Source organism: Gopherus flavomarginatus, chromosome 7 (assembly GCF_025201925.1).
Source record: "Gopherus flavomarginatus isolate rGopFla2 chromosome 7, rGopFla2.mat.asm, whole genome shotgun sequence".
NCBI classification, from domain to species: Eukaryota; Metazoa; Chordata; order Testudines; family Testudinidae; genus Gopherus; species Gopherus flavomarginatus.
In genome coordinates this window covers 34,167,617-34,239,412 of record NC_066623.1, presented here as the reverse complement: position 1 = coordinate 34,239,412, position 71,796 = coordinate 34,167,617, and the positions used below count along the sequence as shown (strand labels likewise).

Here is a 71,796-nt window from a genome sequence, read left to right as displayed (position 1 = left end):
TTCCTTGCTCTCATGGAAGGTTAATGCTTTCTGTGATTGTTTAGACAAATTCTTGTAAGGATGCCAATAACTCCTTTCTTATCTCTTATAATTACTGTCCTATCATTATCCTTGAGAAAGACCATCTGTTCCTGTTCCATCACCAGTCATCTTCCCATCTTCTTGTCGTGTCAGTTTCCCTGGAGAACAACTCTAATCGTGCTGATGGAAGTTCTCTCATTCTTGCATAGTTCGTTATGTTCAATCAGATCACAGTGGGCGGATGGTCAGGTGGCTAAAGAACTAGACTGGGACTCAGGAAATCAGTGTTCAGTTCTTGGATTTGCCCTAGGCTTTCTGTGTGACCTTGGGCAAGAAGCTTTGGCTGGTGTTTTCACAGAAATCTAAAGGAGTTAGGTGTGTGCTGCTGAAAGTCAATGGGTGTTGGGTGTCAAACACCCTTAGGCAGCTTTGAAAATCTCATCCTTCATCTCTTTGTGCCTCAATTTCCATCTCTAGAATGGGAATAATAATATTTCTTTGTCTTTGGGGCAGGGACTGCTTCTTACCATGTATTTATACAGGCTTTGCACAATGATGCCTCTAGGCACCACTGCAATACAATAACAAGAGTCTCACTGGCGTTGCCTTCTTCATTCTTATCATGTTGTTTCCTTCGGTTTCTCCAAACACAGGTGATTTAGCGAGAAACAAAATTAAGTATGGAAAGAGCTCAGAGGCAAAATGGGGTACAGTGTTTCTCTTTAATTTCTGAAGGCCACATTTCAGTCATGCCAGATCACTAGTAGAACTGAGCGGGAAAGTTTCATCTGCACATCTGCTGACTGCACGGTCACATTATTGCAAAATCACCACATAACTTGGCAGAGTCTGCTCAGGAAAGGCACTGGTTGAGAATAGCAGACCTGGTTGCTGTAGCCATGGACTGAGGTGCACTGGCATTAAAGAGGTGTTTCCAGGCATGGGGTGTTGTGGGTCATGATTGTGCTGTGTTCGTGGATGGTTTGGAAGAACAGAAAATGCTGCCAAGTGGCATTCTGAGGTGCATTGGCAGAGTTCTGTGAAGGGGCATAGCTAGAATAGGTGCATTGTGTATCCGGATCAAGGAGGCTGAATTGTGTGGTGAGGGTGAGAACTGAACCAGGAGGCTTTGTGGGTCAGGAGCGAGGTCCATTAACAGAGCCATGGGAGGGCCCTTGGGACTGCAATAGCTGCACTTTTGCAAGTCAATGCATTGACAAAGCTGCATGTGGGAAGCTTCCACAACACTTGTCCACACAACATGTATGCCAAGTGCTATTAGTCTCTTGCTTTTAATCAACAGCAAATTAACCCCTGGGGCCCCGTTCTCTCACCGCAGGATACAAGTAACTTTCACTGAAGTCAATAGGAGTTACTTGTACCCTGCAGCAGAAGAATTAGATCCCAGAAACTTGAGACAGAAAGAGAGAGAGATTTATCCTCCACGTTGCAGATTCAGCTGCAGCTAGAGCCTGTTGCTCAATATAATTCAAAAATAAATGTACGTTTATATAAAAAAATCACCTTTTATTAGAGGGGAAAATGCAATATATTTTCTCTCAAAGCTTCCAGCAGCCAAAGATGAAAAGGATCATCATGAAAATCACTGGTATGGAGATAGACTTTCATCTTGCACTAGCAGGCAGCTCATTCATATTTTTAAGGAATCACATAACATTTAAATGATCTGTAAAGGGTAAACATCAAAACTCATTTTTCAGTGTCAATAGTGCCAACATAAAGGGCCAATCTTCAATGCGCTACTGAGCAGAGGAGGTGCACGCCACACAATGCTGAGAACAAACAATGGTGGTTCAGGCTCATTCTGCTTCTTAGAGCTCATTTCCATACCAACTTTACATCCATGCAAAGAGCTCTCATTGTTTATTCATATCAGAGATCGTTCTGCTTAGAACTCCTGTAAAACTCTTTTTCTGTCCATTTATCAAAATTGTCTATAAAATATCCTTATACCTTTTTCATAATTTATCATGAGCCTTTATATGTATATTTATATCTGCCCCTTTTCAGATGAATCAAGGACACAAATCAACTGAGAATTGACCATGTGACCTCCCTTGTCTTAGACTCAGGTCTGTTTTTAATTGGCCCATTCTAGCTTTGCTTATTGGGGATTGTGTATTGATTCACAACAGAACTCTGTGATCTAGAAAAGAGACGTGCTGTGGTGGCAGCTTTTGTGTTTGGATGTGGTCTGGATTAGTTTTTGCTCAGGGTTCAAGCTTTAAGGCTATCTTGTGGTTTGAGTTTGGATTCAAAATGGCAGACATCTCTCAAGCTCAGCCAATGGGAAATCTCATGAGATTTTATGGAGATAGCACTGGGTGTGAGGATAGATGATCTCATGGCCAAGACAGCACAAAGACAGCCCCACTAATCATACTGGACCTATCTTCTGCCTCCAACACTGTCTGCTGCAAGGAACTGGCAGCCCATTTGTGGAACTGAGCAGGAGTTGAGAGGACTACTCTCATTTCTCCCAGGCAGATCTCAGAAGCCATGAGAGGAAGCTGCATCTCTGCCCTGAGAACACCTGCCTCATGGGAACCCACATCCTTCCTACTGGTTCCATTTCCCAAGGGAACTAGAGCTGAGGTTTCCACAGATTTTTGGTAGATTCCAGTCAGTAAACTAACAATAATATCTGATAAATGTCAGATGAAAAATAATACTTGTCCCTTCTATAGCAACTTGTGAGGATGCCAAAGCACTTTGCAGACATTGATACAGCCTCTCAACATCCTGGGAGCAATACTATCCCTATTGTACCGATAAAGAAACTGAGGCAACAAACAGGAACATGCCTGGCTCAAGCCCATGCAGCAAGTCAATGCCAGAGCTTGGAATAGAATCCATGGGCCCAGTGACCAGTTCTGTTAGACATGTACAGGAATTTGGGGTGGAGGGTAAAGGTGGCTTTATGCTACTTTGCCATCTACTATAGTTTCTTTCTGGTCTCAGATAAGTTTATAATAGCAATCAGGCAACTACACCTTTCATCATGGCCTCCATCAGCCCCATGGCCATTCCAGAAGCTTCCAACAGCTGGAATGCAGCAATGCTCGAGCCACAGCCTCTTCATGAGAGACTCCCAGGGGGCGGGACAGAGCTGGCTCTGCTGGCTCCATGCCACCTGGGGAAGCCCTGGACATGGGGGGGGGAGTTATTTCCCAGTGGTGAGTTCTGTCTGAGTTTACTATCTCTTTACACAGGAGGGACAGTAAAGGGGGTGAAGCAGGACTGACAATCAGACTCCTTATCTCCTGACTTTCACTCTCCTGTGCTTGAACATCAAGACCTCCTTTCCTCCTTTTGTTAATTTCATTTCATCCAAGAACTCATTTCATTCTGCCCTTTGTACAAGTGTCTGTTTGCCAATCTGTAAAACTTTGATAAGACCTTCCTGGACTTTTAACAATCCTTCTGTTCCGCTTCCTACATTTTCCCATCTCTCTCCTCCCACTCAAGAACTCCTAGTTTTACTTTATAAAAAGATTGGCTTCTACAAATGAACACTTTTTAACGACATCCAAGCATATATCAGAAACTTTCCAGCTACTCCAAGGCTGGAAATAAAAATTACTTCTGTGACTTCAGATGTAGATTTAAGTAGCATTTAACGTTTAAAGCCACGTCCAAGTCAGTGAGGAATGTTTAAGTGTTCAGAAGTTAAGAGGCTCACTGAGTCTGAAGAAGGAAAATAAAATGTTCCCAGCAGTTACAGATGAATGACTCTCTAGATGTTTGTCCTCTTTTGGAAGCATTTCAAGGTTGTGCTGGTGCTACATGGATATCAGAACATCCACTAACTGATTTTGTGAATATTGAAGGCAAGAGATCCCTGCAGGGCAGTCTGCAGAAGCTTTCCTGGAATGAGCTGACACAGCAAAAGAAACTCATACATCAGGCTGTGTGGAAAACTGATAGCAGTGACTAGGACATGGGCGGTCCAACCTGGTAGTCCGTGTGATGTTCAGGAAGCCAAGGCCAATGAGCAGGTCAAGAGCCAGCATCAGACAGGAAAAAGGAGCCTAAGCTGAGGAAACGGTTGAAGTCAGGAACTGGGGGCAAGGAGTCAGGTAGCTCAGTAGCCCTTAACCTTTCCAGACGACTGTACCCCTTTCAGGAGTCTTATTTGTCTCGTTGTACAAGGGTTCACTGGGGCTCGACCCTTACCGGGGTGGTGGGGAGCCACACGGGCTCACTACAGACAGTTGATGTTGGGGAATTAGTCTGGCCATGGGGTCTCCCTCGGTAGCCCTTGTTGTAACCAGAACGAATACTGTAAGCCCAGGCCCTAGGTCGAGGCGGGGCAAAACTGGGTCAGGTGCTCAGGCCCTTGGGCCAGGGCTGAGCACTAGCACTATAAACAGTAGCAATAAGCCCAAGCCCTAGGTCAGGGCGGTACAACAAACGCTGAGTCAGGAGCTCAGACCCTCAGGCAGGGCTGAGCAATAACAATAAGCCCCAGTTTCTTCAGGCCAGGGAGAAGGGGAGACTGCCACCCATGAGTTGAGTGGCAGGGGGGACGCAGGCCCGCCCACTCCAATGCGTCCCAGCCCAGGGCCCTAGCAGCAGCAGAAGACCCACTGCTGTGTCAGTGGGGATCCTGGCCACAACACACCAACATGGGCTCTGGCAGTGCTGCAGCCAGACTAGGGTCGGCTGCCCCCAGGCTACTTCCACACTCCCCCTCAGGGCATACCTGGGTCCTGCTGTTGGCCTCTGGGGGATCCAGGACCATGGGTTCTTCGGGGCAGGGGTTGATCGACAGGTCCGGCAACGCTTCTGGGTAACGAGCGCAGGGCAGATCTGGCAACTCCTCCGGATAGCGGGCGCAGGGCAGGCCCGACCAGTCTGGGCGGCCACCTTGGGCTGCGGGATTTTCCCAGTCGCGGGCTAGGCTAGAGACATCTGGTGTCTCCGGTGGCTGAGCTCCTACTGAGCTCTGAGGGCGAGCCTTTATACTTCTGGGTCGCTGCCTGACCCTCTGAGGGGCGGGCTCAGAGCTCCCTAGCTCTGCCCAGTCTGGCCTCCGGACGGGCTCTTCCCCCTCCAGGGCGGCAGGGAGCCACACCTGCTCACTACACTCAAAAACTACTTGCTTACAAAATCAGACATAAAAATATAGAAGTGTCACAGCACACTATTGCTGAAAAATTGCTGGCTTTCTCATTCTTACCATATAATTATAAAATAAATCAATTGGAATATAAATATTGTACTTCCATTTTAGTGTATAGCACATAGAGCAGTATAAAAAAGTCATTGTCTGTACGAGATTGTAGTTTGTACTGACTTTACTGGTGCTTTTTATGTAGCCTGTTGTAAAACTAGGCAAGTATCTAGAGGAGTTGGTGTATTCCCTGGAAGACCTCTGCATACCCCCAGGGGGACATGTAACCCTGGTTGAGAAACACTGAGGTAGCTGATGGCAGGGTCTGTAGCAGCAGCAGCAAGCCAGCATCCACCTTGTGGTATGAACTACTTCCTGCATCTCTTTCTGGCTTAAATAGTGTACCCAGCCCAATCAGGGATGCCGAGGCTCCTCTAATCAGGTCTCTAGAGCCTGTACTTTAGTGGAGCATAAAGCCTTAGGATTTCCACCTCTCTAGTCACTAATAAAGCCTGAAATGTGACACAAGAGCAGCCTAAAGGCTCAGAAACTAGAAGGCAAGTGAAAGGAACCTCAGATGTATTTTGTTTTTGGCTTTTAAACCATGAGGGTTTTTTTTTAATTTCATATTTTTGGGCTTCCTAACTTGTGATTTTTGAATAATTTGGGTTGGCAGTAGTAGGAATATATATAGAGATGTGAGATCTGGTGAGACAAGCACAGGTCTGGGGTTTCTCAAGTCCTAATCACAGGCCTGACACTGACACACTGTGTGATCTTGATCAAGTCATTTTACTTGTGTCCCAGCTTCCCCATTGATGAAATTGAGAGATGTGATGGGTGGACCAACCCCACACTGAACAGGGCAAGAAGGGGTTAATGGTCTGCCCTGAACACAAGGACAGAAACCAGCCCCACTTTGCAACACCTCCCAGTGCTATCAAATCTAGAGGAAAGGATGTGCAGCCGGAAGGAAGGTCCCAGGCTTCAGATCCTTGGAGGTGGGATCTTGGCTGTGAGACAGAGGATTATTGTGTTAAAAAGTGGGGGTGTCTCAGGCCCAACAAGGGGTAGGATATTAATCATAGAAATGCAGGGCTGGAAGGGACCTGGAGAGGCTGTCTAGTCCAGTCCCCTGCACTGAGACAGGATCAGGTGAAGCTAGACCATCCTCGATCAGTGTTTGTCCAACCTGTTCTTTAAAAGTTCCAGTGATGGGATTCCACAACCTCTTCTGGAAGCCTGTTCCAGAGATTAACTACCCTTAGCATTAAAAAGGTTTTTCGAATATTGAACCTAGATCTCTCTTATTGTAGACTAAGCCCATTACTTCTGTAAGCAGAGTCAGGATAAGCTCTACACTGACATCTAGTGGAAAGAATTTCAGAGAGTGTATTTGCATAGGCATGCCTACCCTATCCCAGACTGCCGAGCTGTGGGACTGCTTGGTGACAAATGACTCACCCTCAGTTGGGTGGTACTTGCTAGACAAGGGACATGGGTTCCAAAACCCAGTGAATTGAGAGAGACTGAGGACAGGTATCTATGCCTGGTGGTGCAGTCTCCTTGTGGAGCCAGGAGCACCAGTTGCACCCCCTCCTCTCTCCACTGTGGAATGTCAGAGTTGATTTTTTTATTCCCTTAAGAATTTAAATACAGGTTACTGAGCTGAAATCACTTTGGGCTGATGGTGCACTAGCACTGGGGCTCCCCTACCATGAGCTGGAATCACTAAGAGCTGAAAAATCACTAAAAAGCTAAAATCACTGAGCTGAGAGCACTGAGTACTGTGCTAACTAGTGGGGAGCCCAAAGCTATACTGTGGAACAGAGCGGCTGGCGGAGTGGAGCAGTTTGTGGGGACGGCTGGAGCAGATCACGGGACAGCTAGTGGCAGCGGAGCGGCTGGCAGAGCGGAGTAGCTGTGAGATGGGTGGAGCAGCCCACAGAGCGAGCAGAGCCGAGCAGTTTGCAGGGACAACTGGAGCAGCTCACAGGACAGCTGGTGGAGCAGAGCAGCTGGCGGAGCGGAGCAGTTTCTGAGGACGGCTGGAGGAGCAGAGTGGAGCGGCTGGTAAAGTGGAGCAGTTCGTGGAGAAGGCGGGAGCAGAACCCACGGAGAGGCAGGGCAGTTGGCCCCCGACCACGTAAGGTGCCCCTTTCTACCAGGCTGGGGGGGGGAGACCTCTGCAGATAGACTCTCGAACTTTGGGGCTGCACTGACCCAGGACAGAGACTTTTGGGACTGTGGGTGATTTGGGGGTTGCTGGACTCAAGAGCCCAGGAAAGAGGACATAGCCCAATTTCCTGGGGTGGGTCTTTGCTCACGGTTTGGTCTATGAACTCTAGTTGAGGTGTTTTTCCCAATTTAGTGTTTGTTGTTTATCTCATGTATTAAATCTTTTCTGCTACACCTAGACTCTGTGCTTGCGAGAGGGGAAGCATTGCCTCTTTGAGGTGCCTAGGGGTGTGTGTAAGATTTTCCCAGGTCACTGGGTGGGGGCTCGAGCTGGTTTGGCATTGGGTTATTGAAGCGGAACCCCTGGATACTGAACCCGGCCCTTGTTGCTGCCAACTCAGAGGGGCAGAAGGGTTACACTTCTTATCCTACCTCCAGTGGACATGGAGAACAATTGATCACCATCCTCTTTATAAAAACCCTTAGCATATTTTAAGACTATTATCCGGTCCTCGCTCAGTCTTGTTTTCTCAGGACTAAACATGCTCTGGTTTTTTTTTAATATTTCCTCATAGGTCAGGTTTTCTAAACTCTTGTTTATTTTTTTTGCTCTCCTGTAGACTCTCTCCAATTTGTCCACATCTTCCCTGAAGTATGGGGCACATAACTGGACACAGTATGCCAACTGAAACATCACCAGTGCTGAGTAGAGTGGGACAATTGCCTCCTGTGTCTTACATATGACACTCCTGTTAATAAATTCCAGAATATTAGCCTTTTCTACAACTGCATCACAATGTTGAGTCTCATTCTATGTGTGATCCACTATAACCCCCAGGTTCTCTTCAGCAGTACTACTGCCTAGCCACTTATTTCCCATTTTGTAGTTGTGTATTTCTGATATTTTCCTTTGTAAGTTAAGATTAAATTCTACAGAGACAAGTACAAAGTACTTGTTGATTTCAGACCAGTTCTCCAAGTTGTCAAGTTTTCCTCTCCCAAGTGCTTGCAACCCTCGCAGCTTGTGTCCTGAAAGTTTTAGAAGTATATGCTCCACTCCATTATCCAAATCACAGATGAAAATATTCAATAGTACCAGACCTAGAATTGACTGCCTGCTGGACCTCACTAGATATACCCTCCCAATTTGACAGTGAACCATGGATAACCACTCCTTGAGAATGGTCTTTCAACCAGTTATGCACCCATTTGTTCTAGAAATACCTCATCCACCTCCTCTTCCTGGTTCAACATTAAACAGTTAAGGGTGATCTGAGACTGTGTGTAAAGTTATTGCTGGCTCACTCCCATTGCAACAACCACTATTACAATCTTTTTAACCTTTTATTAAAGATCAGGAGATGAAAAAGCATTTGAAATGTAAAGGATTAAGTAAAGGCTTTTATTTTAGCAAACTTGCACCCACCCACCTTCCAGGATTCCAATAAGGCCTCACTACAAAGTCCAATCCTGTTTTCTTTAAAACAAAACAAGATAAACACAAATGAGTTGATAAATGCAAAGTAATGCACATTAAAAAACATAATCCCAACTACACATACAAAATGATGGGATCTAAATTAGCTATTACCACTCAAGAACGAGATCTTGGAGTCACTGTGGATAGTTCTCTGAAAACATCAGCTCAAAGTGCAGTGGCAGTCAAAAAGGCAAACAGAATGTTAGGAACCATTAGGAAAAGAATAGATAAGACAGAAAATATCATAATGCCACTATATGAATCCATGTTATGCCCACACTTTGAATACTGCATGCAGTTCTGGTAGCCCCATCTCAAGAAAGATGTATTAGCATTGGACAAGGCACAGAGAAGGGCAACAAAAATGATTAGAGGTATGGAACAACTTCCATACAAGGACAGATTAAAAAGACTGGGACTGTTCATCTTGGAAAAGAAATAAGTAAGGGGGTATCCGATAAAGGTCTGTAAAATCATGACTGTTGTGGAGAAAGCAAATAAGGAAGTGTTATTTACTCCTTCACAGAACTGAAGAACCAGGTGTCACCTAATGAATTTAATGGGCAGCAGGCTTAAAATAAACATAAGGAAGGACTTCACCACACATCACACTGTCAAACTGTGGAACTTGTTGCTAGGGGATGTTATGAAGGCCAAAAATATAACTGTTTTTTTAAAAGAATTGTATAAGTTCAGGGAGGATAGGTCCACCAATGCTTATTAGCCAGGATGGGCAGGGACGCAATCCCATGCTCTGGGTGTCCCTTGTCTCTGACAGCCAGAAGCTGGGAGTGGACAAGAGGGATGGATCACTCAATAACTGCCCTGTTCTGCTCATTCCCTCTGAAGCACCTGGCATTGGCTACTGTCAGAAGACAGAATACTGGGCTAGACGGACCATTGGTCTGATCCAATATGACCATTTGTATGTTCTTGCGAGGAGAGAAAAGAACAGCAAAGAGAGAAAATGCCATATCCCTCTGTGATGCTGACATTTGCTTGAGAAAAATGGGCCCAGCTCATAGTCTGATCAGTCACTTTGAGAGCTGGCTGTGTAGCTGCCTTTCTTGTCATGGGCTCACAGCAGGGTTGCAAAAGGTGGATTAGTCTTGCAGGCTCAGCCAGATACTTATTACAAAGAAGGCAAAAGGGGAGAGAAAGGAAAATATGGTGGGGGAGGAAAGTAACACATGAGAAAGAGTGTGACAGCAGGACCCCAAGGCTCACATCCCAGGTGATGCTCAGGATTTAGCAGAAGCTGGTGGTGGTGTCATTGTCTCCTTCTCTTTGGGCCAGTCTAGTCAAGTATCCTTCCGAGATCAGCACAATGAAGGCCAAGCATGTCATGGTGGATCCCCAGGTCCTAGGAGACAGTGAGGGTGGCAGCCATGACAGTAAAGCTCACTCCTGCCTGTCCATGTGTCCCCACTTCTCCTTTAGTGACCCGCAAATACACAATGTGCGGGAACGGGCATCAGCATCATCCTATTAACATGGGTGATTTCAGCTATAAACATTTTCTCCTATTTCTAGACTCACTCAGGGTCTTGCCACCTTAATCCTTGACTCTACCTGCAGTCTTGCAGACCACTTATGCTACTTCTTGTAACCTGACCAGTCCAGTCTGTTCCAGTCTATTTGCCCCGAGCTGTTGCTGACTTTTACAAATGATTTTATGTAACAGGCTGTGACATTATTGACATGAACTGTAACAGCATAGATCATTGTTGCAATCACTGTTATATATTAACAGCAAATATTGTACAAAGGTTGTCAAGTGAGGTGTCTACAAAAAGGTTATGATTTGCAGGTTATGACTATGCTATCTGTATGCATATATCATTTTTGTATATGAAGTTATTAATAGTGGCTATGTACTTGTATCTCAATGTGTTTAAGTCTAAGTAGCACCAGTAAAGCATTTGGCTAGCTTATTGAGAAGGGACTCTTCAGATTAAGTGCCCAATCAAAATACATTTAACTGACAATGGACCTTGAGAGATTCCAAGTCACATAAGAAGTCTTCCTGGGAACGTTCAAATTAGCATGTGAGCAATGGCTGCTCTCCCTGTAAAGAACAGAGTCATGCATGGATATGTGACTTGCCCATATGGCTACAAACTCCATCTTGTTGCTATAATTTTGCACAGGAGAACAAAGGGATTTCCACCCATAAGAGAGAGAATATAAAAGGAAACCCCTGGAAACCCCTCCATTTTGTCTTCAATCCTGCTTCTTACCTCTGAAGGAACAGTGCTACAAACTGAAGCTCTAAGCAAAGGACTGAATGTCCCATCCAAGCTGTGGATGTAGTCCAGAGACTTGATTTGAGCCTGCAGTTTATTCCATCACTGCTACAAGCCTGAACCAAGAACTTTGCCATTACTATATGTAATTGATTCCATTTAACCAATTTTAGCTCTCATCCGGGGCTGGCACAACACATTAGGCGACCTAGGTGGTTGCCTAGGGTGCTAACATTTGGGGGTCGGTGACCACAGCAGTTGGACCTTCCGTCGCCTCTGTCGGGGGCAGCATTTCTGGGGCAGGACCTTCCGCCATCTCTGTCGGGGGCAGCATTTTGGGAGCAGGACCTTCCACCCCCTAGGGTGGCAAAAAAGCTGGCGGCGCTCCTGCTCTCATCTATATTTTTCTTTTTATGAATAAACCTTTAGATTTTAGATTCTAAAGGATTGGCAACAGCGTGATTTGTGGGTAAGATCTGACTGGTATATTGACCTGGCTCTGGGGCTTGGACCTTTAGGATTGGGCGAACCTTTTTTCTTTTACTAGGGTATTGGTTTTTGTAACCATTCATCCCCCTAAGGAGTGGCTCCTGGTGGTGATACTGGGAAGCTGGAGTGTCAGAGGGAATTGCTTGTATGACTTCCGATTAGCCAAAACTGAAGTCCTCTCTGTTTGGCTGGTTTGGTGTGCCTTAGTAATAAAGGACACAGCTTTGGGCTGTGACTGCCCTGCTCTAAGCAATTTGTCCTGAATTGATACTCTCAGTTGTGTCTCACCAGAGGGGGGAGGGATAGCTCCGTGGTTTGAGCATTGGCCTGCTAAACCCATTGTTGTGAGTTCAATCCTTGAGCGGGCCATTTGGGGATTGGTCCTGCTTTGAGCAGGGGGTTGGACTAGATGATCTCTTGAGGTCCCTTCCAACTATGATTCTATGAGAGGCTGCATCATCACACAGGCTAGTTTGGACTTTTGTTACCTGGAACAACCAAGGGTCCATCTGCATTGCAGTTGGGAGGTGTAATTCCCAGATTGGGTAGATGTACACGCACTAGTACCTAAAAATAACCGGGTGGCTGTGGTGGATCTGGCTGGCTGCCAGAGTATGCACTTTGGGGGTTGGACAGGGTTGAATTTGGGTGGCTAGCATTTGCCGGTGCCCATGCCATCACAGCTGCACTGCTATTTTTAGGCACTAGCCAAATCAAAGCTAGTGCTGTACATCTACTCGAGGGGGGAATTACACCTCCATGATGCTGCACAGATGTACCCTTAGAGTACAAACATCTGCACAACAGGACCTACTGGATGAGCTGAGCAACCCTTAACTAGGAAACCTAGGAGCAACCAAGTGTGGGGAGAAGACTTGCACTGGGTCTGTCTTCTTATTTGCATAATCAGTTGAACCCCAGGAAGAGGCTGCGTTTTGGCTCTGAATAGCACGTGTTGAGTTACTGTTGACTAGTGAACAGATGGTTGGTCCCACCCTGCTCCAAAACACTTTTCTACATTAAACAGTGATCTGAGGATTAAATCATGTTTGTAAATTTCTTTGAAGAAGGAAAGTGCTGAATAATAAAAAATACTTTTTATTTCATGAAGACATCCATATAAATGAAGATCTAAACAAATGTTACTGCAAAGGCCCCAGAAATCCTGTAACTCTATGTTCAAGTTTCTAATGTGGGGATGGAATTCTGTGGAGTAAGTATTTGAGCGAGTGGGATGGTTTAAAGCTATGATTTGTTAGGTGCTGGAGTAGCTTCCTCGCTCATAAGGGGCGAAGCCATCAGTGAGTCATGCAGGTTGCCCTTAAGGCGTGCCAGCGTGTGCTTTATACTGTCACACACATGCTCATATGTTCTGCTGATGCCACATATTGTAGAAAACATTTTTTTTCAGTTTGGAAAGTTTCCCTAGCATGTGGTCTAGGTGACTGTGTACAGGTCCCAATGTGGCAGAGGAGTTTATACTAACACATTTTCAAAATAATCTAAACATTTTATGGAAAACTTACTTAAAAAATCATGTCACAGTTTTACGGTCCAATATCTCGCAAGTTGCCACGGCTAGAAATAGATGCCAGATATCGCTGGAGAGCCTTGGAAACCAATGTGCACAGAAGAGAGATTTTTGAGCTCTAAGGGTTGCAACTTGTAAGGAGCTCAGTGGCCCAAATTAATCTGCATATATTTACATAAACATATTAGTTAGCATTTCCCCTGCAATGCTCATATGTTGGTATAATTGCAAGACATTTTACTAAACTAAAGTCATCTCTTCTTGTTTTCTTTTCCCTTTCTTAATTTCTACCTGTAATGTCCCTCCTCTCATATCTGCTCTTTCCCTTCCTTTGTTTTCATCTTCTTTTTCTGTTCCCCTCCTCTCCACTCCTGATCCCTTATTACTGGGCTAGTATAGACAAGACATGTAAGATATGGTGGCTGTGGGGTAGCTACTCAGGGACTTAGGCTGTTAGAAATTAGCTCTGGGAGAGATGGATGTAAAATAGTTTGACTTAGATAAATAAATAAAGGTGTTTATTCCATGTTTAGCATGGCTACATCTGTGCTGTAATTATGGATCTATTAAGTAAATAAGAAGGAATCATTTATTCTGTAATTTCTTATTTGTCCATTCACAAAGTGTGATTTTTCTTAAGTTTGTTCACACTCATTAGGCATCATTTGCCAGCAGTTCATTGCAGGTAGTGTAGCTGATTTGATTGGACACAAATCAAACGAGATATTTCTGTTCCCAGGAAGAGGTTTTCTGTGCCAATACCTGTGACTACAAATTCCAAATTCACTTTTTGTGGATATTCTTCCAGTATAGACTAGAACATTTTTCTTCTTTGGACCTTGATCCAAAGCCCACTGAAGGCAATGAAAAGATTCCGACTAACTTCAATGGCTTTGGATGAGGCCCCTGATATATCGTCCTGCCTCTATACTTACTTGCTACAAACTCATTCATACAAATCAAGCACAAAAGCAGCATGAACTCCAGTAACAACATGTGGGAAAATGTGTTTTTTAAAGGAGCAATGTGTCTTTAAAAATCAGTTTAATCAAATCAGGGACCATAAATATTCATCTATAATTATATGGTTATTGCCCAATGTAGCTATAGAACAGCGTTACAGTTGGTCGGGTGCCTTACCTGTGCATGTCCATATCTTAAAATGTTTAGGATTAATTTACATTTAACCTTAACTTTGAGTTACTATTAAGTGCACATTATTTTTATTAGCAAGGTGTCTCTCTGAAGGATGCCTCAAAGTAGGAGGGGAATCATGATTTCAACGGGGGTCCATGCAAAACCCCATTGAAATTGTGCCCCCAGAGATGGATTGAGAACCAAGCGAATATCAGAATATTTATGGAAAGTCAGATTTGAACTCAAAGGTCTTCACAGTGGGTACCAGGTTCTAAGCATGATGCACATCCAAACAGGGGAAGAGAATTGGTATCATCAGACCTCTGTGTCCAATCCAAAGTAACCAGCACAGCTCAAATTTCCAATTCGGGTCACTAACTATTCACAGTGAACATCTACAGCTCAAGAATTATTAACAGAAATTATTCAGTGAATAATTCTGGAAAAGAAAGAAATTTGAGAAACTTCAGTACATGTGGGCAATTCACAGAGAAAAAGAATTCACTGAATAAGTTGCTCCCTATGAGTTAGTTATTTCAGCAAAGGATGAGCCAACTATGTGGCAAGTTACGAACACTTAAAATCAGCAGTTGGAACTTCCATCTTGTCCCTCCTGAGACACCTAATTCGGTTTTGGTTTAGATCATTTCAAAATGAGTGGGATTGGGAATATTGGATTCCCTCAGACACTGGGTGAATCTCAAACTCAGGGTCATTCAAATTTAAAATTTAAGTACTGATAACAATGTTTCAAGCAGTTTCCTTCAAACTTACCTTGTTCTGGAGATCTCACTGAGACTTAAAAATCAAGACCAGACTGAAAAAGGTATGTATGTTGGCTTAAAGCAAAGGAAGTGTCTTCACTTCTCTGCTCAGGTGGATGGGGCTGTCAGGCCACTTCCTGGATAACTCAAAATACTTTGGGGCAGGACAGACTGTTGCCTTTCCTGGGGAGCGCCCCAGAAATAGACCAGCTGTACAGAGCCGACTGCAGATTGAGCATGGGGGCCCTGAGTCAGTGAGAAAGGTAAAAAATGGCTATCAGGCCTTCTTGAAGACAGCAACAGTAACTAAAGAAACCCAAGTATATTGAGGTTGGGAGGAGTGAGGCTGCGGATGAGAAATGTGATGCTCCCTTGGATGCTGAACCAAAACCTCCTAGTACAGTGGTTCTCAAAGCTGGCCCACACATCCCTTGGCCCGCACCACTCCCCACAGCCCGCATTGGCCTGGAGCAGTGAACCACGGCCAGTGGGAGCCACGATTGGCCGAACCTGTGGATGCGGCAGGTAAACAAACTGGCCCGGCCCACCAGGGGCTTCCCCTGAACAAGTGACGGACCGGCTTTTAGAACCACTGTCCTAGTGAGATGGAAGGGGGGGGTTTCATTCCAGCCCCTCACGCACCGAACTGTGGATTCCTAGCTGGATTCAAACAGCTCTAACATCCAGACCAACCACAAACCACATATCTACTCTATCTGGACTTTAGTGACATATTTGATACTGTACCACATGGGAAATGGTTCATGAAACTGGAGAAGATGAGGGTCTGGTCTACACACCTATATCAGTATTACTACGTTGCTTAGACATGTAAAAGCCACACACCAGAGCGACATAGTTATACCGACCTAACCCCCCATGTAGACAGCACTATGCCAGCAGGAGAGCTTCTCCCACTGACAGAGCTACCACCTCTTAGAAAGGTGGATTAATTAAGACAATGGGAGAGCTCTCTCCTGTCGCCTTAGAGCATCTTCATTAAAGCTCTACAGAAGCACAGCTCAGCTACATCGGTGCAGCTGGGCCAATGCAGCGTTTTCAGTGTACTGTTGCCCAGAAACTAATACAGGAATTGTAAGTATTGAACTGCCTAAAGGGGAGACAGCAATTGGCTGTGCCAGAAGGAGAAGGATCATGCTGGAGGGAGGTTACTAGTGGCATTCCTCAAGGATCTATCTTGGGACCCATCTTATTTAATATTTTCATTAATGCCCTTGGCACAAAATGTAGGTGTGCACTAATTTGTTCATGACACAAAGTTGGGAGGCATCATCAATGCAGAGGAAGATCAGAATGTGATACTGGAAGCCTTGAGGACTGGAGTGATAGGATTGGGATGAAATGTAATAGTATGATTTGGAAGGTCATGCACTTAGGGACTAATAAGAATTTCTACTGTAAGTTGGGGGCTCATAGGTTGGAAAGAACAGAGAAGGAGAAAGACCTGGGTGTATTAGTTGGTCACAGGATGACTATGAGTCACAATGTGATGCAGCCGTGAAAAAAGCAAACAAGATCTTAGGATATATCGGGAGAGGTATTTCCAGTAGAGCAAGGGAAGTATTAATGCCATTGGACAAGGCACTGGTAAAATCCCATCTGGAATACTGTATACAATTCTGGTTATCATATTCAGGAAAGATTAATTCAAACTGGCACAGGCTCAGAGAAGAGCTACTAGGATGATCAAGGGAATAAGAAGAGCTCACCTGTTTAGCCTAGTAAAATGCAGGCAAAGGGGATCTAATTGTCTGTAAATATATCTGCAGTGAACACCAGGGAGCCAGAAGAGCTACTGAAGCTAAAGGAAAATGTTGGCACAAGAACAAATAGGGAGAAACTAGCAATGAATAAATGTAGGGTGGAAATTATAAGAGGATTATGACAATCAGAGGAGTGTGGCTCTGGGACAGCCTCTCAAAGGAAAGGAAGAAGTGGAAACAAACAGCCTAACTGGTTCTGAGATGGAGCCTGATATGTTTATGACTGAGCTGATACGATGGGGTTGCCTGTGCTAGACAAGATGACCCACGAGGGCTCTTCCAGTCCTATGTCCTATAATCACCATAAAGCTGGTTCCCCATGACATTTCCCCCTGCATTTTGCAAATCCAAGAGATCCTGATAACCCCAAACAAGCATATGGATGCTTATGCAAACCAAACATTCAGTGCTATGCCCATTGTGCCCTACAGCTGCTTTACCTGTTTCTCTGCACACAGTGGTTGCAGTTCAAGCAGAGATCAAAATCCTGTGGGGATCAGTCCCCCTTTAATTAATGTCAATTTCATGGAAAATACAGCGTATCAAAAAACATCCTGCAAGAGTTGAGGATCTCTTCTTCTTTTAATTGCATGCATCAAAATTTATTGAGACATCCGAGTTGAATTACTGGAGCACTGAGAGATTATCACAAATCTATAGATTTTTATGTGTTGGATAATGTATTTCTGATGGAATTTTGAGACTAAAAAGAACAATGTCATTAGCCATGGATTCTTCAGGACACAGCAGCTTTCACCTAAGGAGGAAAAAATGGAAGTATATTTAAAAAATAATGAAAATAGATATCTGTATCAACAATCAACGAGGATAACGTTTGTGTGTTAAACAACCACCTTGAAATTGGCCTGCCTCAAAGGACTAAGCAATTGCCAGCTACCTTAGCATGAATGATTTATGACATTCATAAACTTGGCAACTACATCAGATTTCCTAAACCTGGCAGCAAACACTGCCTGCATATTAAGTGAAGATTTATGATTTATAAAACCTCATTATGCAGAGGTACATGAATTGTCTTATGTGCACAGTCTATAACTCCTCAGACAGACAAAAAGGCAGCTATGTCACACAATTTATGCATTCTTGCTGCTGAAGTTTGAGAGGAAAAAACTAGACAAAAATCACTAGTTCTCAGAAGAATATCTTTAATCATTTTAGGTTGAAATATATAGTTTTAATGGCTAAAATTGTACAGTATGTCAGAGGATGGGAGAAACCGCAGAGGTTAATGGCTAAGGTCACTTGAATCACTGTACTAAACTATGGCCACATTTTGAAAGGCACAGTAATAGACAGCATCCTAAATGACTCCCTGGAAATAACAAGAGCGTTATCAGTCTAATTCTCTTTATTTTCTGCCTTGTGCTATTTTTCATCAGCAAACTTCGCCGGATTCCAGACTTGGTGAGATGATCTTCTGAGAAGACGACTGCGTGCAGGGAACCTTTCATGGCACTAATTCAAAGTGGCTATAAAAGAAAACATTGTACTTAAAGCAGCATGTAATTAATCCATGGAACTCATTTCCACAGGTGGTTGTTGAAGCAAATAACTCTGGCTTGCTTTAAAAATGGACTTTGCTCATCTTGAGCAAGACTAGAGTAGTGATGTTAACGACGTTGAAAATTCAAAGAGTGGAGGCAGTAAGGGCCAGTGGGGAAAGCCCTGGAGTAGAAGTCAGGACACTGATTTGCTGGGAGACCCTTGATGAGTCTGAGTCTTTTGCCTTGGTTTCCTCATCTGTAAAGATGGAGATAATGCTACTAACCCATTAGCTATGAATTGCTATTTAAGCATTCTCTGGGTGTAAGTCGATTGCTGGCTGGACTCAAGAATAAATCTATCAACGTTCTTCCTAGTTGCACAAGTGTCCAAGTGTAGATGGATTTTCACCTCCCTCTGAAGCACCTGCTGTAAGCCACTGGCCAAAGCAGAACAGCTGAATAGATGAACACATGAGGTGTTCAAGACTGGCAACTCTCATGTTTGCCTCTAGGCTAGTGTTCATTGGTCTAAAGCAGGCTGGGGGGGTGGGGTGTTAGATGGACTGCAGCACCGCATGAGGTGAAGGAAAACTATTGGAAGGAGAGAGGTTCTTCTGCTTTGCCCCAGGTTAGATGGCCACACAACAAGAGGCAGATGCACTTGAGCAGCTGCCACCTCTGTCCACACTGTGCCTACATTTTCTGTACCTCAGGTGCAGTTGGTCTTGCCTACATTGGAGGTGATGATTCTAGATGCTTGAGGCGTCTGACTCAGAAACAGCAGCAAAGTGTTAATGACAGAAGGAGCTGAGGAGAATAATGCAAAGTCCTTCCCCTCCCTTTTGTGCTTGCTGGAGCCATTCTCCTCTTGATTTAAGCGATTTGATCTGAGACACACTACAGTGCACAATCTTGTCGCAGGACTTCAATGCCTCTGAAGCCAGTAGTGAATTTGTTAACTACACCCAAGGATTTCAGTTACTCTGAGCCTACCAAAAAGAGGGAAACTTGCATGGACACACCTACACCCGTGCAAATCTCATATGCAGATAGTCTGCACTGGTACAAAATGGGCCTGATGCCCAAAGACTTACTGGGATAAGCTGCAAGCCTCATCTGCTGCAGCGGCACAGGAGCCAGCAAACAGAGCTGTAAACAGGGGAGTTTCAGTGGGAGTTTGCAAGGAGAGTTTGCGGGGGAGACTAAGAGAGCTAGGCAGAGGAATAGACAGGCTAGTGAAGGGAGTGGGTGGTGTTCTGCCAGTCTTCTGGTGCCTGTTGGGGGGTTTGTTTTGCTGTGGGTGGTGGTGTTGTGGTTTGTGTTTCCTGGACTAACAGGTTTTCGGTGGGAAGGCTATGACCGATACACAGGCAGCAGTGGAAGACACAATGAAGATGACTGGGTGTGGAAGCTGCAGCATGTACATGATCCTGGAGGGGGGACCTGATAAGAGTTTCATCTGCCTGAAGTGCCGCCTGATAGAGCTGATGGAAGAAAAGATCCGAGGATTGGAAATGCAGGTAAAACTCTGGTTGAGTTTAGAAGGGGGTTCAAGCAGATGATGGAGCAAAGACATGAGGAGGCTGAAGGGAAAAAGCTCAGACGTGCAGATGGAAGCAGAACCAAAGAACTCTGAGGGGAGACTGCTGGGTGAGGAAAGTGAACGGTGGAAGCATGTGACTAAGAGAACCAGGCAGAGGAAAAGACGGGCTAGCGAAGGAGAAATAGAGCTCAGGAACAGGTTTGCGGAGTTGGAAAATGAAGAAGGGGCACAGCAGGTGGTCGCTGAAGGTGGGAGGGCAAGGAAAAAGAGAAGAACTGCTAGTCCTATAGGAAGAGGGGAAGAGTCAATGCAGATAACACCAAATATGAGTCCCAGGAGGATATGGGATGGATTGCAGAGGATTGCAAGGGGCAATAGAAATTGAGAGGACTTGCTGCCAGAGGGAACAGGGGATAGACCAGAGAATCACACCATCACCAGGAAAAGGCAGGTCTACATGACTGGGGACTCCTTACTGAGAAGAATAGACAGGCCTGTAACCAGAGCTGCTCCAGAGAACAGAAGGGTGTACTGTCTGCCGGGTGCTAAGATACGGGATGTGGACTTCAGGCTGAAAAGGATCCTTATGGGAGCAGGAAAGAATCCACTGATTGACCTTCATGTGGGAACAAAATGATATGGCTAGATCCTCACTGGAATGTATCAAGGGAGACTATGCCTGGCTGGGGAAGACACTTAAGGAAATCGAGGCTTAAGTGATCTTCAGTGGGATTCTTCCTGTTCCTAGAGAAGGGCAACAAAGTTGTGACAAGATTATGGTGATCAACAGATGGCTCAGGCAGTGGTGTTATAAGGAGGGCTTTGGGACGTATGGCCACTGGGAAGCATTCATGGACAGAGGACTGTTCTTTTGGGATGGACTTCACCTGAGTAAGGAGGGAAATAGACTTCTAGGATGGAGGCTGGCACAAGTGATTGAGAGCTTTAAACTAGGAATTTGGGGGACATGGTTGGGAGATGTCCAGGTAATCTCCACGCCGGAATTTAACATTGAGAGGGAAGAAAATGAAGTAAGAAAGGATACAGTCGTGGGTATGAGAATGGACATAAGGAGGAAGAGTAGTGTAGGTACCAGTCTAATAGGTGATACTGGTGTTAGAATGTCTGTGCCTAATCGGGTAAAGAATGTCAGTGAAGCCAAATGGCAAAAATTAAGATGCTTGTGCACTAATGTGAGGAGCCTAGGTAACAAAATGGAGGAACTAGAGCTACTGGTGCAGGAAATGAAACTAGATATTACAGGGATAACAGAAACATGGTGGAATAGTAGTCATGACTGGAGTACAGGTATTGAAGGCTATGTGCTGTTTAGGAAAGACAGAAATAAAGGCAAAGGTGGTGGAGTAGCATTGTATATCAATGATGAGATAGACTGCAAAGAAATAAAAAGTGATGGAATGGATAAGACAGAGTCTGTCTAGGCAAAAATCACACTGGGAAAGAAAGCTAATAGAGCCTCCCCTGAGATAGTGCTTGGGGTGTGCTACAGACCGCCGGGATCCAATTTCGATATGGATAGAGACCTCTTTAATGTTTTTAATGAAGTAAACACTAATGGGAATTGTGTGATCATGGGAGACTTTAACTTCCCAGATATAGACTGGAGGACAAGTGCTAGTAATAATAATAGGACTCAGATTTTCCTGGATGCGATAGCTGACGGATTCCTTCACCAAATAGTTGAAGAACCAACAAGAGGGCTTGCCATTTTAGATTTAGTTTTGGTCAGTAGTGAGGACCTCATAGAAGAAATGGTTGTAGGGGACAACTTTGGTTCGAGTGATCATGAGCTAATTCAGTTCAAACTAGATGGAAAGATAAACAAAAATAGATCTGGGACTAGGGTTTTTTATTTCAAAAGGGCTGACTTTAAAGAATTAAGGAAATTAGTTAGGGCAGTGGATTGGACTGAAGAACTTGTGGATCTCAAGGCGGAGGAAGCCTGGAATTACTTCAAGTCAAAGTTGCAGAAACCATCAGAAGCCTGCATCCCAAGAAAGGGAAAAAATTCATAGGCAGGAGTTGTAGACCAAGCTGGATGAGCAAGCATCTCAGAGAGGTGATTAAGAAAAAGCAGATAGCCTACAAGGAGTGGAAGATGGGAGGGATTAGCAAGGAAAGCTACCTTATTGAGGTCAGAACATGTAGGGATAAACTGAGAAAGCCCAAAAGCCATGTAGAGTTGGACCTTGCAAAGGAAATTAAAACCAATAGTAAAAGGTTCTATAGCCATCTAAATAAGAAGAAAACAAAGAAAGAAGTGGGACAGCTAAACACTGAGGATGGAATGGAAGTTAAGGATAATCTAGGCATGGCCCAATATCTAAACAAATACTTTGCCTCAGTCTTTAATGAGGCTAATGAGGAGCTTAGGGATAATGGTAGGATGACAAATGGGAATGAGGATATGGAGGTAGATATTACCACATTCGAGGTAGAAGCCAAACTCAAATAGTTTAATGGGACTAAATCAGGGGGCCCAGATAATCTTCATCCAAGAATATTAAAGGAACTGGCACATGAAATTGCAAGCCCATTAGCAAGAATTTTTAATGAATTAGTAAACTCAGGGGTTGTACCGTACGACTGGAGAATTGCTAACATAGTTCCTATTTTTAGGAAAGGGAAAAAAAGTGATCCGAGTAAATATAGGCCTGTTAGTTTGACATCTGTAAAATGCAAGGCCTTGGAAAAAATTTTGAAGGAGAAAGTAGTTAACGACATTGAGGTCAATGGTAATTGGGACAAAATACAACATGGTTTTATAAAAGGTAGATCATGCCAAACCAACCTGATCTCTTCTTTGAGGAGGTAACAGATTTTTTAGACAAAGGAAACGCAGTGGATCTAATTTACCTCAATTTCAGTAAGGCATTTGATACAGTTCCACATGGGGAATTATTAGGTAAATTGGAAAAGTATGAAAATCGAAAGATGGATAAGGAACTGGTTAAAGGAGAGACTACAATGGGTCATACTGAAAGGTGACTTGTCAGGCTGGCGGGAGTTTACTAGTGGAGTTCCTCAGGGATCAGTTTTGGGACCAATCTTATTTAATCTTTTTATTACTGACCTTGGCACAAAAAATGGGAATGTGCTAATAAAGTTTGCGGATGACACAAAGCTGGGAGGTATTGCTAATACGGAGAAGGACCGAGATATGATACTGAAAGATCTGGATGACCTTGTCAATGGGAGTAATAGTAATAGGATGAAATTTAATAGTGAAAAGTGCAAGGTCATGCATTTAGGGATTAATAACAAGAATTTTGGTTATAAATTGGGGACACATCAGTTGGAAGTAACAGAGGAGGAGAAGGACCTTAGAGTATTGGTTGATTACAGGATGACTATGAGCCGCCAATGTGATATGGCTGTTAAAAACGCTAATGCGGTCTTGGGATGCATCAGGCGAGGTATTTCCAGAAAAGATAAGGAGGTGTTAGTACCGTTATACAAGGCACTGGTAAGACCTCATCTGGAATATTGTGTGCAGTTCTGGTCTCCCATGTTTAAGAAGGATGAATTCAAACTGGAACAGGTACAGAGAAGGGCTACTATGATGATCTGAGGAATGGAAAACCTGTCTTATGAAAGGAGACTCAAAGAGCTTGGCTTGTTTAGCCTAACCAAAAGAAGGCTGAGGGGAGATATGATTGCTCTTCATAAATATATCAGAGGGATAAATATCAGGGAGCGAGAGGAATTATTTAACCTTAGTACCAATGTGGACACAAGAACAAATGGATATAAACTGGACATTAGAAAGTTTAGACTTGAAATTAGACAAAGGTTTCTAACCATTAGAGGAGTGAAGTTCTGGAACAGCCTTCCAAGGGGAGTAGTGGGGGCAAAAGACATATCTGGCTTCAAGACTAAGCTTGATAAGTTTATGGAGGGGATGGTATGATGGGATAGCCTAATTTTGGCAATTAATTGATCTTTATTAGCAGGTAAATATGCCCAGTGGTCTGTGATGGGATGGGATCTGAGTTACTACAGAGAATTCTTTCCTGGATGCTGGCTGGTGAGTCTTGCCCACATGCATATGGTTTAACTGATCACCATATTTGGGATTGGGAAGGAATTTTCCTCCAGGGCAGATTGGCAGAGGCACTGGAGGTTTTTCACCTTCCTCTGCAGTGTGGGGCACAGGTCACTTGCTGGAGGATTCTCTCCACCTTGAGGTCTTTAAACCACGATTTGAGAACTTCAATAACTCAGACATAGGTTAGGGGTTCGTTACAGGAGTGGATGGGTGAGATTCTGTGACCTGCATTGTGCAGGAGGTCAGACTAGATGATCATAATGGTCCCTTCTTACCTTAAAGTCTATGAGTCTATGAGTGTGTCTGCATTAAGGGTTTACACTGGTGTAGCTATGCTCGTACAAATTTCCCTCCCAGAGACAGGTCCTTTAATAAAAAGTAGAATGTATAGGATGCTGCAGAATGCAGGAAAAACTGGGGTGAGACCCTAAAATCATGTTACTTTTTTTTTTTTTTTTTTTTTTTTGCATAATGCCGCAGGGGGAGGGAGGTTGTTCTCCCTCCTCTCTACATGATATCACAGATGGGATATCCACAAGCTGCTTGACTGTGCCTTAGGCCCTGCCCTCCCACACTCAGAGATCCAGGAGCTCTAGTGTCACTTCAGGGAGATCCAGAGACTTGCTGTGCTCCCCTGAGTTGTTGCAACTACTTCCATCCCATCTCAGGGGATGCAGCACTCACTCCCCTCAGAGGGGCAGCTAGCTTTCCTGGCACACACTGGGGAGGCAGGGCCAGCACCACTCACCTCCCTCAGCCATGGCACTTCGGCGAGACTGTGCTTGTGGTCAGCTCTGCGAAGGGATGCAAGATGTGGAAATCTCTTTGTTTGCTCCCTCCCCCCCGGTAGCCACATAGGCACAAGGGCACCCTATAGCCCATAGCGGGTGCCCATGGAGCATGATCAGATGCAATTTTTCAAACCCTTTTAATTTCTTTAATAGCCTCCCTCCCATACACACACACACAAAATGTAGGGCCCAATCCTGTGAGTTGCTGAGCTGAAGTGTTCAGCATGTCAGAGGATCAGGCTGTGAGTGTCCTCAGCTCCCCCTGAAATCAATGGGAGTTGAGGATTCTCACTGACTTGAAAGAAGCATTCAGCTCTGGCAGGAATGGCTCATATCTGTGATCTAGAATCATGCCACAAATTCCCACCAGCCTCAGTGGGAGTTTTGTGTGAGTGAGGAGTGGAGAACACCACTCTTAGCTGGGCACGATTGCTCTGCAAGTAGGAGGTGCCATGTAGCACGTCTGAGTATTGTAGTGGTCTGGTGTTTATGAAAAAACACTTCACTATTGATTTTTCTGCGAAACAGAATTGCAGAGAAGAGGATCTGAAATTCTGATGTCTTTTTCTCCCCCACCCTCTCAGCACCAGGGTGGCTGAAAATGAGTGTTTGTTCTTTTTATGCCTAAACCAGTTTTTTTTCACCATTCTAAATTTAAACCTTCCCTTTCAATGTACATGCATCTGTCACAGGGCTGAGCTCACTATAAACTGCCATAATCATTTGCATCAATTGCAAAAACAAGCAGTTCAATATCAGGACTCTGTGTGTCATTCACAGGCTGACTCAGAATGTCACTCAGTGTATCCAGGCAGCAGCCATCCTGGCTTGACACACAGACTCAAGTGGATCATTCTAGCCAGTTTGAAGTATAAATTCAAATTGGCTGGGATAAGTGTTCAGATACCATGGTGATGGGCACAGCATCAGAACCTGAACAGAATAATAATAGCAATATAGTATTTTTCAGCAGCAGATCTCAAAGCACTTTACAAAAGAGCTCGGAATTATTATCCCTCTTTTACTTATGGGGAAACTGAGGCACAGAGGCAAAGGGACTGGTGCAGTAGTGATGTCATATGGACATAAAACTGGCCAAAGGTGTAAACAAAGAGTATTGATCGAGTGCATGGTATTGAGAGGGTGGGGGTAGTGCCTCATGGATTACTGCAGGGATTGGCGTTAGGTCAGGACTCATTTGGAAGAAGGAGTAAACAGCCCACTGTGTTCATGATGGGACATTGGGACATGTTTCAAACACTGCTGAGAACAGCAAGGCCAGGCAGGCTCGAAGTATGGGCAGAAAATAAGAGAATGAGATACAGCACAGAGAAATGCAGGCTAGTTCATCTGCAAGAGAACCATTCAAACCACATTTAATCCCAGGGCAAAATGTGGAGAGCAGCAAGGCTGAGCGAGAGCCAGGGGTGATCCAGGACAGCAGTTCGATCTGAGATTGGACAGGCGTATGGCAACAGTTCTCAAACTTTTTTTTTCGCAGCCCGCTTGAAAATTGCTGAGGATCTCGGCCGATCATTTAATGATCTTTCCAAATGTTGTTTGTACCGTTAGCTAACTATTGTAAAGCGCTTTGGATAAAAGCACTATATAAAAATAACGTAATTATTAATTTTTTTTGTTCTGCAAATAAAAGCACACAACTCATTTTAATATCAGTAATCTTACCTTTCTAATGTGATGGATGTGCCCTCTCTCCCCTGCCAGGGCTGGGAAGGAGGGAGGTCTCTCCCCCACCACAGCAGCCACAGAGTTGAGGCTGGGAAGGAGCGACATCTCTCCCAGGCAGATGGGGAAAGTCTCCTCTTTCTCTGGCTGTCGCAGCTCTGCATGTCCCAAATTCCCCCCACTCCATCTCCTCACCCCACTGCCCCCTCCCACCTACCCCCTATTCTCCCCAAGGCCACCACCTCACCTTACATGTGAGTCTTCTCTTCTCCAGCATCCAGGCACCTCATTAGTGGATCCACACCTGCACAGTTCCACTAATTAGGTGGGTGGCCCTTCATTTTCTTGTGTGCGGCCGCCGAGGTGCATCCCTTAGAGGGAACTATCTGTGGACCACCTGAACGGAGCTTGCGGGCCACTGGTGGTGCACAGACCACAGTTTGAGAACCTCTGGCATATGGCAATTGAAAAAGCTAATGCGATTTTGTCATACACAGAGGCCTCAAGTTACAGAGCAGGGAGCAGATATTGCTGCTCCGTGAGGGCTCTGTCTGACAAGGTGCTGAGCGCTGTGCAGCCTTTGGTTTCCTGGCAGTAGATGAATTTCACAGGGTTTTTATAGGGCCTTAATAGTGATTTATCAGCATCATCTTCCTTGGCTACTGTCAGCTTTTTACACAGCGGAACATGCCATGTACAGTAGCACAAATCTTCTGACAAAGGTATATTCATCCTGAGCAGCACAAACTGGAGGTGTCAGCGAGATGGCCATGTGGGCCTGTATTGTAACAATGCCACCAGCAATACTTGCGCCAGTGGGGCAACATGAGCCCAATCCTACCCCCACTGAAGTCAGTGGCAGAACTCCCCTGGCTTACAGGGCAGTGGAGTTCAGAGCTGTTGCCTTACTCACATGCTTCAAAACATGAGCTCGTGTTTCCATAACAGTGACAGTGCTCTCAAGGAGCCAGCCACGTCCCAGGCTATTTAGGGCTTTATGGATGCTAACTGAATTGCACCCAGAAGCAGACTGAGCCAATGAAGAGCACCCGTGTTTTGTGCTCATGTACTGGTGCCAGCCTCTCCCCTTAAAAAGGCACATGGCTGAAATTTCCACGTATGCGCCAAACACAGGCCATGGCAGGAATCCAGCCATGGATCTGGGGAATGCAGGAGCAACTATCTGTCCACTTTGGGTATTTATCTGGCCCCCATTACTGTAAAAATTGTGAAGTGCTCAGAAACTAATGTACTTCTCTTCACACCACACCATGAGGCAGGGCAGTGCCGGTATCCCCATTGTACAGATGGGGAACTGAGACACAGAGAGGCTAAGTGACTTGCCTGAGGTCACCCAGGAGGTTTGTGGCAGAGCAGATAACTTAACCCAGATAAATGTATACCAGGGTAGTTCTCCAACCTCTGCATCATCCCTCCGCTGATTTTTAAAGCCCCAAGATTGCATATCATTCAGACAAAGGGTTGATGTGTCTTCTCATTGGAGGGAGACCTCACAGGCCACATGGATTTCTGCAGTTATACTAGTAACAAAAACTATCCCCTTACAGCAGGGGCGGGCAAACTTTTTGGGCTGAGTTTCCAAAATTGTATGGTGGGCCGGTTAGGGGAGGCTGTGCCTCCCCAAACAGACAAGCGTGGCCCAGCCTCACCCCCTATCTGACCTCTCCTGCCGCTTCTTACCCCCTGACAGCCTCCCCCAGGACTTCTGCCCTATCCACACCCCCGTTCCCTGTCCCCTGATGGGCCCCGCCCCGTGACTCTTGCCCCATCCAACCCACGCTGTTCCCTGTCCCCTGACAGGCCCCAGACCCTCTGCCGCCCCATACAACCCCTCCTTTCCTTCCTGACTGCCCCCCAGGGACCCTTGCCCCCATTCAACCCTGTTCCCTGCCCTCTGACCGCCCCAACCCCTATCCACACCCCTGCTCCCTAACCACCACCTTCCCCTGCCCTTTATCCAACCCCCCCTGCTCCCTGCCCTCTGACAGCCCCGCCCCCAACCACCACCCCGAACTCCCCTGCCCTCTATCTAACCCCCCCTGCTCCCTGCCCCGGCCCCTTACCACGCTGCCTGGAGCACTGGTGGCTGGCGAAGCTAGAGCCACCCCGTGGAGCCAGCCACGCCATGCCACGGCGCAGCCCAGAGCACCGGGTCAGGCTGCAGCTCTGCAGCTGCGCTGCCCCAGGAGCTTGCAGCCCCACTGCCCAGAGCATTACTCCAGTGGTGTGGTGAGGCGAGCTGAGGCTGCAGGGAAAGGGGAACAGTGGGGGAGGGCCTGGGGGCAAGCCTCCCAAGGCAGGAGCTCAGGGGCTGGGCAGGAGGGTCCTGCAGCCCAGATATGACCCACAGGCCATAGTCTGCCCACTTCTGCCTTACAGGATCTAGATGGGCTCATAATTCTATTTTATTTCTACCTCCACTGTAGACCACTATTTTATATGTGTTAGTTTTAGTTGTACTAGTTTATGACTCATACAGGATATTGATTCTTTATTATGCCAGGTAAGTGTTTCCCGATGGAAGTTAAATTCCTCATTCTCAGAATCCCTGAGAATATTTGTTGAGCGTTTTGTAAGGCCAGTAATAATCTTGGACCTCGCCACTGTGTAGGTATCAACTCACCCAAGTGCTCACTACTGGGTCAAAAAGGACATGTCTCCAGAAGTCATCTTGTTGCTTAAAAGAGGTAAAGCAATTCCATGGATGTACCCTTGCCAAGCCAGGGTCAGTTCCTTAGTGGAGGGTGAAGAACACCTCTACACTAGGCCTAGGTCTTCCCTTTGCTGGAGCTGTCTGGTTGGTCTCTGCCACTCCAAGATGGTCTGATTCCACCACCTTTATTCACTGAGCAGTGCCATACTTCACAGGTGACCCCATTGATTTTAATAGAACTCCTTGCCGAATACAGTGCTACACAGCAAGAGTAAAGGTAGCTGAGTTTTGGCTCAGAGCAGACAGACAGATTGGTTTGGGGGGAAAATACAGACCTAAGTATAGTCTGTCTTTTGCATAGGGAGTCCTAGTCAGGACTTAGGAGGTTTGTTGATTGAGCCTTGTCCTCCCTCTTCAGGGAAATTACCCATCTCACAAGCACTTGTATTCCCTTGACCAGCTGCTTCTAGATAAGGATGACCCACTCACCATCTCTGATGCCTGACTTCTCCTGTGTGTCCTGTCCAGTTATTAACTCCAGCTGGACTGTCCTTTTTCCACACTTGACCCCTCAAGAGGCCTTGTATGATGGATTTAGGTACTTGGGCCAGATCCTTAGTCAGTGTAAATCGGTGTAATTCCCTTGGAGTCAAGGGAGCTATCCTGCTTTAGACCAGCTGAAAATTTAGCCTTCGTCTCTAGTACAGACCACTAACCTCTTTCTGCCTTGGCTTTGCATGGGCTTTGAACCAGACACAAATATTTACTTTGAGTTAAATGTGCTGTTGCATGGACTTCATGTTCCACTTTAAATGTACAAGAGATTGTGGCTTAATTGTAAATCTTACCCAGTCAGAGCTCCCACCTGTGGACTGATGGACTCAGGCTAGGTTGGCCCCATCCTTTACCTGTGTCTTCTTTAACATAACCATGTAAACAGCTAGCCTTCTTTGAACATAGATCTTTGTACAGAGATGATGATCACACCTCCACTAAGCTGAACTAGGCTTTCTGAAACCTCCCTCTGTTGGTGGTTTTCTTTTTTTAACTGTGAAAAGCTTCAGAGCAAGGAAACAATCTACAGAATATATAAAGGGGAGGTTCTCATTTGTAACATGCTAATTGCCTTCATTATTCTGGTTCCTGGGGGTGCCTCACATACCTATCACAACAGCTGCGATTGTGCAAGGATGAAATGTGGTTTGCTGCTTCCCATTGTGGTCTGCACCTTTAGCACAAGTGACAAGTCACTGACACTTAAACAGTAGGAAGGATTTTTTGTGAGCTGCTAACAGACTCTTAAGCTGTAGATTTTTGTCTACTTGTTCTGTTGTTTCCATATGATTTTCTAGTCCCCCTCTAGGCCATGATCAAGTAATAAAATTCACATCCACGTAGCTGATAAAATGTACCTTGGTAACTGTCGATGAGGACCCCAGCTGCATTAGATTCTAGTATCAGTTGTGCTGAGGTAAATTTGGAGTAACTCTTGAAGTCAGTGGGGTTACCCATGTGATGAGCATGGTACAACTGTCTCCCATCTATGTGCTGAACACTCATCCCAAATCAATTTATACAGCCACTCCTGTTCTCCGCCAAATTATATCTGAAGACTCTCATCCCCTGTGATGCCCATGGTAAAATGCCTAATGATAATAGCTAGGCAAGTGTCCTGTCAATGATTCCTTAACCTCTCTTATTCTCTTAACAAAGATGAACATACCACCTATGAACCCCATATGTCACCCTGATCTTCTCAACTCTTCTCCCTGCCACCTCTCGGTTGTTTTCTATGCCTACCTGTTGTGTCTTGTCCAGGCCCCAATCCAGCAAACTTCTCAAGCACTTTGTGACTCACCACTGCAGCGCCACCTTCTGGCCATCCTGGGAATTAGCTCTCATTTCACCAGAGCACCCTAATCTAGTGGTGTCTCACTCGTCATCACTCTCGCCTCCCCCTCTAGGACCTATGTTGCTCCCCAGACCGCAGTGTCCTCTCCTGGACACAGCCCTCAGGCTGTGCCCCACTCAGTTCTCTCCCCCATTCCAGGGGACCCAACAGTCCTAGTCCAGCCATTTGCCTCAGCGGCTATGACACTCTGTATATCGGGGGAACATGCTGCACCCCCATGTTTATCCTTATAACATGATTGTGTGGTATCCAATGCAAAGTTTGTCATGTTAGGTGTCTTCGGAAGGCTTATGATGCACTGAGCATTGTTATAGTAATGTTATAGGTTATAATTTCATGTATATAGTTATGAGATTGAAAATGTGTTCTCATGGCTTAAAACAAGCCCAGGCAAAACTCTCCAAGAACAGAGGGGCAGTTCACACCTCATCAGGGCATGTATGGGACAAACCCAGCCCAGCCTCACAGAAATAAAGGATACTGGCATAGGCAGCAACAAAGGATCTGTTGGACTTCCAAGTGAATCACCCCGCTTCCCTTGGTCTGTCAGGGACTATGACTATTTTAAAGAATCCTTATTGAAGTTGCAGGAAAAAACCATCCTGATGTGTAGAAAGAATGGTAAATATGGCAGGCGACCAGCTTGGCTTAACGGTGAAATCCTTGCTGATCTTAAACGCAAAAAAGAAGCTTACAAGAAGTTGGAAGACTGGACAAATGACCAGGGAGGAGTATAAAGATATTGCTCAGGCATGCAGGAGTGAAATCAAGAAAGCCAAATCACACTTGGAGTTGCAGCTAGCAAGAGATGTTAAGAGTAACAAGGAGAGTTTCTTCAGGTATGTTAGCAACAAGAAGAAAGTCAAGGAAAATGTGGGCCCCTTGATGAATGAGGGAGGCAACCTAGTGACAGAGGATGTGGAAAAAGCTAATGTACTCAATGATTTTTTTTGCCTCTGTCTTCACAAATAAGGTCAGCTCCCAGACTGCTGCACTGAGCAGCACAGTATGGGGAGAAGGTGACCAGCCCTCTGTGGAGAAAGAAGTGGTTCGGGACTATTTAGAAAAACTGGATGAGCACAAGTCCATGGGATCGGATGCACTGCATCCAAGGCTGCTAAAGGAGTTGGTGGGTGTGACTGCAGAGCCATTGGCCATTATCTTTGAAAACTCATGGCGATCGAGGGAGGTCCCGGATGACTGGAAAAAGGCTAATATAGTGCCCATCTTTAAAAAAGGGAAGGAGGAGGATCTGGGGAACTACAGACCTGTCAGCCTCACCTCAGTCCTTGGAAAAATCATGGAACAGGTCCTCAAGGAATCAATTCTGAAGCACTTAGAGGAGAGGAAAGTGATCAGGAACAGTCAGCATGGATTCACCAAGGGCAAGTCATGCCTGACTAACCTAATTGCCTTCTATGAGGAGATAACTGGGTCTGTGGATGAGGGGAAAGCAGTGGATGTGTTATTCCTTGACTTTGTCAAAGCTTTTGATACCGTCTCCCACAGTATTCTTGCCAGCAAGTTAACGAAGTATGGGCTGGATGAAGGGACTATAAGGTGGCTAGAAGGCTGGCTAGATTGTTGGGCTCAACAAGTAGTGATCAACGGCTCCATCGCTAGTTGGCAGCCGGTTTCAAGCGGAGTGCCCTAAGGGTCAGTCCTGGGGCCGGTTTTGTTCAATATCTTCATTAATGATCTGGAAGATGGCGTGGATTGCACTCTCAGCAAGTTTGCAGAGGACACTAAACTGGGAGGAGTGGTAGATACGCTGGAGGGTAGGGATAGGATACAGAGGGACCTAGACAAATTAGAGGATTGGGCCAAAAGAAACCTGATGAGGTTCAACAAGGACAAGTGCAGAGTCCTGTACTTAGGACGGAAGAATCCCATTCACTCTTACAGAATAGGGACTGAATGGCTAGGAAGCAGTTCTACAGAAAAGGACCTAGGGGTTACAGTGGACGAGAAGCTGAATATGAGTCAACAGTGTTCCCTGGTTGCCAAGAAGGCTAACAGCATTTTGGGCTGTATAAGTAGAGGCATTGCCAGTGATCGAGCGATGTGATCATTCCCCTCTATTTGACATTGGTGAGGCCTCATCTGGAGTACTGTGTCCAGTTTTGGGCCCCACACTACAAGAAGGATGTGGAAAAACTGGAAAGAGTCCAGTGGAGGGCAACAAAAATGATTAGGGGGCTGGAAAACATGACTTATGAGGAGAGGCTGAGGGAACTGGGCTTGTTTAGTGTGCAGAAGAGAAGAATGAGGAGGGATTTGATAGCTGCTTTCAACTACCTGAAAGGGGTTCCAAAGAGGATGGATCTAGGCTGTTCTCAGTGGTACCAAATGACAGAACAAGGAGTAATGGTCTCAAGTTGCAGTGAGGGAGGTTTAGGTTGGATATTAGGAAAAACTTTTTCACTAGGAGGGTGCTGAAGCACTGGAATGGGTTCCCTAGGGAGGTGGTGGAATCTCCTTCCTTAGAGGTTTTTAAGGTCAGGCTTGACATAGCCCTGGCTGTGATGATTTAGTTGGGAATTGGTCCTGCTTTGAGCAGGGGGTTGGACTAGATGACCTCCTGAGGTCCCTTCCAACCCTGATATTCTATGAGGTAATGCTCACTTGACCCTGAAGGGGGGGGCAAAGCCAAGAGAGAAGAAAGAACATGATAAAAGGAAGAGACATTTGCCATGCTCTTCCTCTCTCTTCCATCTCTATCTATAGACATCACTACTAAGCAACTAAAGCGATGATCAAAAGGGAGAGCTTGGCTGAAGGGCAACCAGGCAGCCTGTGGTGAGAAGCATCTAAGTTTGTATGGGCTCTGAAAGTGTTAAGATCAGCTTGGAATGCATTTTGCTTTTATGTCATTTGACCAAATCCAACTTATTGTGTTTTGACTTGTAGTCACTTAACCTATCTTTTGTAGTTAAGAAATCTGTTTGTTTATTCTACATGGAGCAGTGTGTTTGGTTTGAAGCATGTCAGAGACTCCCCTTGGGATAACAAGCCTGGTGCATATCAATTTCTTTGTTAAATTGACAAACTCATATAAGCTTGCAGTGTGCAACGGGCATAACTGGACACTGCAAGACAGAGGTTCAGTTGCACAATCCAAGAAGCTTATATGCTAGAGGCTGTGCGTAAACAGCCCAGGAGCAAGGGTTCTCACAGCAGAGCAGGGGAAGGCTGGCTTCCAGAGTCAAGGATTAAAGTGACCTAGATCGCCAGTCCAGATAACACCAGGGGACTGTCACAGTGACATACTGCCGTTTCTGGTCTAGCCACTCACCTCAGTGGCAAACTGCAGTCCATGAATTGGCCACTCACCTCAGTGAAAAATGTGGGGGAGGGAGAGAGAGAGATCCAGGCCTGCCACTCCAGCAAACTTCTCAAGCACTTTGTGACTCACCACTGCAGCGCCACCTTCTGGCCATCCTGGGAATTAGCTCTCATTTCACCAGAGCACCCTAATCTAGTGGTGTCTCACTCGTCATCACTCTCGCCTCCCCCTCTAGGACCTATGTTGCTCCCCAGACATAAAAGTCAACAGGCACATACTGCCCTTTCTCCTACTCCACCACCTGTTTCCCTGGGCCACTTCCCTACAGCCCTAGCACTTTCTCCTCCCTTGTATCAGGACCTCAGGCTGACAGCTGTCAAGCTCCAGTGAATCCCCTCATCCTTAGCCTCCAGGAAGAGACTGCCTCTGAGCTGCTCAGCAGCCCTTCTTATATGGACCAGCCTGGCCCTGACTGGCTGCTCCACTAAGTCTTCTCCCTATTGGCTGGCTCAATAAGCCCTCTTCCAGTTGGTTGGGTTCTGCACAGCCTCCCCAAGGCTGTTTTAACCCTTCTGTCTGTGTGGGGCAGTTGCCCCACCACACATGCTTAACTTTAAGCACATGAATATTCCCATTGCCTTGAATATCTGTTGCTTATTAGGGGCCTGTACACTGTAACAATAACACAGAGCAGAATTTGGCTCCTAATATTCTTCATTTGGGCCCTTGAAGCCTAGATATAGCTTGACTGTGTGTTTTGTTTGATCAGCCAGTGCCTTTTCTATTGGACCTCATTTCAGTGTGTAGGAAAGTGACTGGGGTGTAGCTGACTCCAAAGGCTTCTCTACCAGACCCTTTCGTAGTAGGACACATCAGCAATGCATGTACAACATACACCTAGGAGCCAGAGAGCAGCAGCTGCCTTAGAGTCACTGCAGACAGGAACTAATTACTGTGGAGAAGCTAACGCACAGCTCCCTGCAGAACTTGTCACATTTGTCTACGGATTTAAGTTGCCTTGGCAATGACAGATGTTTTATAACGTACTCATTTCACTGAAGATTTCATGTAACCTTTTTGCATGCTGCCAGTTACGGAGGAATCTGCTTAAGACAACTGTGGGTTGAACTAACAAGACATTTCCCCAAACAAATTGAAACCGACTTAAACCGTATCAGAAATCAGTTAGGACCCAATGCTGTACCCACTGAAGTCAATTAAAGTTTTGCTATTAACTTCAATGGGAGCAGGACACAACCCTATGGCAGAATATTTTTGTGGAGTCTCTCCCTTATCTTTGCACTAGCCAGCTAGATCATTTCAAGGCTAGAACGCAGAGTGGCTCTGGAATAATTTGGTCCTGAAATGTTGCAAAGTGTCTTCACTAACCATAGCAACTATCATAAAACTGGTTAATTGTATCTACACACACTACTCCCTCTGACCATTTCAATGGCACTGCATTGTGGGTACCCATCCCACAGGTCCCCACACAGCTCCTTAAAGAGGGGTTTGTGAGAGAACCTAATGTGGGTCCACAAAGGTATTCTGGGAGACTGAGTCAGTGTCGCAGAATCCTCAGGGAGTCACACCATTGTATATGATGATGAAATGCACCCTACTGGCCCCCTTCTCTTCCTCATGGCCCCCCTCACACCAGCGCCCTTCCCTAGAAAGGCTCAGATCCAGGAAACTGCAAATATAGGGCCCAATCCTGCATCCTCCATACCCTGAGAACTCAATGGGAATTGAGAGCACTAGGCATCTTTCAAGAGTTGCTCGGCATCTTGCAGGATGGTGTCAGAGTGACTGAGTGGTGAGGGGAATGCCACATTGTCTGTCAGGAAGTGTCTGTCTCATCTATTTTGCTACCGTGTGGGGAGGACAAAAGTTAATAGGCATCACAGCACACACCTGTTTTAAGGAGGTACTTGGAGGAGGAGAGATGGATAGGATCCATAGCAGACAAGGTCAGGGAGGGAATCACATAGACAAAGATTCAGCAAGAGAATGGACCAGCTCTGAGTAGAAACTGCATGGAAGAAGAGTTGGAGATGAGAATAGTGCAAGGAAAGAAAAGAGTCAGAGGTGCATCAGTGGTGCACAGGGGAGTGTAAAAAGACATGGTAAAAGAGGTGGAGAATCCAGTAAGTTAATTCAGGGCATATTGAATTAACACAAAAGATCTTGCACTTAGTGTGGTGAAAGATGGACATGTGACATTTCAGCAATAGTTCTTTAGATCATCCACTGGGCCTTGAGTCCAGCTGCATCCCAGGCCCGCGCAAGGCCACATCTGGAAATTGTAAACACGGGCACTGACTTTTCAGGAGTATACTCCCTAGCTAAAATCAACTAGATTCTGAAATATTAAACCACTGACATTCCAAGGACACTGTACCCAGAGCTGCTGCAGGACACTTCAGCCTCTTATCCCTGCAGTGACCCGAAGGAAATCTTTAGGCGCTGAGTTCAGCTACTCAAGAGAGCTGCTTTCTTCATTTGTTATTATTATGTCCTTGTGGAGTACTGAATTTAATTAGCCACTGCTTTGTTGATAGCAGCCTGTACAGTTAGTGCAACTGAGCCAAGAATTAGAGGCTCTTTTTCAGCAGGATTGGATAGACGTTCTTTCTATCCTTGACTCTGTAAATGAAAAGAAAACGGGGGATTGTTGCAGACAATGCTTCCGGACAGCTCCCTCTGAGATCACTTTTGCTTTAATTGCAGGCTGGCCAATACTTGCAAGTTATGTCAGTAATTTGAATTAAGTTATCTTTCTCATACGGTTCATAATTCACAAGAACAGTCTGAAAGAGATGCGACTTTAGCATGGCACTCTGCTGCCCCCGTCTGGTAATGTGACAAAGCAGCACCCACGGACATGCTTACATGGGTATATTGTTGGTACTTCCAGCTCATTTATCTATTTATCTGAACACAACCCGCTCTCCCTCCAATAGATTCAGATCCTACAGAATGCAGGGTTTCAATAGCTGAAAATTGTTCCCTGCCTTTCTGGCTGTGACGATCAGCATCCAAACGTGAGTAGTGTTTGTTGTCTTACAGAGACTGAAACAAAACCTTTTAGAGTAGTGTAAACTGCACTTGTTCATATCTACTAATTACTAATGGGAAAGCCTGTGCAAAGATATGTCTAAATTGGGGGTAACAAAATGCACAAGTGGCAGAGTTGGGAAATAAATGGTTAAGAGCAAGACTGGGAGTTGGAACCTCTGGGTCCCATGCTGGGCTCCAACACTGCCTAACTATTTGATCCAGGGCAATCACATGGGCCAAATTTTTCAAAAGTAGCTGGAGATTTTGGGTGCCTCACGTTTGGGTGTCCAGCCTGGAACATCTTGGGCCCAATTTTCAGAATACTGAGCAACTAGAACAGGGGTTGGCAACCTTTCAGAAGTGGTGTGCCAAGACTTCAATTATTCACTCTAATTTAAGGTTTCATGTGCCAGTAATACATTTTAACCTTTTTAGAAGGTCTCTTTCTATAAGTCTATAATATAAAACTAAACTATTGTTGTATGTAAAGTAAATAAGGTTTCAAAGTATTTTAGAAGCTTCATCTAAATTTAAATTAAAATGCAGAGCCTCCTGGACCGGTGGCCAGGACCCGGGCACTGTGAGTGCCACTGAAAATCAGCTTGCGTGCCGCCTTCAGCACGCATGCCATAGGTTGCCTACCCTGGAATCTCCATTGACTGCAGCTGGGATAAGCAACTCAGAAAAGCAGCCCTCAAGTGGCTGAGGTTGGAAATGCTAGTGTGAAATACAGAGCACGCTGCACCTATGTGTGGTGGCATGGTAGGATAACAGGATCGGCACGCCTGCTGCAGCACAAGGAACCCCTCTTCAGGGCAGTCTGGCCCAGGCACCCAAGGAGCAGCCTCCTGGCCTTAGGGGCTCCATAGCCAGCGCTGCCCATAGGCGTGCCACGCTGGGCCAGGAGTCCATAAGGCCAGTGTCCTGCATGGAGCGAACAGGACAGGGGGGCAGGGCAGGAGGGAACCGCCCCGCTGCGCACAGGCTTGACCACGTGTCACAGCCCTGTACTGCCAGCGGCGAGTGGGGAGCCGAGCCGCCTATTCCTGCCCGGGGAGGCTGTGCCTGCTGAGCTACACCCCCGAGCTTTTCCCGCAAGGCCCCGGCCCCCGCCGGGGCTGGTTTCCCACACCCCTAGTGGCTCAGTAGCACAAATCTGCCAATCGCGCCTGGGAGCAGAGCACACGTGGCCCCTCGGCAGCCTTCTGACTGCGCATGATCAGTAAAGCGCCTGAGACAGAACCTCTCCCTTCGGCTCAGCTGCGCATGCGCCTTGCAGACCGCCCTGAGAAGACAACGCATGCGCTCTTGCCTGTAACCGGCGCAAGCGTAGTGGGCAGTCGCCCTGACGCAAGGCCGCTGCAATTTCCCAGCGCTTCATCGCGTCCGACCTTGAGTACGCAGTGCCTGTCAGGACCCCAGCTGCCTTACACGGTGCCTGTGTGGAATTTCCCCAGGGTGCCAGCGCTTCACAGGAGGCTTGTCGGCTGCAGCGCGGGATCGGGTAGCGCGCGCGCGCGGGAAGGTGCCGCGCGGAGCCGCAGCGTAGTCTCCGCTGCGGCGCGGGCGCTGAGGCGTTGGTGCGGGGTCAGGCCTTTGCAGAGACAGCCCCGTCGGGGTGCGCTGACCCGGCCCACGTGGGTGGAGGTTTCCAGAAGAGCCGCTGCGCAGCCCGCACTCTCCTCCCCGCGTGAGCGTCTCCGGCCCCGCCGCATCTGGACCATGCTGAGCGCCAGCCGCACCGCCGCCCGCCTCCACCTGTTGCCCCGCCAGGGCACCGCTCCCAGCCCCGGCCTCGCTCAGGTGCGGAGCAGGGCCCGTGAGGGGCCCGCGCGTTACTCGGGGGAGGTGGGAAGCGATGTACCCGTGTAAGGCGCCCCCCGGGGGTTACGGCTGGGCTCTGTTAGCGAGTTACGCAGTGGGGCCCCGAGGCGGGGGTGGGGCGGTGCCGAGGCCGATGGCTGGCGGAGGCCCTGCTGCTGGCAGTCCCGTGCTGAGCTCCGGGCGAGTTCAGGGCCAGCATCGTGCGGGGTTGTGTAACTCTCCAGCTTGGATCGGTGGCTGCCCCGAGGCCGCTTGGAGCCAGTCTTGTAATCTCGATCTCCTTCCCCATCCGTCCCGGCGGGCTTGTGCTGCTGGGGAAGGAGTTTAGGGAGCCGTTAGGTGCTAAGACGTTAGCGGTGAGGGATCTCTGGATCTGGGGCAGCTGGAAGTGGGGAGGGCTCTCTTGGAATCTGGGCATTGAAAATGGATTTAACTGTCAGAGCAGGAGAGTTTTGATTTTAACACCCAGACTGGTGAATGGGAATATCTAATAAAGATGGCTCAACACAGAGTCATTGGTACTTAGGGGGTGGGGGCTCTTCCTTTGACCTTCGTTGTTCGTATGTGTTGACAGAGTTTAGTGCCAGAGTTCAGCTATACTGCTGTGGGGTTTTCAGCTAATCTAACTAGGTACATCTTCTAGGAATCTTTTTTAAAAATAAACAGCTTTGTATCTTCTTTGCTCCCTCAAAACTTCAAAAATTAGTAGAAAATCTTTATTTAAGGTGCATTTGTTAGTATTCTTGACAGACAAGAAAGAGATTTTAAAGGTAACTTGGTGGATTTGAAACTGAAAGACTCCCCTTGGTTTTAATGAGAGTTGTATCTGGCCTTGTAATGAGAATCTTAAATTGACTAAGCATTTCTGCTTTCTCGTGGTAAATAAATATTATGCCCATTTTACAAATAAGGCAACAGAAGTGCAAGAGGTTAAGTAGTTCAAGGATATTGGGGATCGTGTTGCAAGACCCTTTCAATGCTGAACAGTAACATCGTTTCTTAACTCCCTGGTCTGTGTACAGAGAGATACTCTGTCAAGGTCTCAGGATGCTTTACAGTGGCATAGCTAAGGTGCTGCAATACCATAGTATAGATGCTTCCCTCACTGACAGAGAACCGCTTTCATCTATGTAGTTAATCCCCCTCTTCAAGAGGTGATCGCTAGGTCAACAGAAAAATCCTTCCATTGACTTAATCATGTCTACACCGGGTATTAAGTCACCCTAACTGCAGTCCGCAGAGTGTGACATTAGATACATAATGTAGCTAGGTTGATCTAATTTTTAAGTGTAGACCAGGCGTTAGCCATTACTCTCTCCTTTTTGTCTCTTGCCTTGCCTCTCCTCTTCTCACTCATCTCCAGGTCAAAGTGTATGCTAAGCAGGAGGGGTTTGTAGTCTCTGATGCATTAACAAAGCAGTATCATCTTCTCATGATGGGATTCTGTTTGTACTAAAATGATATGAGGTTACAGATTAAAAAACTGATGTGTTTCATCTAGCATCTCTTAAACCTAGTCGAAAGAATGAAACTCTGAAGCACTGTCATTTAGTGTACCCCTTGAGGAAACATCAAGAAACTTGGTTAATGTTTATCTGCTGCTGCCTGTATCATGCTAAAGGTTCAACTTTACTAGTGTTGCAGCATTTGCAGCAAGTTTAACTTATACGTGTTCATAGCGAGAATCTTTTATACCAGCAGCTTGCTCAGCTCAAATAATATGGGTCTTAAAGTGTTCACATTTCATATAAACAACAAATAATAAAACTTAAGGTAAATGTTCTATGGCTGTATGATATATTGAAATATTTTCTTGAGTCCTTGTTTTCAGTTAAGGAAAAGAAATTTTGAAGATTAAACACAAAGCTAATGTGGTAGTGGAGGTGTATCACATTTTATTATTTTAAGGTAGCATAGCTACAGATCCTTTTAAAATATTGGATGTGAGGTAATCTTACCTGAAATAAGATGCAAGAAACCTCTCATTGCTGTAATATCCTGACTTTATTTTATAGGCAGTCTGGAATACTCTCAGTCAAGATGTTCTCAGAACAGTATCAAGTAGGAAGTATGCGTAAGTATCTCTTGTCTTTCTCCCCTCCCCTCCCCTCCTTTTTTTTGAGAGGGGAAAAGATTGAACTGTAAGAAAAACACAAAACTGTAACAGTCTTGATACCTAAATTGACTCCAACTTCATAATCTGAAATCCTTGGTCAGATGTGTGTATGGTTAAATTACCGAGAAACAAAATGGCCTCTACTGGCACAGCATTTCATAAATAATCAGATACTAAGTATGGCAACAAATTTCCTGCTATAGGTGAAGTTCTTAGACTTAATAAAATTCCAAACAAACCTATTTATTTCAACAAAAAGAAGAAATTTAATAAAACCTTTAAAACTTCATTCAATCGATCAGTTTGTTCCATAGATGCCGATGAAACTTCTTTTGAAGCAAAAACATTTTTGTGAGCATAATCAATACGCCAATCTTCTGTTGTCCAGTATAAAGTAATGGAGGAAAATTGTGTGTTTATTAGAATTTGCAAAACTTGGCGCTTTCTCAAGACTGACTCCATCTCCTAATTTGTTTCCCTCACTTTTTCAGGAAATACTTAGAACTCTGTATCCCTGAAAAAGTTTATTCTATTTAGGAATCCTCCTTTCTTATGAAATCAGAACATTAAATGAGTGTGACAAATTACTATCTACTAATCCTGATGCATCATCAACATTATTTTCTGTTACTGTGTTGGAGAGGGTTCCACAGCTCTGCGGATCAGTTTACATTAATTTTTTAATTCGAAGTGGTTTGTGCTCCCTCACAATATATTCTGCAGTTTTTCTTAATTTGTTAATCCAAGGTAAAAATAAACCTTAGGGATTCTGGTCTGTTGTATAACTTGATGAAAACAATATAGTTGATGTAAGTCCTTCAGCACGGGAGCCAAATAAACTAAGTCATGGAAGTAAGGTAGCTTGCAGGGAGAGGTATGAGGATTGGGGTGGGGGGAAAGGGGAGAGACCCTAGAGGAAAAGCTCATATCGGGGGCTGCCTCCCTATCTCTGCTCACTGCATATCCAATAAATTGGTGTAACTGCCACTAAAGGCAAGACTTCTCAAGTAAACTAAGGGAAAAGGATATTCAACCTCCCCCAAAAGCCTCCTCCCTGTAAATCATTTCATTTAGAAATACCACCCATCATGTTACTCCACAGTCAAGGCTTAAAAATGTCAACATGTCTTATTTCAAAAAGAAAGCTAACTGCAGCTCTAAATACCCTAGGCTCAGAGGACCTCAACAGGGCCTTAGTTCATCTCTTTTATCTATAGATGTGCATTTTTCTGTACTGAGAATTGCCTAATAAACTGATCTGAGCACTTTTCATAGTCTTTTTTTACCTCCAGGCAGCTGCTTTCAAGCAGGTGTGACTATTAACATCTGAATTATTAGATACAAATGAGGGTCTCTGATGACAAAAAACATAGATTTCTGTATTAACTCTTCATAAATGTACTATAGTTTTTATGCTTGCTATATGAATGAATAAATCTGTAATGGATTTTCCAGGTTAGATTGCAGGAAATAGCCTTTTACATGGGAATTTGTAATCAAAGCTATGTATAGGGGAAATTATTGTAAATGGGAAATAAAAAGCTACAGCTAGAAATTCTGATCAGTTTAATTAGGGCTGTCGATTAATCACAGTTAACTCACGTGATTAACTTTTTTGAGTTAATCGTGTTTAAAAAAATTAATCGCAATTAATTGCAGTTTTAATTGCACTCTTAAATAATAGAATACCAATTGAAATTTGTTAAACATTTTGGATGTTTTTCTACGTTTTCATATATATTGTGTTCTGTGTTGTAATTGAAATCAAAGCGTATATTTTTGCTTACAGATATTTGCACTGTAAAAATGATAATAAAAGAAATCGTATTTTTCAATTCACCTCTACCACTACTTTAGTGCAATCTTTGTCCTGAAAGTGCAACTGACAAATGTGGAATTTTTTTTGGTTATGTGACTGCACTCTATAAATAAATAAAATAAAATAAAAATATAAAACTTCAGCACCTACAAATCCACTCAGTCCTACTTCCTGTTCAGCCAATTGCTAAGACAAACAAGTTTGTTTACATTTACAGGAGATAATGCTGCCCTCTTCTTGTTTACAGTGTCACCTGAAAGTGAGAACAGGCATTTGCATGGCACTTTTGTAGCCAGAATTGCAAGGTATTTACGTGACAGATATGTTAAACATTTGTATGCCCCTTCATGCTTCGGCCCCCCCATTCCAGAGGACATGCTTCAATGCTGGTGACTCTTGTTTAAAAAAATAAGCGTTAAGTAAATTTCTTACTGAACTCCTTGTGGCAGAATTGTTTGTCCCCTGCTCCGTTTTACCCACATTCTGCAATATATTTCCTGTTATAGCAGTCTCATGATGATGACCCAGCACGTTGTTCATTTTAAGAGCACTTTCGCTGCAGATTAGGCAAAACACAAAGAAGGCACCAGTGTGAGATGTTTAAAGATAGCTACGGCACTTGACTCAAGGTTTAAGAATCTGAAATGCCTTCCAAAATCTGAGAGGGATGAGGTGTGGAGCATGCTTTCAGGAGTCTTAAAAGATCAACACCCTGATGAGGAAACTACAGACCCTGAACCACTAAAAAAGAAAATCAATCCTCTGCTGGTGGCACCTGACTCTGATAATGAAAATGAACTTGCGTCAATCTGCACTGCTTTGAATTGTTATCAAGCAGAACCCCTCATAAGCATGGACGCATGTCTTCAGGAATGGTGGTTGAAGCGTGAAGGAAGGGATGACATAAGAATCTTTAGCACAACTGGCACGTAAATATCTTGGGACACCGGCTACAACAGTGCCATGAGAACTCCTGTTCTTGCTTTCAGATGGCGTTATAAATAAGAAATGGGCAGCGTTATCTCCTACAAATGTAAACAAACTTGTTTGTCTGAGCAATTGGCTGAACAGGAAGTAGGACTGAATGGACTTGCAGGCTCTTAATATTTTACACTGTTATTTTTGAATGCAAGTTTTTTGTACGTAATTCTACATTTGTAAATTCAACTTTCATGATAGAGATTGCATTACAGTACTTGTATTAGGTGAATTGAAAAATACTATTTCTTTTGTTTACAATGCAAATACTTGTAATAAAAAAGGGGAGCACTGTGCAATCAATATATTTGAAAATGAAAAAAAAAATCCAAAAATATTTAAATAAATGGTAATCTGTTACTGTTTAACAGTGCGATTAATTGCTATTAATTTTTTAATCACTTGACAGCCCTACTTATTTTAGCTTAATTCTACTTGGGGAGAGGGAATAAGGCCTTTCATATGAAAGACTTGATGTTTACGGATGTTAGCACTGACTTGACATCAGTCTTTGAAGGGCCACACTCACAAATTGTGTACAGACTTTAAGTATTTAAAGTGTGATGCTAGCCAATAAAAAAGTCCAGGGGATTTCACAGTGGAACATAGAAAACAAGTAAGAATTTAGACACAACAAATGCCTGGAATGACCAAATCTAATACAGAACCACAATTTGATGATACCAAGTTGACTTCCAACATAAGCTGGGTTGTTCTCCAATTTCCTCTTTTACTCTAGAGTAGAAAAGGGATTTGCTTCCCCAACTGCAGGTAGAATCTGGTTGAAAGGTAATTCCTCCCCTCCATGCATCATCTTGCAAGGAGAGAAAGCTTTCTGGTTGTTTCACCAGTTGCAGTAACCCTAACATTTGTTTTAAATATATTTTGCAGCTCAGAAGCAGTCAAAGGTGCTGTTATTGGTATTGATTTGGGCACAACTAACTCCTGTGTGGCAGTTATGGAAGGAAAACAAGCAAAGGTGAGTAACTGATAACTACTAGTATATAACAATCTGGCTGTAAGGAAGGGAATCAGTGCTGCCACTTTCGCAGGTAGTTTTCCTGGGTTATAGCCTCTTACCATTTTTATGTAGGTGCTGGAAAACGCCGAAGGTGCCAGAACTACACCATCTGTTGTAGCATTTACAGCTGATGGTGAACGATTGGTTGGGATGCCAGCTAAACGACAGGCTGTAACTAACCCACACAATACATTCTACGCTACCAAACGTCTCATTGGACGGCGCTATGATGATTCTGAAGTACAGAAAGATATGTAAGTAAAACTAAGTAAAGTTATTCCCCTGTTCTGGAAAGAGAATTTGCAGAATGCAGTGCACCCATGCATGGCCTAAAATAAAGTGCTGTTTGCACATGGTGGGACGTGGTACTCGGTGTGTAGTGTCCCACGTGTTGATTCCTCCTGTTCTTCAGAAGTTTAGCCTGTGTTTCACTGCATTTATTAATGATGGTTTTTAAGCTTTCAGGGGCAGACTCATAAGTGTATTTGGTTCTTGACAATGCAATATAGCTGGTGCTGTCTGCATTGGCAAGAGAAATGGGTCAAATGACAAGTTGCTGACTGTACTTTGTACAGTACAGGATCCTTAGAGCCCCTGTCTTGAGGGTTTCCTGCATCTCACTTCTGATTGAGTCCTTGTGCTATAGAGCACTGCACACGTAATAGTTACTGAGTTACCAGGAAGGTTATACTTTCTACGTAATGTCTATCGTATAAAAGTTGTGAGCAGATGCCTTGTGATTGCGATACTGAATAGCCATTATTTTTCATCCGAGGGAGAGGAACAGTAATTTAATGGCTATTTCTCTCTGGAATTGCAATTCAGTTCTAGTGGCTTGTCCTACTCCAAAGCTATTTTCCTCACTTTAGGAAACTTTCATAATACAAAAACGTTTAATGAAAAGGAAAGCAGCATGCTTACAATTTACTAAAGGAAATACCTTCTACCTAGTACATAAAGTATCCTGTGGAATTTTTCACAGGATATCAGAGGCCAGGAGTTTAGGAATTCAAAATGTGGTTAGATATGTAAGTGGATGAGACATCTAAGCCAACCACTAGCTGACAGGGGGGCTTAAGAAAATCTTCTCCATATGTGAAGGCTGACTCTTAATTGTCCACAATTGGGTTTCTTGCACCTACCTCTGAATCAGCTGGTACTGGCCACTGTCAGAGGATGGCTTCTGGACTAGGTGGACCACTGATTTGATCTTCTTTAACATGAATTAAAGTTTGCATAAAAGTAGTTATGGCACAGTTTACACTGGGATTCTAAAATAAAACTGTTCAGTTTAAGTGTGCACTGGTTTTGTTGTGTGGCCAGAAATTCTTGTGTATTTACAACTTAAGGTATATCCGTAATTCCAGCACTTTCTGCAAAATATTGCAGAAAGTTGTGTATACCTGAGTCAATCTTAGCAGGTATTTTATTCAAAATTACTCTGTCCAACACAGATTAGCATGAAAGCTTTTAAACATTCTTCTGGCTTTTTAATGGTATAAGCCCTATGTTATTTTGGATTTAAGCAAGCAAGAGGCTCTGGTTATTTTACAGCAGTCAGAAAACACTGTATTTACCCCAGAGAGCTTACAAGTCTACTGTAAATAAAGAGTTGATATGACAAATGGATATAAGAAAAAACAAAGGAGCTGGGGGATGTAAAAGGACAGGTTACAATAAGACTGTGTTGCTGGATTAGAGTAATGAACCCAATGTGGACACTAATTGTCACTTCTGTAGCAACAGCACATTTTAGCTCTTGAGTACATGATGATAACTGGGTGTACTCATTGGAGAAGAGAGTAATGGGGGAAGGCTGGCTGTAAACGAGAAGTGGGGAGGACAGCAGCAAGGAACTTATTGGGCAGTGAGATTGGGCTGGGTAGCTGAATGGTTGCAATGGTAGAAGGGTGGGGTGAAAGGGAAGCAACCACTAACTGCATTGCAGCAAATGAGGGCTCCAGACTCCATATTTCAGAGTTGAGTGAAGAGTGGTGTCAGGAGGCTGACAGGCTGTATAGGTCCCTTTGGGAGCAGATTGGACAACCCTGAGCTTACTCAGGGTCCGTGGCTGTAACTGATGCCAGGATACATCATAGCTGAATCAAACTGATTTGGTATTGACCTTTTCCAAGAAATGCAGTGGTTTCCATCTGGGATCTTTGCAAATGGTATTTTCAGGTGCCTCCTTTGCATCGGAGGCTGTTAGGGGGAGGTTTACTGTAGGATCTCTCACTTTAAAACCAAGGTGTCACTAAGTTTTGCCAATTTCAGGTTAACCAGCAATACCAGCTGTGTGTTCAGAGTAGGCCTTAGACTCATAGACTAAAAGGCCAGAACGGACTATCGTGATCATCTAGTCCAGGGGTCAGCAACCTTTCAGAAGTGGTGTGCCGAGTCTTCATTTATTCACACTCATTTAAAGTTTCGTGTGCCAGTAATACATTTTAATGTTTTTAGAAGGTCTCTTTCTAAAAGTCTATATATAACTAAACTATTGTTGTGTGTAAAGTAAATAAGGTTTTAAAAATGTTTAAGAAGCTTCATTTAAAATTAAATTAAAATGCAGACCACCCCGGACAGGTGGCCAGAACCCGGGCAGTGTGAGTGCCACTGAAAATCAGCTCGTATGCTGCCTTTGGCACGCTTGCCATAGGTTGTCTACCCCTGATCTAGTCTGACCTTCTGCACATTGCAGGCCACAGAACCTCAGCCATCCACTCCTGTAATAGACCCCATAACCTCTGGCTGAATTACTGAAGTCCTCAGATCATAACTTAGTCTTGTGTGATGCATTCAGTGTTATCTAGACAAACTTTACTCAGTGTGAAATTCTTGTGTTTCAGTAAAAATGTTCCTTTTAAAATTGTCCGTGCCTCCAACGGTGATGCCTGGGTAGAGGCGCATGGGAAGCTGTATTCTCCAAGCCAAATTGGTGCCTTTGTATTAATGAAGATGAAGGAGACAGCAGGTTGGTACAGCCAGGTGTTTACCTTGTTTGACTTGGTTGAGCACAAGTTTAACCTTGGTATTGGTACTAGGTATCTGATAAATATATTGGGCGTACTACAGCCATAATACAAACTTCCTCCTTCTAGAACCCTTCTAAACCATGGCCTGAATTGCATCAGATTGTGTAGGGATAAGATAGTAAGCTATGTTGTACCCTCAGGAGATTGAAGGACCCTTAATTTTGTACTGACCAAGTTAGGGTATTTGACCGAGTTAGAGCTTCTGGCAAAGCATTATCCTGGTTGCTGTTATTCAAAGTCTCAGTTTGCAGAGTCTTGAAATACATGAGTGTTTCAAGCAAAGTGTCAGTCATGTCTGCTGGCTGTGAAGGAGTGCACACTTGTCATCTCTTCCAGAGAAATGTGCATATTGTGAAACTTGGCATTTACAGACTCCTAATACTTTCCTCCTTTTGGCATAGTGATTGCTGCCACAAATACCTGCTTGCCTTTGGTCTATGCAGCAGCTGTTTGACTTCCTGTTCAGACAGAGCTAGCTAGGCAGAGGACCTAACTGTGATGTGTCAGCTTCTTAAATCTGCTGCCTCTTTCCATGTGGAGTTAAGCTCTGCCCAGTTGCATTATGTGGCAAGCAGACTAATGGGAATGATGATGGGGTGGGTTGGTTCTTACATGGCTAGTTGATATCCATCAGCAAGAGAAGAAATGTTAAAGGGACCTCATGTTGTGAAGTACTTCTCCCTAGCTAGTGGTGACTGTGGAGCTCTGCCAGGGTGATGGCCCACAGAGCTGACGATTCTTTCCCCTTCCATCCCTACTGTGATTTCAAGGAAATCTCCCAACTATAGTGGGGTGGGGTAGTTTGTCATTTAGTTTTGGAACCCTCACTACTCACCTGCTGTCTGGGTTGGAGAGCACTTTTGCACCCCAATATCGAGTGATCAACAAATAAGACTGCAAGTGAGTGACTATACATAGATTCAACCTTGTAGTAGCTACCAAGGTCTAGCAGGGATGGAAGGACAGGCCTAGAAGACTGAGTTGCAGTGTGCAGGAGGTTAGAGAGTGCCTCCAGATTCTGGAAATGGCGGTCTTTAGTGTTGTGCAGGAGGCCAACCCAAATCCCAGATGGACCAGTCACCACAAAGGCTGTGAATTAGATTGGATAGAATACTGTAAGGATATTAAAGCAAACAAAATGAAGCACTGTGAAGTCTCTGGGGTGTGTAGCATGCATCCAAATACTTGAACAGGTTTGTTTGCACTTAGTGATGACTTTCTACTTTCAATATTGATTGAAAGAGAACAGCAAGTTACGATACTGAATAGGGATGTGCCAGAAAACTGGGAGCTTTTCTGATTAACCGTACATTACATTTTTGTCACCATTAATCTGCTGTATATCAGCCTGCTGTGGAAAATATTTATACTGGGCAAACGGGTAAGCAGTCTATTGACCAAATATAAGACATTCCAAAGTAAAGGCATAGCCTCAGGATTGTTTTCTAACTGCTTATAAAAGCAAAGAATTCTGCAAATGTTATAGGTGAATTCACACTAAGCAGTTTTGTCTGATCACTAGTGGAAAGTATAAAAATGTCTTGAGGTGACTGCGATTCTAAGGGGTCACAAGTTCTTCCATAGTCCAGCCCCTGTGTCAAAAGTGAAAAAAGCTTTGGGACCCTCTCCCATTTCTCCATAAAGGGAGAGAAGTCACAAAGCCCAGACTGAGGACCCCTGTTCTGTTTATAGCCGAGGGAGTAGAAACAAAGCACCAACATTTTAGAGAGGGTCTGAAGTTTTTATTAACTACAATAACTTACTGGTTTTTCTTTTCCAGAAAACTACCTGGGACACTCAGCAAAGAATGCTGTCATCACTGTCCCTGCTTACTTCAATGATTCTCAGAGGCAGGTAGGGTCACAGGCTCCTGGATTTCCTGTGTCCATAAACAGAGATTGTAACTTCTCTCACTGGTCAACTTGCTTCTCTTTTTCAGGCTACTAAAGATGCTGGGCAGATTTCTGGACTCAATGTTCTAAGGGTGATCAATGAACCAACTGCTGCTGCCCTGGCTTACGGTCTAGACAAGTCTGAAGACAAAGTGTAAATGTCTGCCAGTAATCCCCACCCCTCTTAGCCAGAGCACCCTAGGGTTCTGTTTTGTAAATAATAAAAGACTTTGTGCTGCTTAAGATACTAATTCATACCCTATTGCTAAGCTAATTCCACAGTAATCTATTATGTGCAGTTGCTCTCAGAGCTTTATTTCATTCTTACCAGTTTAAAAAAAAACAACCTCAATCTTAGATGTTCATTGCAAAACTGCATCTTAAATTAGTTAGCAGTAGCAGCACAGCTGCACACCGTTAATTTAAGAACAGTGAACTGTGGTTAGTAATAACAGCTTCTTAGCGTGGTTCTTCAAGATGATTGAGTTGACAGGTTCCTTATGTTTAAGATTAAATTGGCGTAAAAATCTCTGTCCACGTTCTGGTTTACTGGAAAGCATTTGTTTCCCGATGTACTTGTTAAGACATCTATTTTTATTATCCTCTGTGTGTCAGTATTACCATAACAATTTTGCTGATATAGATCTTACAAACTGTAAATTCATGTTGTTGAAGAGAATTTTTCATAATTTACAGTGTTGTGTAAGTGCTCTCTGCTTCCCCTGGCCTTTCCCAAAAGCTGTCTCTGAAATGCCTGGACGTTAGCTCCATACCTTAATTTGCCTTATGACTTTATGGGAGGGGCAAACCACGAATGCAATCTCCTCTTAATAAAAATGTTAAGGCTGGTTTAACTGCAGTATCCAGTTCCAGTCTTTCTGCTTTAGTCAGTGGTTGGCACAGAGCACTAGTGAGTATGATGTTCTCCTGGAGAAGCATTCCCTGGTAAGACAGGTAATAGCAATGACCAAGGTTACATAGTAGCACAAGAGTGCCGTCCATATGCACCCGGAACTTTCATTTGAAGTCAGGAATTCCAGATGTGCATGGAATGAACCTATTATGTCAGCTTGATAACTCTCTTTTTAGAGAAGGCTTCTTCAGGGGAAAACTTAATATTCAGCAGTTCTCCAGGAGATAAAAGAAATTGAATAGTGTAGTAAACCACATAATGAAATTACATAATGGGCATGATCCTGCATTCCTTGTGCACCACAAACTCTCACTTTACATAGGAGTCAGATGTCTTCAAATGGGGACTTTTGGTGTGTAAGGAATGCAGGATCAGGCCCACTATCAGCCTTCACCTTTGTAGACAATAGCTTATGCAGGCAATGTAAAGGTTCACATGACTATCTGCACCCCTGTCTCATGAGTTTGAAAGTGTTCAAGCCAAAAGACTGTCTTTAAAGGGTATATTCTCTCTGTTTTCTGTCTTAGTATTGCAGTCTATGACTTGGGTGGTGGCACTTTTGATATTTCTATTTTGGAAATTCAGAAGGGAGTCTTTGAGGTGAAATCTACCAATGGTGACACTTTCTTGGGTGGTGAAGACTTTGACCAGGCCTTGCTGCAGCATATTGTCAAGGAATTCAGGAGAGAGGTAAATGAAATCTGTTTGCACAGATAACATGCCATGTGTAATTTTGATAGTGTTACTAAGAATGCTGTGAAAACCAGTTCTCAAACTAGAGAATCTCAAATTACCTTAGAAGGGTGAGGATCCTCTTCTGTATTGATGTTTTGAGTTTTAGTTGACGATTAACCTAAATGCTAAAAGTGTAGGGTATTAAAATAACTTGGGCTGCTCTTTAGTAATCTGCCTCCATATTTGGCTAAAGACAAATACAAATTAAAGAGTGGACATCTCACAGGAGTCTAGGTCAAACAGAATAGCAAGACTTCTGCTCGTCTGTTCCTTTGACAATGTCTCTATGTGGTTGTCCTACATAAATTGACCTCCTTTCATCTTACAGGGGAATTGACCACATAAACCCACTAGTGCTGCATGATGCTACTGCCTAGTAGATGGAGCACAAGGGTGGTAGCTGGGAAATTGTGCAGTCTAATCATAACTCAGTCATTGATCCAGTGTTACCTTAAGCAAGGCACAGTGTCTGCCCCAATTCTTCTAGTTGTTAATGGATATATTACTACAAAACTACTTCACATGGTGGTTAGAGCTAATGTATGTAAAATACTAAATACTTGAATTTATTATGTTTACAAGTGTGGGGGATAAGCAGACAAAGCACTAGGACTCAAATTCTAATTTTGGCAGATGTCTTTATATTACAGTGGGGCAGGGGTGACCTACAGCAAATGACAGGTGCAGGCTAATGGGTTTTTGGAGAGTGACAGTTTTTTTTAACACACGTTTCTTATTGGTTAGACGGGCATTGACCTGACTAAAGATAACATGGCTCTTCAGAGAGTGAGAGAAGCATCGGAAAAAGCCAAGTGTGAGCTCTCATCATCTGTGCAGGTGAGATGATTGGATAATCAAGTGCATTAGTAGGCCACTTTGATATGTCACTTTGCACATTTTATTTAACAGGTAAAAAAAAGCCAAATGTGTAGACTGCAATTTCGATTGATAGAACAAACTTGAGTATGTGCAAAGGACATCATTCTGTGGGGAAATGCTTTGACAAGCTAGTATTGGTATTAGCAGTCTGGGAGAAAATTGAACATCTGTTAGGTGATGCAAGATAATTGCTTGAGGCTTAGAACAACAGTGGCGGTTTCTGCCTCCTGGATAGGAATATTAATCCTGTTAGCTTTGACCCCAAAAAGATGTCCTCTCTCTCCTGTAGGAATATCTGATCTTGTTCTTAGGTCTGCATGCTACAGGTACTTATTCCAGAACTCTGGAGGGCATCAAGGAATTGAATTGCTGATAATCCTGCTTCTAATACATTGTGGCTTTACTTCTAGCAATTCAAAATCTTAGCTTTAAGTGTAAAAACTGACTGAACTACTTATTTGCATATTGACAAGAAAATTCTGTTTTAAAAACACGCTCTCTTTTAAAAGCTGCGCACAGCGAGATAGTCACTAGACACAACAGATTCCAAGGATCACATCTCCCACCCTCTGCTTCCAAGACCCCTCTCTATCCACTGCAAATAATGAACCGTTTTTCATTGAAGGGACCAGTCTCACTTAGATGTTGTTGAAGTCAGCTAGACAGTGTCTGAATTTCTTTGTTCTGTTTCCAATTCCTTTGTTCCAATTGTCTTTGTTCTGTTATTTCTGGGTGGGAGTTTTCTTTGGCAAAGTGGGGAGATCACAGGAAGCATGGTCCTTAGGCCAGTCACAAAGGATAAATGGTTCTGACAAGGTCATAACAGATTCTGGTTTGCTAGCTCACTGGAGAGAGAAAATGCACTACGTTAGAAAATACACTCCATTCTGCCAGGAAATTCTTCTGTACTGCACCAGTAAGAGTTAAATAAGCAAGAGCCTTCAGGAAAGTCTTTGATATGACTGTAGTGACTTTGCTATTTAAGAGGAGAGAGCTTGGCTTTAGTCTATAACAAGAGACCAGTTCTGATTTTGCAGACTTTCTCCATTGTGTGTGTGTTGAGGCATTTATGTTTTGCAGTGATTTGTGGTGTCAGTATGACTCAGCACTTTTGCCATTATTTTGCTGTGCCTTACTTCAAATTAGTGCAGTGGACTTATAAGCAGGGACACGATTTTAAACCTCTTCCATAAATAGTCGGAGAAAATGAGCATTCTAAATTGTAATGCCTGGTGCTTAATTTTAAATGGAAATTGTTGTTTAAAATATTCAGTTGGCTTCACGCTCAAACATAAATGTTATAAAATAGATTTTGTTTGTTTTTTGAGAAAACAGTTTATTGATGAGTATGTTTAACCCCAGTGAAGTAGGCTGTCCTGTATTGGAAAAAATAAAAATGAGGGGTATTTGGTGAATTTTTCTATACTATCTTAACAGCAAATATGCATGTGCTCTGTGTCTGGTGGGGTTTTATCACTTTCTTCTACTTTGATTTTTTTTTAACCTCTCTGATGGGAAGATGTTGATCAAAAACATTACATGTAATAAGGAGCTAGTAGTTTCTAGACTGCCATTCCTGTGTGTTTACACATGTTGGTTACAGCAAACAATTCACAGCTCTGCAAAGTTACTGTGAACAGGGCTTGACTCAGCTTTATAAAATTTTAAAAAGGGTAAATGTACAGAAAAGTTGCACCACTGAAGAAACTGGGAAGAATATATGGGATTTGTCTTAACCATGGAGGATCTGTGGTTGCACTTAATGTTAAGTTTCTGTTTAGATGTAGTTTATAATGAGTTAATGATTGATAGTTTAATAAACAGTTAATCAGAACCTTAATATAAAATGTGACCGGCCTCTTTAAGCTGAGGCTATAGGGGATGGGGTAAAGATATACAGAAATATTAAAATATGGGTAAAAACTCGTTTTTTTTCCCCAAAAGATTCCTAAAGGGATTCTTACAGAAACCTGTTGGCTTCATCTGTAAGTGATCAGTTGTCACAGTCCAATACATAACACTGAACGCCACATGTAGTTTCTTGTCTTGATTTCCTACTTCTGATAACTAGTGAATTCTTGTTTTGCAGACAGACATTAACTTGCCCTACCTTACTATGGATGCTTCTGGACCAAAGCACTTGAACATGAAGCTAAGTCGTTCCCAGTTTGAGGGGATTGTAGCAGATCTGATCAGGAGGACAGTGGCACCTTGCCAAAAAGCCATGCAGGATGCTGAAGTCAGCAAAAGTGACATTGGTGAAGTCATCCTGGTTGGTGGAATGAGCAGAATGCCTAAGGTATGGCATGTTCCCATGTGACACACACCACTTAACACCTTTGTCCAAGTACTGAGTCACTTTCATTTGTTTCACAGAAGCATTATAAAGGGGACCCAAGTCCTAATTCCAGAAACTTTGGAGATGCTGTAGGTGAAGGGTTGTCTATATAGTCAGCTGGATGAGTGGGGAGGGAGGGCAGGATCAGGCATGCCTGCTCATGTGAGTAGAACAATTGCCACTCCCTGCTTGAGTTGGTGTTTCATCCAGGGGCCTGTCTGGAGGATGCTGCTGACGGGATTAACCTTGCCAGGACCAGTGAGAATTGGCAGGAGTTACAAATTTCTGTTCCTGGCTCCTGCTGCCTGATGTGGACTGAACGTAAGCAGTGCTGTTGAGATTTAAGAACTTAAGGCTTTTTCTCTCTAGCCTGGGAGAGCAGCTTGTGTGGTCAGTGTGCTGCTGCCAGACTCGTGACCTATGTGGAATTCACCCCCTCTTGTCAACTTAGCTTTGCCATCTAGGGATCTTGTAGGTTCACTGTTCTGGCTGTCAGCAAAGCCATTCTGTCACCTGGCACTAAGGCATAATTGTGTATGTGTTTGCTCCCTGGCATGAGTGATGAGCAAATTTCACTGGCCTTATGCTCTTAGCACTGGCTACCTAGATATACCTGTATACTATGGTGATAGTCACCAGCAGATGACCTAGACTTGCTCTGCAGACATGCAAAGTCTTGAACATTAGGACCCGCCTGCTGTTGATTTAGTGTTCTCAAATTCCAGGCTCCAAAAAGAACTGTTCAGCTCCCCTGAAGTCAGTGGGGAACATGCTTGTGCAAGGGTGTTCTCAAGAATGTGGACTGTGCTGCTAATGGAGGTCTCTTAGGGTGCATCTACACGGGGAGGGGGGGAAAGACCCATGGCAGTGAGTATTAGAGCCCAGACCAACTGACGTGGGCGTGCGCTGCAGGGCTAAAAATAGCGGTGTAGAAACTCAGTTTGGAGCCCAGTGGCTGGTGGAGAGATCTCGGAGACCAGGCTCCAACCCAAGGCCAAATGTCTACACTGCTATTTTGTAGCCCTGCAGCACCAGCCCAAGTCAGTTCACCTTTGCTCTGAGACAGACTGACTGACTGCCATGGGTTGGCTTACGGGTAGACGTACCCTCAGTTATTCTCTCCCAGTTTGTGGAGAACAGTAAAGACTGCTTTACTCTGTAGGTGCTGTGGTACTCTTCGGGTGTTATCACTGTCTTACTGTGACTGACAGCCATCCAGGATCCAGAGTACCCTGCTGAGGGGGATTTGCCTGGGAGCAATTACTTCAAAGCGCTGTCTACACAGCTGCTTTCAGAGCACTAGCAGGAGCTCCACTAACCCAAGTCTGTTGACGAGGGCTGGGAGGCTGCTCCTGCAGGTGCTCAAATGCTGTGTAGACGTGTTTCAATAACTGTAAGGTTTGCAGGACAAAAGTCACTAAAAGCTGCTGTCCTGGCCAAAATCCAGTGATTGCATCCCCCCTTGCTAAGGTTCCTGCAGTTTAAACCAGGTACAATATTTTCCTTGCCTTCTGTCCAAGTCTTTTATATAGTGTTACACACTCTGACTTCATTTCCATAGTGGGGGAAGCCCTTCCTGAAGTACTGAGACTCCTTTGGGGGTGGAAGACACTACTTAAATGTCAGTATCCTATTTATACTTTTCTAGCACCATGTGACCTTGCAGGGTTACATAACGCTTCCATGACTACTCTCACTCAAAGCTTTAACTGCTGGCTGAATTGAACACAGGCATACCAAAATCTGTGCCTGTGTATTGCACACAGTAATGTAGCTTTCTCCCTCTTTTACTGTATCTTGTCCAGCTCCCCTTCACACCACTGCTGGGGTGGAATTTGACATTATTTTGAACTGTGCTCACACAGACAATGCTCAGGGAAATGTCAGATCTGTGATCAGAAGTAATGCCTCCCCTTGCACTGTAAAACATGCCCCCTAGGGGAAAGATTTCCAGTTAATTATATGGTCTTCCTGTATGTTTCCTTGTGTCAAGGGAGTGTTCATGGGCAGACAAGCTGGAGCAATGCTCACAGCTCCCCAGGAGCACAGTGCTCACCTGTGCAGAAAATGGCTGCTCACTAACACAGCTTGGGGTGCAGTGGAGCTGTGAGCATCAGCTAAAATCTCAGTGGTGGAAGTGGGCCCCTTGGAGTGGAATTGAAAGCCGTGTGGGGTGTTTCAAACACCCAGCTGAGTTCCTATCCTGATACTTCAACCATGGATCTGATGTATTCATCAGCGCGTTGTTCTGAAAAGGTGGAGTGCAAAGTATCTGCTGAAACACCACATTAAATAAGGGTGTGGAGACATTGTTGCCTTTCATATGGCTTCATTTATTCTTTAATACACTAAACGAGATGAGGTGTGCCCCCTCCTTTCTGTTGATTTTCTAACCTGTCCCACAGTTCTGTGCTTACTATTGCATTTCAGTCCTTGGAGCTGGGCCCAGCTCTGGGGAGAATAAGCCTGGAATGTGCTGACTTGTGCCCAGCTGGGATAAGTGTTCCCCATTCTGCTCGAGCGGAATGTTGCTGCATTATTGCTGTGTGTGGTGAGCTAGGGGTCAGTGTAGGTGGGAGTGTTGAACTCTGGGAGGCTAGAGTTTTTCATCCCCTTCCTTGGATGACTCGCTGCTGGCTCACTGGGTTGGAAACAGCACTCCAGAGGAGGGAACTGACTGTCTTTTGGCCTCCTAGATGATGTAGGTGTAGGGCAAATATGGGTGCACTTGAATCCACTCAACAGGGTGCTATGAGGAGCAAATTGAAGGATGGGGGGAGTAGGAGCCAGTCATGGGCCTGAAGCTTAGTCTCATCTGCCACTGGATGGCAGAAGTGACAGCTTGTTGGAGGACAGATAATGAGGAGTCCTTTCTCATATACATTTTCACTATACCATGGGGTGGACTGTGGCGGGAAGGCTGTGATAGCAGGAGTTCCCTACACATGGGCTAAGTTCTGTACTCATTCAGGTGCAGCAGACTGTGCAGGATCTGTTTGGCCGTTCTCCTAGCAAAGCAGTTAATCCAGATGAAGCTGTTGCTATTGGTGCTGCTATTCAAGGTGGTGTGTTAGCTGGTGATGTCACCGATGTGCTGCTGCTGGACGTGACCCCTTTGTCCCTGGGAATCGAGACGCTGGGAGGTGTCTTCACTAAGCTCATCAATAGGAACACGACGATTCCAACCAAGAAGAGCCAGGTGAGGAGTAAACATCTTGGTAACTGTCTGCTTCTAATGGAGTTCCTGGGCTATTGTCTTGGGGACAGCACAATTGCAGGCTTCAGGTGCCCCATGTTCTATTTCTGCCCCATCCCTGCATTTAAGTCCCATGGGGACACTGTGATAAGTATGCTTTTTTCCCCCTATCCATGTTGCCCAGGAGGGTTGAAGTCATGCCACTCAGAGCTAGACAGTTCACTCTGCTGCGTGTGGCAACATGACTGGAGAAGCACTGTGTGCAGAGAGAGCAGCATGGGCATGATCCTAGGGTTGGAGAGGGAGAAGGTGGGACACCCAGCATGGGGAATAGGTATAGGGCATTTGGAATTGAACACACAGTGAAGATCCAGCTGACTTTTAGTAGTGGTGATGTGGTAGCACTTTTGGGCTCAGGACTAAGACAAGTTCTCACTGCAGCAAGGGCTGGGAACCCTGTTAGGGCAGCCTTCTGCGCCGGAGAGAGAGAGGGATATGCCTTGTATAGCTCTCTAGTAACCATCCGAGGCTGAGGGCTTCTTCAGCTGGCTAATGAGGGTCCCTGCAATGTGCAGCCATTGGGGAGGAGAGCAGGGGATCTCAGAAGAGTCTCTTCTCCTCTTCACCCCCAAAAACCTAGACAGAATTCCAAGTGGAAGGAGAGGCTGAAATCCAACCCAAAATGAGGCAGATTAGTGAGTAACTTTTCTTTGTTGGGGCGGGGGTAGCTTTCAACCCAATCAACTCTACTTCCCTCCCCCTCTTTATAAGCATATGGTGAGAAATCTCTTGAGCTTTTGTCTTGGGACAGAACTGGGCTGTGTCTGTGCTATGATGTTACTATCAACACATCATTCTGAAGAGAACTGGTGCGGAGACTTAATATAACTGAGCACAATGCACGGCCAAAACTGCCTTTGGTGGCCTGGAGTCATAGAGAATGCTCTTCCCCCTGTTGTGCAGGGATACTGACAAGATTGGGCTCCAGCGCTCATTTCCTTGTTCCCCTCTGACTCCCAGGCAAACACTTTGACTGCCTTTGTTGAAATCTTGCCCTGGTGCCTTCCAATATTTATCTTTTTGCCTTAAAATCTTGACTGTATTAAAAGGCTTGAGAAGCATGGAGGGATAATACACATTTAAAGTAGTTCTTTATCCCTTCAGCCTATCTTCCTAGTTTTCATGCTGTTCCCTGTCCTTTAGTCTTTGTGGAGTAAGTAGGTCAATTCAGGGGTTGTAAGCTGTCATATTCTGTTTCTCTCCCCCTTCTACAGGTGTTTTCTACAGCAGCTGATGGGCAGACTCAAGTGGAGATTAAAGTATGCCAGGGCGAGAGAGAGATGGCTTCTGACAACAAGCTTCTTGGCCAGTTCACTTTGGTATGTTTGCACTAAATGTTCATGACCGTAAACTACCTTCACTCTGTAAGTTCCAAGCTCCTCCCGTTTTGTTTGACCTCCCCCCCACCCCCCCTTGAAAGTGGGGACTTTAACAGAACCCATTTGCTTTTTACCTGCCCCACAAATATAAAGCACAAAGTGATCCAGGCTTCTAAATCAGTAGGCCTTACTGTCAGCCTGCCTTCAGTAGCCACACTATCTTAGAGGCATTGATTTTTGTACCCATGGAACTAGGATGTTAGAGCCTGTTACCAAATATAACTCACTACTTAGATCCCATGTTGCTTCACAGTTGTCCCTGAGGCAGCCAGTAGCTGGCCGATCACCCCCTCCCTTCAAGTCCCTTTGGAGAAGCCTAGATTGTGTTAGACAGCAGTTACCATGCTCCAAGGGATAATTGTTTATAGGACGTGGTTGATTAGTTGACTGTCTTCATACGTAATCAGCCTGTACAGGTATTTGTCCTCCTGATCCGTATGGACACTTGTGATTTAATTTCAAGAGTGGTCATGTTGAATAGGGCTGTACTGTATCGGGGCTGCCTCAAGCTTATACGGGTTCTTAAGAGGCCTCTTCCTGCTTGACAACTCTAATATTAAATCCAGTTCCTGGAAGGAGCCCTCCAGTAAGGCAGGACTTTGCATCTCCTGAAGCATGGTGAATATGTCGCCATTTAAACATAGTAGCCTCAAGCGGGGCCTGGCTCTCCCTAGAATAGACCCAAGTAATTAACTAAAGGAAATTGAACTTGCTGCCATGCATGGGATGGGCAGAGTGACTTACTGGCATTAAGTAATAAAACAGCATTTGCTCTTCTTGTGACATTTATGGCAGCTTCCCCAGCTTCTGGGTAGAAGTCTGCTGCTGCATTAAATTAGGTCTGTCCCATTAAGTCTGTCAGATACCACTAATTTGCCATGAGTTCTGACAGGCATATCCTGGGATCTGCTTTGAGGTTGTTTTAGTTGAATTGGCAGTTCATCAGGATAATATGCACAACACTAAAGGCTTGTAGACCAAACCCACATCTGTTGGGGAACTAATGGCTAAGAACTTCTGGTTTCCAGGTTGGAATTCCTCCAGCTCCACGGGGCGTGCCCCAGATTGAGGTCACATTTGACATTGATGCTAATGGAATTGTTCATGTTTCAGCAAAGGATAAAGGGACAGGACGTGAACAGCAAAGTAAGTGCAGCTATCATTGGATCCCTTATAGTGAAGGGAAGGAAATGTATGGAATTATGCTTGGCTGCTCTGTATGAACCTCTGAGTGTGTGAATCCCAGTAGTGTGCTAATGTCTCAAACAAGATGTGACCCCTGCCCCCAGTCTAGAGTCTAGAGTCTAGAGTCAGACATGGCATAGCAGGTGAGGGTGAAAAGCAGACAGATGGAGGGAAGGGGAGAGGTAGGACAACTTGTATTTGTTACAAGTTATCCAGGAGGCGTGGTATCAGCTCCAGGAAATGTATGGAATTATGCTTGGCTGCTCTGTATGAACCTCTGAGTGTGTGAATCCCAGTAGTGTGCTAGATGTCTCAAACAAGATGTGACCCCTGCCCCCAGTCTAGACTCTACAGTCTAGAGTCAGACATGGCATAGCAGGTGAGGGTGAAAAGCAGACAGATGGAGGGAAGGGGAGAGGTAGGACAACTTGTATTTGTTACAAGTTATCCAGGAGGCGTGGTATCAGCTCCAGTGTGTTAAACCTTCAGCACCAGGACTGGGAGCAGGAGCCCACACACCAGGTTGCAGTGCCACCTAATGGCCCAATCACCTCTCCATCACGAAGCAGGGGCGGAGCTCCACCCTTTACTGCCAGTCTCTGGTTGCTGCCTTAACATTTGCTCTCTCCTCCCACGGCCAATCTAATTGTGGTCAGTCCCTGAGTTGGGGCACACTCATGCCAGTGGGGAGGCATATCTACAGCTGAGGTTGTAACGGCAGAGCCCTTTCTCTGCTGCTGTATGGGGCATTGGGACCCTGGACTAGTTCTCCCCCCAGACTCTGCCTCCCCCAGGGACACAGACTCCACCCATGTGCCAGGCTGCCCATCAGCTCTGGTCTCCAGCTCTGGTTGCATTCTCCTTACTAGCAAAGGTGTGCCTTGCCCCTGCTGCTGTTGTCTCTCAGCTCTCAAACAGCCAGCCAGTGGGAAGCAGTAATGGCATAGGGCACAGTCAGAGCATGTGGTGATCGGGGAGCAGAGCGGTATGAGGCAGCAGTGGTGACTTCAGTGTAAAAAAAAAAAAAAAGGCACCCTTCAATAAAGTGGCTCATTCATTAACTTTTATTTCTGCATGGACTGCCAAAGGCTGTTGTGACCCTCGTCTACTACTACCTTAAAGTTGCCCAACTTCCATTTAAAATGAGCCCTGTACGTGAGCAGCCCCTGTTGAGACTCGTCGCTGGTGGGAAATAGGACCAGCTTTTAAGTCCTCACTTCATCAGATGAAGTTGCATTGAAAGCAGCCTGACTGTCTCTCACTCTGTGCAATGCAGTGATGTTGGCAGAAAAGAAGTCCCCTTATAGTGAGTGATAGGTGAGCAGCTGTGTCATGCCCCCTTGTACCTCCAAGAGGCAGAGCTATCTACCCACAGAGGCACTTGGGGCAGAGACTGTTCTGTTCTTCCATTGGTTGGGGAGAAGAGAGGGGGCTGAGCAGGGAGGTAGGTGACTGGGAACCCTGGACCAGGTAGGAGCTCGTTTTCACTTGCCTGCTGTGCTATGTTCCTTGGCACACTGTCCATCTGAGAAACTAGTGTCATATGCTAATAGTCCTAGCAGTTTATTGTCTAGTCATGGGACAACATCAGTGTGCCAAGCTCTGTTAGGGAGGAGGAGGTTAATTAGCAAGACACCTGGCATGAAGAGTGCATCTGATCAGACAAGCACAGTACTAAGAATGTACTTTATTCCTAGCTACTCTGCCACAAAAATTTTAAAACCCAGGTGCGTAAGGCAGATTCCCCTGATAACCAGCTGATTCTGGTAGCCTAGAAACAACATCTTGAAACTGCAGGGAGTTTGGGGACCTGAAGCTGTTGTCACTGTGTTTACTTAATAACACAATCAAATATTAGAGGCAATATTGCCTCCACAGTTACTGTTGTAAACATGTCGCACTGTTTTAGACCCCTAGAACTTTGGCTTGGAAAGCTTCTTTACCCTGGATTGCTGGATTTCTACAAAGCTTGAAGAAAAATTGTCATTATTTGACACTTATTTTCATATCTTGATAATTTGTTGACTTCCAGTTTTTTCTACTTCATTCAAAAATGGCTTTTTGCCTCTTCATTCCAGAGTTATGGAATTCCTTGATAAATTTGCAGGTTATAGCTGAAGAAAACATAATTAGAAACATGCGTTAATGATCTTGGTGAATATTTTTGGGTTCAGTCCTGTTGCTGTTGTTGACAACAAAAAACACCTTATCAGCACCAAATTCATTTGGAGCAGTCGCATGCACTGTTTGTTGCCTTGTATTAGCTGGTTACAGGTGTTCAGCAGATTAGTATAGATACCTCCCCTTGGATATGGGGGACCAAGGTTCTCGGCCTAGCCTTTAGCTATCTGTAGCGTATAACACAGGTTGCAGCCATGATCCCATTGTAAACCTCTGACTCTTTAATCCCCTGTCTAACTTTGAAATAGACCTGTGCTATTAGGTTTTTAGGGTTTAGGCTCACTGTCACCTAGAATACTCTGTGAAAAATTAAGTGCTTACTGAGATGAAGACCTAAAGTTGGTTCCCTTCCTGAAGTGTTGTAAATGTCTGATGATATCTGTCCCTTGCTTTCCAATGAAATTGCATTACGCCACCCCACTTGAAATGGAGATTACAACGTTGGCTCAAACAAGGCAGTTTTCACAGGGCAGCAGTAGGAAAAAATAAGTTGCCCTTATTTGAAAGCTAGCTACAGCTCTATCACTGAAGGAAATGGAGGGAGAGCATGGCTGGAAACAGTCTGGAAGCCAGGTTCTGAATTGCTCTGGGCTGCTCTCCAAAAGTGAAAGGAAACTCCATGACCTGATAAAGACTCCTCCTGCATTCTGAGCCAGAATGCCCGCTTGGCCTGAGGGCCTTATACACAGGCTCACTTTCCACATGGAGTAACTGAAGAACAGTGTGAAGTGACTTGCAGATAGTTACAAAGGAAGTATCTAGCACAGCTGGGAACAGAGCCTTTATCTGAGTTGCCATTATACCAAGCCTCTCCAAGTGCAGTTCTGTCCTTGTACTTTCTATTAGGTCTCCTTAGATAGGTGCACTAACTAGAATAATACAGACTACTAGCAGCTTTGTAAGGAACTGCAGCCGTTCAGCATTGTTACTTTGAAGGTGTACAAGGATTGTTCTCTGAGCCCAAGAGTTGAATGCTCGCATGAGAGCAGAGAGGTGGTAAATGCGTCACTAGGAATGAATGTCATTGGAGATCAACACTTTTCTCTTATCGGATCTCTTAGTTTATACTAAGCATTTTCTAAGGCAGTGGCTTTCAAACTGTGGGTCGTGACCCAATTCTGGAATGGACGGTACTAGGTTGCGTTGGCTCTGGTCAGTCCCGCCGACCGGGCTGTTAAGTCCTGTCAGCGGTGCTGCCCGGCTAAGGCAGGCTGTTCCGACACCACACTGTGCCCCAGAAACAGCCAGCAGCAGGTCGGGCTTCTAGGCGGGGGGAGCGACGGGGCTCCGAGCACTGCCCCCACCCCTAGCATTGACTCCACCATGGCCAATGGAAGCTGGTGGAGGGTGCTATGAGCAAGAGCTGCTTGCGCACGCCTCCACTTAGGAGCAAGACCTACTGCTGGCCGCTTCTGGGGCACAGCATGGTCCATGGTGCCAGGACAGGCAGAAAGCCTGCCTCTGCTCCTCAGCTGTGCCACTGACTGGGAGCCACTGAAGGTAAGCCTGCGCCCCAAGCCCGTTCCTCAGCCCCCCAAACCCAGAGCCGTTCCTGCACTCCAAACCCCTCATCCCCAGCGCAGTGCCCTGATCCCCTCCTGCCTCAGCCCTGAGTCCCCCAAACTCAGAGCCCCCTCCTGCACTCCTTCCCTTGGCCCCATCCCAGAGCTTGAACCCAGAGCCCCCTCCCAAACCCCTCACCCCCAGCTCCATTGGCTCACGGACATCAACAACTTTCTTCAAGTGGGTCATCAGAAAACAAAAATTGAAAACCCCTGCTCTAAGGTGTCACTATTGCACTGTGTCAAATACATGCCTTGTGCTAGTGGCTCATTAGTACAAGGAAACGATCCCTGGCAACATAGGCTAGCTGATGTGGCTGAAGCATTAATGTAGGAGTGCTCTCTCTTCAAAAGACATGATTATTTGGATCTCTGCTGTAGGGGAAGAGATTAAAATGCAAAACAGCTTTTTTTAAATACTATACTTTATTTTCTAACATAGTCGTGATCCAGTCTTCTGGTGGCCTCAGCAAAGATGACATTGAGAACATGGTGAAGAATGCAGAGAAATATGCAGAAGAAGATAGGCGAAGAAAGGTAACTTGATGGTGGTCATTGTGGTCTCATCTAATGGGTTACTAGTTTACCAGTCAAAAATCTCCATTCCATATTATGAAACTGCCCTCTACTCAGAAGACTTCTGGCTTGACATATAAGGGCCAGATTAAGAGATCATAGGTCATTGTTCTCAAGCCTATATTTGCATGTGCAATGACTGCAATTGCATGTGCAAATGGGTTTGTAGATGCCTAGATAACCACTTGTCCCGTTACCAGATTTCTACGTGCAATTGGCTTTAACTGCAAGAAAATATAAGCATATAAATACCCAGCTCGTTTACCTCGGTTCAGTAGTTGACCTTACGTTTACAAACTAAGTATTTTAAAATTCTTTTCTAAAGAATTAAAGGGACGTGGTTGTGTTTATAAATAGACGAATTCCCCTACCTGTTACTAATATGTGAATGAAACTTTTAAAATCTGGTTGAATCTACTTTTCACAATGGATGCTGTTGAATGTTTACATTTAATTCATCTTGGATATTGAAGCTAGACCTACCACTTTCACTTCCAGTTTCTCATGGAACAGTGCAATGCTGCATCGGTAGGTGCAAACATAGCAGGGAGCTGTTTAAACCGTTTTCACTGAACTCATTGAAATAAGTTTTTTTTGTTTGTTTGTTTTTTGTTAATTTTACGAAACCAAAATGTTGGTCCTAACCCTCATGACACACTACCCTTTAATAGGCAATTGCAGTGCACATGTTAAAAGCCTGGTCTCCAGCATCTTGGGTGCCAGATCTCATCTGCGTCTTGGTATGCCTTCCGTGCACATGAGATCACCATTCCCTCAGGGAATATCTGGCCAGAGTCCACATTGACTTAGTCAAAAAGGAGTGACACTTTCTGCACTCAAGTGATCCAGTCTATAATATTCATAAGGTTAATGGTTGGGACTAATTAATTTAATGAGTAAACTATAATGAATTGCACTACTAAATATAGAACATTGATTTAAGCAGATGCTGTAGGATATGGCACTAGCATATGCTTACAGACCGCAGAAATTGACACTGTAGATGCTTTACACTGCTCTCATCTCTACAGAACTAGTGATCTTGTTTTGGCAACACTTTTAAATCTTTGATCCTCAGAAGGGTGAAGTTCTGGTATAGACGAAAGAGCAGAATATTGGAGTAGCTTTCTGTGAAAGGAGCTGAGTTTTCTTAGGAGGTATTGTAGCTTTTTCTTCTCTGCTTCATACCTCTTTTGAAACCCTGAGATTCTTGACTGCTTGGCGTTTGGAAGTTACATGTGCAAAATACACTATTGAGAGGTGCCAGCTACTTGTATAACTGTCTGTTTTCATGTATTGTCCGTCGGGCAGACTTTGTGGATATATAGGGCTTGTGTGGAGTGTTCTGAACTTTCCCACCCCATCTCTTTGTCTTGTCATTGTTCGTGTTCCTAACCCACTGAACTAGTGTTGGTGGTTTCAAGTGCCCAAATGACAACTGTGAAATGGGGAGGAGACACCCCTCCACAGATTGGGTGCGCCACAGACGACAGTACAAGTTTTCCCGTGCTGCCTGCTGACATGCTTAAACCGTGATCTGGAGTGACTCACTCACGGATGAGGGCAGTTCATTCCCTGGTTCCCATTTTTAACTCTTGGCTTCTGTAGGGTGTACCAGCTCAGGTGCCTGGGGTGGTGGTGGTTTGAGTTAGGTGCTGTGAACTTTGAACCACTGACGAGGATCAATAGAAAATAAAGGAAGGTGGGGGTGTGTGTGTGTTTGTTTTGGCTAACAACTCTATTGCACCTCACCCTTCTGAGGATCACATTATTCTTGTGGGGTATTCCTCCAAAAAGGTGGAACATCCAGCCCTGCTCTGTTTGAGACTGCCATCAGTGCAATAGTTCATGTTGCCACGTGGATTAACGCACTTGAGGAGTGGGCCACGTGGTTCATCTGCCTGTAGTAAGGCAGCACTGCAGCAGGCCCCATGCTGATTATCTTTGCAACCAGGAAAGCTAGTAGAGATTTGCATTTCTTGACCAGCAAACCTGATATGCAAAAATAATTTAAATATTGAAGAAAGCATAGGGGTACCAAAAATCTGAAGGACCCCCGAATTCACAGAAGGCATGATGCTCCACACTGCTTCTAGTACCCTGTCAGCTGAGAAACTCCGTAGTTGGGTCTGAAAGCTGAGGCTCCAGGTGTCTTGCCCAATATACTGAAACAAAAACCATTTTGCCTTCCTTACTGGTGTTACTAACACACAGGAAAATCCATGCACAGCAAATGCCATGTGCTTGGCCTTGCCATCTGGGAACACAGCTGGGAATTTCCCTGGGGTATGAGGGTTGAGATGCCTCACTTGGATTTCCAAACACAGATTCACCTGTAAATGACTTGTTTGTTTCCTTACGGTGGGGGAAGGAAGTTGGTTAAGTCTTGTCTGAGTTCTATCCATTGCCACTCCACTAAGCCATACAGTTCTGTGCCACTCGCATCTGTTTACACTGTAACTGAGTTGTGTAGATCTGACTGTTATATTGCATAGACCCTTACCCAGTTGTCAATTTGCCCAGGAACGTGTTGAAGCTGTGAACATGGCAGAAGGGATTATCCATGATACAGAATCTAAGATGGAGGAGTTTAAGGATCAGCTGCCAGCAGATGAGGTGGGTATTTTCTGATGCCTTTGTTAAAGGAGCCAGAGTTCCCTACAATATCTTCCCTCTCAGTTGAAGCACTGGTTAGCACGTAACCTCCCAGGGATTCTTAATTGTTTAAAATAGCATGTGGCTGAAACTTGCTAGAGAAGCCAACTTCCAGAATACATGAAGGATTCTTAACAGTGGAAGGCAGGCACAGTCCTTGGCTGCTTTTTGTCCCACTTGGACGGTGGAGGTAGTTGGCTGTGTGGGAGGACATTTTATTGTAGCAGAGAATTTGTTTCAAACCCTGAGTCGCAAATGTTAATAAGGTGTAGGTGGCTATGAAGATGTTAATGTGAAAGGCTTTTCAATTAATCATACCCTTGATCTGACTCCATAGAAAGGTTTGCAATGGCTGATTTCAGAGGGAATTTTTTTCTTCAAAGACACTGAATGTATGAAACAAGTTTTCTTTGTAAGTCAATAAGTATTAAGTGAAGGCTTCCATGCTGTTCTGAGTGTCTCAGAACAGTGGGTGAACTTGCAAGTACAGCACCCAGGAACTTGGGAGCAGCTTAAATGGTTTTAACTTTGTTTCCTTCCTTTACCTGGAGTGAGTCAAATGCTTAGTGTCAGAGGGGTTTTAATACTGTTCAGTGACTGCTTCATCTCTGCATTATTCTTCATTTCAAAAGTTATGTTTAAAACTGAGTTCACAAGCTGCAAAAGTATTAAAGTATCCACTTCAAACAAGTAATTTGTGGTTTTAGGAAGGGCCGAGGCGGGAGATACTTGGCAAGTACCCTTAGATTAGCTTAGATAAAGATTCAGTGGCTCTACCCAGATCACTGTTGGGCTTCTTTTTAAAACACGGGTGTGGACACACCAGGTGCTCGTGTAGCCCAGTGAGAGGGTAGAACTTGTTCTCTGGCCTAGCAGGGGCTGGGAAGACAAGAGACTAAATACTTAGCCTCTGAAGGGAAGTTGTATGGGAAACATGTCTAACCCTCTCGCTTTGTGGGAGACCAGAGGGGCAGTGTTAATGGGCCCTGGAAGGATCATGGCCTGCTTGGAGGAGGAAAATCTGAGGCTTCAAGATCATAATATTCCTTCCAACCTGTGGGCCTAAAAGTAAAGGACTGGCAGTGCCTGCCCACATTCTGCCTCTAGACCTGCCTGAGTGAGTGTCCCACGCCCTCGCAGCTCTGTCAATGCAGCTGTCCCATAGTAATCTCACATCGCCAATCCTGCCCTCTTGAGCACACTCCCGGTCTGACGAAGAAGTGCCAGATTGTGTGGAGGGTTTGACAGATGGCAGCAGGGACTGGGATGAGACCATATTGTTTGCATCCCCACTCCTCCCACACAAAACAAAGGGAGGAGACTCTTTGGGGCTTCGTGCATTGAACACTCTGCTTTGTGGCTCTTTCTTGTGGAATTTTAAAGATGGAGAGATGAAGAGCAGCTTTTTCTGCTCCCCTTGACTCTGTGGTGGCAATAAGTCACTAGAGGTATCGGTGAGGCCTGCTCTCAGCCAAAGGGGGCAGTTCTGTTTCCGTGGCCCTTTTAAGTCCTTGGCTTAACAAGGTGACCAGTTGGTGCCAGCTGTGGTGTGTTTAGTGATGTGGATATGTGCCCGTTCGGAACTGGACAAGCTACTAGATACTGCAAACTTTTAATTTGAGACTTAAGTCCACTCCTTTTGGCAAGACCGGAGAGGGGGCCATAGAAGTGAAGGGCAGGGCTCAGTTTAATGAAACTAAGTGCAATGTAATTATTGTTTGTAACTTATTTACAGTGCAACAAACTGAGGGAAGAGATTGCAAAAATGAGAGAGCTGCTGGCTCGTAAAGATGCTGAAACAGGAGAAAACATCAGACAAGCAGCATCCAGCCTACAGCAGGCGTCCCTCAAACTCTTTGAAATGGCATACAAAAAGGTGCGTGTGCAGGGCTTGTACAGGGAGAGGGAGCTGGTCCAAATAAAGCCTTAGAGGATTGTCCATGCCTGGGTAGCTTGAAGCCACAGGTCAACTCCCCTAAATAGCAGCAATTGCACTAGTGACATCTTCTCTGGCGCAGTGTCTTGAACTGTCCAGCCAATCAAGGAAGTTCTGAAGTCTGATCCTCGATATTATGCAGCATTTTGTTTGTGCTGCTGATCTGTCCCACAGATTACGTATAACTTTTAATACCTTGTAGAAACAGTCTTTACAAAGCTCTTGATCGGTAACAAGCAATACTTGAGACTGTTTTTATACATCAAGATAAATGGGCCTCTGGCAAACCTCCTAGCAGAAGTATCAGTGTAGATCTTTCAGTGAGCGTAGAAAGGGTACTGTGTCCAGATATTCAAATGCAGTTATTAAAAACCATTAAATGATGGTAAATGTTGTTTAAACTTTTGTGCATAGTCACTGGCTGCAAGAGACTTGTCATGGACTTCCTGACTGCTCTGTCTAAAATGGTCAGCCAGGGCCAAATTGTTAATGGTATTTAGGCCCTAATGAGTTGTTCAGAAGCACTGAGGTGCCTAACTCCCATTGGCTTCAGTGGGTGTTACGTGCCTAGGTGCTTTTGAAATTCCCACTAGGCGCCTAAATACCTTCAATAATTTGGCCTTTAGGGTTTGTCTTTCAATGTGAGAAGAATCTTGTGATCAGTCTAGAAGAAACCTGGGCAGCTGTTTCCAAGCTCTCAGGATATCTCTGTGGGAGTAGCGTACTGTAACTAACAGATGGTGTCTTTTACAGATGGCTTCGGAGAGAGAGGGTTCTGGTGGAAGTTCTGGGGACCAGAAGGAAGAGAAACAGTAGAATGTCACTCTTGTGCAGAGACTGCAGCAGGAAGAAGGTGAAAATTCTGAAGCTTGGGAGTGAAGGGACCTTCCTGAGCAGAAATGGGCAGAATTCAGTCTTACTGTGTTTTTGCAGTATTCTATATATAATTTCTTTAATGTATAAATTTAGTGTTGTGTCCACTAGATGAATCATCATTTCATGAAAGTTAATTCATGCTAGACAAAGTTCTAAATATCAGCCCTGTGGTATTTTCAACTGAGCGCCATGGGGATTCACTCATAATTTACTGCTAACATTTGACGAAGTGGTATACTACATTTGTTTAAAGGTTCAAAACCATGTCACAAATTCTGGGGTGGGAATGGGAGTCCTGGTGTATCCTCTTTGTGGAGCCAAGTTCCTGTGAACTGATTTGTAACCGGTCCTGGGTTCAGCAGTTGCAGGGCCAGCTACATTGCTAGAGAACATTAAATCTGCAGCTAGCTTAGTATTCTTGTACTGAAGGAGAACGGGTTACTTTAATTTGTCTGTAACTTGATTCCTTTTAAATAAGGCCACATTGAAGTTACGTGCATTGCTTATCTAAGCTTTCTGCTCCATAACATGTCTGTTCTCTGCATATGGTAAAACAATTTCCCTGATAATAAAATTGTTCTTATTGGATGTATTCTGGATTTTTTTTAAATAAAAATGGAAAAGTGTCCAATTTCTCTTGAGTTTTTGGCTAGTTGCATCCTGGTGAGGTGGCATTTGTTGGTAGACCCACTGCTGGCACAAAGAATGTGAGCAAACTGGAAACCTGAACGCCATATCTTTTTGAAGTAAACTAGCTTCATTAATGCTTTGGTCCTAGTTACATTCAGAAAGGTTCTTCCTGCTTTTCTCTTGCTTAGTGCTTGCATGCTTCTCTTGGAACATAGAAATTGTCCTGCTGGCTCAGACCAATGCTTTATCTAGTCAGTATCCTGGTTGGAGCCAGAAGAAACTGTGCATTATGGGGCTTTTCGCACTTATAGAAGTTTCTTCCAGGGAGTCAGTTGGCTGTTGCTATGAAGAATGAGGGTTTATATCCATCAGCACTACACTTATAGCACAGACTTAATTGGATGTGACTGATTGTCCATATAAATGTCTCATCTGGGCTTGGTGCAGTTCTTAGAATTGTACAAAGAATGGAGGACACTTCATACCTAGTGCAAAGTGAGGTAATGGAGAAGCCTTTATCTACTGAAACTTGGTCAAAAGTCCAGTTTCTATGAACAGGCAAGACAGTGTATCGGTTGCCTCCTGACTACCACAGTCTGTGCAAATTAATACTTTAACTCCCCCCAAAGTACAGATTACCCATCCCAACCTCTCCATTCCTAAATGTCTTCCTTCCCAAGTGCCCAGCAGTGATTTCACTTCTGTGATAAATCTAATTCC

The 71,796-nt window shown here is 44.7% G+C and overlaps 1 protein-coding gene and 1 non-coding gene across 2 annotated transcripts; both read left to right on the top strand.

Annotated features, from left to right (window-relative positions):
• The first annotated feature begins 38,929 nt into the window (after nt 1-38,929).
• HSPA9 (heat shock protein family A (Hsp70) member 9) lies at nt 38,930-71,034 on the top strand. The gene is made up of 17 exons (XM_050962652.1): nt 38,930-39,096; nt 41,133-41,191; nt 44,922-45,009; nt 45,124-45,305; nt 47,898-48,022; nt 49,864-49,937; nt 50,023-50,129; nt 51,416-51,578; nt 52,368-52,460; nt 54,592-54,801; nt 57,812-58,039; nt 59,311-59,415; nt 60,504-60,621; nt 64,846-64,940; nt 67,503-67,595; nt 69,370-69,510; nt 70,324-71,034. Exons 1-17 carry the CDS (start codon nt 39,016-39,018, stop codon nt 70,384-70,386), a joined length of 2,025 nt encoding a protein of 674 aa, XP_050818609.1. The 5' UTR covers nt 38,930-39,015; the 3' UTR covers nt 70,387-71,034.
• LOC127056111 (small nucleolar RNA SNORD63) lies at nt 58,863-58,933 on the top strand. Its single transcript, XR_007775751.1, has one exon. It is a non-coding gene; the product is annotated as a small nucleolar RNA SNORD63 (small nucleolar RNA).
• Nucleotides 71,035-71,796: the final 762 nt, after the last annotated feature.

What these genes read in the sequence shown, in the direction of transcription:
- HSPA9 (XM_050962652.1), top strand. Translation starts at nt 39,016, where the DNA reads ATGCTGAGCGCCAGCCGCACCGCCGCCCGCCTCCACCTGTTGCCCCGC. An exon ending in GAATGAGCAGAATGCCTAAG is followed by an intron (nt 54,802 to 57,811) that starts GTATGGCATGTT and finishes GTACTCATTCAG; the next exon opens with GTGCAGCAGACTGTGCAGGA. An exon ending in TTCCAACCAAGAAGAGCCAG is followed by an intron (nt 58,040 to 59,310) that starts GTGAGGAGTAAA and finishes CCCCTTCTACAG; the next exon opens with GTGTTTTCTACAGCAGCTGA.